This window comes from Telopea speciosissima, chromosome 10 (assembly GCF_018873765.1).
Source record: "Telopea speciosissima isolate NSW1024214 ecotype Mountain lineage chromosome 10, Tspe_v1, whole genome shotgun sequence".
In the NCBI taxonomy this organism is placed as follows: domain Eukaryota; kingdom Viridiplantae; phylum Streptophyta; class Magnoliopsida; order Proteales; family Proteaceae; genus Telopea; species Telopea speciosissima.
Window position 1 is genome coordinate 30,705,428 of NC_057925.1, and position 72,089 is coordinate 30,777,516.

The 72,089-nt window shown below is 40.8% G+C and overlaps 1 protein-coding gene across 3 annotated transcripts; it reads right to left on the minus strand.

Moving 5' to 3' along the window:
• Window positions 1-12,499: 12,499 nt before the first annotated feature.
• Window positions 12,500-58,699, minus strand: LOC122641534 (AP-1 complex subunit sigma-2-like). Of its 3 annotated transcripts, XM_043834799.1 has the most exons (8): window positions 58,695-58,699; window positions 56,279-56,285; window positions 50,389-50,475; window positions 15,898-15,989; window positions 15,639-15,747; window positions 13,568-13,603; window positions 12,934-13,020; window positions 12,501-12,715 (listed from the first exon to the last, which is right to left on the minus strand). In XM_043834799.1, exons 2-8 carry the CDS (start codon window positions 56,279-56,281, stop codon window positions 12,644-12,646), a joined length of 486 nt encoding a protein of 161 aa, XP_043690734.1. In that variant the 5' UTR covers window positions 56,282-56,285; window positions 58,695-58,699; the 3' UTR covers window positions 12,501-12,643. The 3 variants fall into 3 exon arrangements, with proteins under 3 accessions (XP_043690732.1, XP_043690734.1, XP_043690733.1); XM_043834797.1 differs by lacking the exons at window positions 56,279-56,285; window positions 58,695-58,699 and adding an exon at window positions 51,434-51,469 and having other exon boundaries at window positions 12,500-12,715; XM_043834798.1 differs by lacking the exons at window positions 56,279-56,285; window positions 58,695-58,699 and adding an exon at window positions 51,861-51,914 and having other exon boundaries at window positions 12,502-12,715.
• Between the last annotated feature and the right edge of the window lie 13,390 nt (window positions 58,700-72,089).

The window sequence follows — 72,089 nt, forward strand, 5'->3', positions numbered from 1 at the left end:
AGAACCTTCCTCTCTCGAACAGATTAGATCGGCTTTGTGAGTTGATAGCCAATCCATTCCCAAAATCACATCAAAGTCTTTCATATCCAGCAGTACTAAGCTTGCTTCGAGTCCGTGACCACCCACACATACCGGGCAAGGATCATAAACCGAGTTAAGTTCAACCTTGCTACCCGTTGGTGTACTGACTATCGTTTCGGGCCATTAGCTTTGGTTCAATGGACATCTTCTTAGCAAAACTAGGGGACACAAAAGAGTGTGATGCCCCCGAATCAAATAAAGCATAAGCAGGCTGAGAGCAAACAAGAACGACACCTGACAAGCAACAGACAACCAATCATAGAAACAAAAGCTATTAATATGCACATCTTAAGAGTAGAGTGCATTACCTGTAATAACACTGGGATCGGCCTGGGCCTCTTCATTTGTCACAGAATACACCCGACCTTGAGATCTATGGGCCGGAGCAGGAAGAAGAGAACGCACAACTGCCTTGGCTTGGGGTGCCTTTTGTGTAGCTGCACCTGGAGGACCTATCATCCGAGGATGAGGACAGTCTCGAACCATATGCCCGGACTCCTTGCAATTGTAACATATAAGAGTCTGGGAACCATAGTGAGGAGTTGAGGTAGGCCTGGGCGCTTGCACCGCATCTGACCTCCGGGACTGGACCGGAAAAGTAGTAGTGTAGGATCCTCTCTTTTGGAATTTTGTGGATCCCCTAGGTTCATGAGAGGTCATGGGCCTTTTACCAGCCTGAATGGCCCTGTAATTCTCTCTCTGCTGGTCCTCAATCACCTTAGCGGCCTGGACCGTCTCAGCATAAGTAGGGTACTTGTGTAGCACCACAGAAGTACTAATGCTAGGTCTAAGCCCCTTTTCAAACTTCCTAGCCTTCACATTCTCGGCCTTCATGTGTACCGGGGCGAAGTAAAACAGCTCCTCAAAAGCTTGCTGGTACTCAAGGACCGATTTGGATCCTTGAAAGAAGCTCATAAACTCAGACTCCTTCCTATCACGGAAGTTCTGAGGGAAGAAATTTTTGAAGAAGACTTCCTTGAATTGAGCCCAAGTTGCCTCTGGGTGAGTTGCCCAAAAATGGTCTTTAGAGGAGAGCCACCACGCATCAGAATCACCCCGGAGCTGGTAGGTAGCACACCGGATCTTGTCCGTGTCATTGCACTGTATCACTTCAAAGATCCTCTCAAGATCCCTTATAAATGTTGCCGGGAAAAAGGAATCATGGGCCATCTTGTAGAAGGTTGGAGGACGATGTTTCTGAAATCTTTCCGATAACCTAGCAGCATCCACCCAAGCCGGAGCCACCGCTTGGACTGGAGGAGCCACTGAAGTGGGAGGTAGAGTAGGTGCTGGCACCTCTTGTGTCAAAGGAATTCCGGCAGTATCTTGAGCCAGAGGAACACTAGGTACAGCAGAACCCACAGGGGCAGGTGGGGGAGGATTGACTTGCACAGGAGGAGGCACTGGCTGCCTTTCCCTAACAAAGGCTTGGAACATAGCAGTCATGTTTTGCATAAATTGGCGCTGCTCTTGTTGCGCCTCCCTATTCTCTCGTTCCATGGATTGCAACCTATTGCTCAACAACGCGGCGACATCCGCATTATTACTAATTGGCAGTGCTACCGGTAGAACCGTATTCGAAGCCTCACCGGCCTCTTCCCTAGCAGGAGAACGGTTGGCATTTGACCGTGTATTAACCATGGTTCACACCTGGTTACAGTCAACACCCACAGTTATAGGCACAATAGCAATATTAAGCAAACCAATCAATAATCGATTTGCAAAGGTAAACACAGGTTACACGAGGGGTAAGGGTAGCAATAATGAGGGTAATAAGCATTAGAAACAAGTTGGTTAAGCAAAACAGGGTCAAAAAACCCTTTCTGGCCGGGTCGGATTTACGTGCGGTTTCACTAGGCTGCATCCGAGTGTAAAACCGAGATTCACAGGACCAAAGTCTGGTCTCGGGAAACCGCGGATTCACAGTCGGTTTCATAATTTTGCATCCGAGTGTAAAACCGCATGGCCCAAAAACAGAATTTCTAACTCGAAACTCATTTTCAAAACCCAAATTCCTATTTCTAAACACACCCTACGCTCTGGAGAACCCAAAACCGCACTCGTTCTTGCTCCATTTCCCTTCTAGGTGGATTTTTGGCACTCCAACCCACTCTTCAACAGATCCGATCGAGTTCAGGTATGACCTCTTCCCTCTCTATCGATCTATCTCTTTCTCCCTTCGACTTCTCTTATGGAGAAACCCCAAAACCCATTTCGGGTTTACTAGGTTTGGGTTTTTTTTTGTTTTCTCCTAGCTAAATAGATGGATTATTGTCCATTCTCCATTCGTTTCCCATCATATGCAACCTAGTTGAGGTATTTCCCCCAATTTTGCACCTTCACCATGGGTTTGGGTTGGATTTTGGAGAAATCCCAAAACCCTAACCGAAAATTCTATTTCCTTTTTGCCCAAATCAAGTTCGGTTTTGCTAGGTAGGCTTGGTGTATATAATTTGGGGTTGTCTCAAGCCATTACTTATTTACTTCTTGCAATTGGAACTTCAAGAATCACATCTGACATTTCCTTTTAGAGATTCAAGCATGATTTACTACAAATTAGCTCCATATGTTGCTTGAACTAGATATTTGGTATAAACTTCATGTTCTAGGTATAATATGGCCATGTATTTATATTGTTTACTATGCCATTCAACTTCCAAACACAAATCTGAAAATTTCCTCTTTGGATCTCTTAGTATATTTCTTATCAAATCAGTCCAACTTTGTTTGAACTAATTGCTTGCATAATATAATGCTCTCCAAGCATAATGTGGCCATGTACATTTATTCTCTATGATTGCATCTACATAGTGGCCATGTACTCCCCTTTTTCCTAACTCCTTAGACCATTCACAACCAAATTTTCTAGTAAATTTCCTGCTGTAATTTGGTTAATCTGTTGTAGGAATCGAGGTCTAGGTTCTAATTCCTTATCTCCTTTCATTGTATATCTGCTTAGACCTTAATATCCAAGCATGGACTTAATATGTTTCTGTATTCTTGGCCTTCCTTGGTTGCAGGTTAGGGAAGTAAATGGCTCCTAGAACAAGGCGTGCACGGGCCGAACAAGCTGCCCCAGCTGCTTTGGATGCACTATGGTTCCAAGACCTAGAGAAACAGGAGATGTACCAAGACCACTTTCGCTTTAAGAGTATCTTGGAGGGAAGAGATGTAGTACTGGAAGACCTCAAGGCCTACAAAGTAGGGCCGAGATTTGAAGCACTGGGGTGGTCCAACCTCCTCAACCTTCCGAGCCATTCTATCCCAAGCTCATTCGTCACTTCTACGCCAACCTGCACACCGAGAACCTAGGCACGCGAGATTACCGGATCATCTCTTATGTCAAGGGAGTCACCATTTCCTTCACAGGGCACGTTGGCGTGCATCCTCAATGTAGCTATCCTGGGAGAGAAGACCCATCTGGCACCATGGAAGAATCCCTACTCCTTTCTCAGGAGAGAGGCATACAGGGAATTATACAGGGAGCTTACACGTGGGGCATTCGAGAAGAAAGTGCCTGAGACTTCTTTTGCTAATTCTCCCAAGATATTGAGCCGGATTGTGCAGCACAACATCGTGCCTATAGCAGGTCACCGCACCATGCCTTCCATCTTCGTAGGCTATGTGGCCTATCACCTCTACAAAGGCATTCCCATCTGCCTGCCCTACATTATCATGCGGACCATAGATCATACGGGGCGAAATCCCAGGAGGAACTTAGATTTACCCTATGGGAGGTTGCTCACCACTATTTTCCAGCATTTTGGAGTTGACTTGAGTGAGGAGGATCAAGACTTAACCGAAGATCCACCTCTAGATCGTAATGCAGTGGCGAGGATGCGAATTGCGATGGATGCATATAGTGATGGGGAGCCATTGGTCCCAGCCAGAGGGCCACGGGCCCGAGCCTCGTGCACAGGAGCCTCCTCTCGCCTCGGCTGTGCATGCGGCCTCTTCATCCAGCATCGCTCCTAGTGGGTCCGACATCGACAGGATTCTTGCGCTCCGGGGCCGGATGAGCACCAAGATGGCTCGGGGTTTGAAGGAGTGAACACTAGGCTCGATGCATCAGACAGACGCATGGAGAGCTTCGAGCAGCAGATGGAGGACTTGCACTCCTACCTCCATGATGAGGGCACAGAGGATGAGCCCAGTAGTGATGATGAGATGGAGCAATAGACCTCCTGTCCATTCCCACCATGCTCTCTATGGACTCCTACCTATTTGTCTTACCATGTAGTAAATTTTTTTTTTTTTTTCTTTTTCTTGGTTGTAAGAATTTGAAGTTTACAGTTCAGCTGAATTTTTTGTAATCACTCATTTGGCTTATGGAAAATGTATTCACAGCTGAAACGAAGGAATATATCTATAAATATATACACATGTCTTTCCTTCCACTGTTGTGCCTATCATTTGCTATTGTCTTCGGCTTTCACCTTAAACTAGTCTTCTCCCTAGCATTCGCATACATTCCAATTATGCATTGTTAGAAGCTTTTATTTTAGCAACCTATTGTGTAGAGTAAATCACAATTCCGCTAGACTGTGGCTGGTGCAGAGCATCTCGCTCGATACCACGCTGTCACGCCCTATTCCGCATAAGGAATATAATATCATATAAAGGGTGATTAGGACGACGCGTGTCATCCTACTAAACCGCCCGGATCACTGACACAGTGTCCCAACGCACAGTCATAACCAATATTAACACAATATAATATTAGAATGCAGAAAAGAGGAATATTACATTCCAAGGATCAGTAGTCTTGCGGAAGCGTATAAATCGAATAGTTACAAGATGTTCAAAGCTAGATGATAAATACAGTAATTAGTTACATTTCCAATGACCATCTAATAACTATCAAAAATGGTATTACAGTAAGTATTTCACCATAGGCCTTAGCCTCAAAAGTAATCAAAAAGGGATCGAGTCCCGAATATCCTCACGGCCTGTAGGCACAATCATCGCAAGGACACCCGTCGCCATGTTCCTCAAACACGGCCTCTGGTTCCTCCTCACCGATCTCATCGTATCCCGAGGGCTGAACTCCAAGTCCCGCGAGATATCCGACACCTGCATCATAATCTAAAAAGTGTGCGCACGAGGGGGTTAGCTCCACTGAGCCAGTGAGGGGATGGGGATGCACAAACACGCAGTTCACATAGTCCAATGATGCATGCACATGTTAAGTCCATTTTTCCACCTAACACACAACTAAGTCAATGGCATATGCTACTCGTGACAACTCGGGAGACACTGGGTCACTTAACTTATCGCCACAATGAAACCTCAATTGTCACGTGGGACCTACGCCGATCGAAGCCTCCAAGACCACTCGGTGGCGGACCTCGATAACCAATACTACCATGATGGCCTCTCCCACCTCCACAGAATCCGGTTCGATTACCCAACACCTAAACCCCTGTTGGTAAGGGTCGTAGCATAAGGGTGTGAAATCCTAGCCACAAATATACTACATGCAAGTCCTATCGTCCCGAGAGGTAATCCGGCGCATCAACTTTTCATCCGGTTTAGTGCCCGTTACAAGACGACACGGCGCATACGATTCAACATGACATTCAACATAATTTCTTCATAAATGTATATAGTGTTCGGGTTCCGGCACCGCACTCCACCGCACCGAGACCCATCAAGGTACAACATTACCAATCAACATTATAACAAATAGATATAAATTTATGCAATATGCGCAAACATGCTTATTAATTATAATGAGTACATAATATATAATGCAATAATAATAACAAGCCCAAACAACCAAACCCACTCACGACGTATACGCCAAGCACCAAGATTATCAGTTGTCGCCTCGATCAAGCAATAAGCCACAAAAGTGATTATATTAACCTATACAAAGAGTGAAATAAGGTTAAACGAGCGAAGGGAAAGGATCCCCAAAAGGTCTCCCATAAACACTTAAGTATAAGGTTTCAGAAACAAAGTGGTTGCAGGAGTGGTTTCATGCCAAAATCCTGCAACCACATGTAAATCCTAGGAAACCGGGGGTTCGGGACGCTTTTAGTCAAGGTCGGATGCGGATGTGGTTTTAAAATCGAAACCGAGTGTAAATCCGACCTTCACAGGGACTCAGGACAATTTTGGTCAAGGTCGGATGCGGATGTGGTTTTAAAACGAAACCGAGTGTAAATCCGACCTTCACGTAATCCTTCTCGGAAGGTAATTTCGGGTGGTTTCTTGCGTGTCCGAACCCACATGTAAACCCTCACACCTTCGGTCCAAAATCCGAAGGATTCCCTCCAAGGACCCCCTTTCAAGTGGTTTTAAAGCACAAGGACTTCTAGGAAACTCCATCCTAAGCTCATTAGGGTCCAACCTTAAATCTCTCAAATGGCAATGAGAACCCTCACATTAGAGCTCATAATGGAGTGAAAAAACTCCACCATAGCTTGGCTTTAAAGCTCTATCGACTTCCTAGGTTCCAAGAGAGATCTAGGTCAATCTCTCCCATTACTCAACCCCTTTTAAAAATCCGAAATAGAAGAAGGAAGAAGCTTCAATAGCTTACCTACCCCCAAGATGAGAGAGCTCCACGATTTATGGCCCAAGAGATGGGGTCTCCACCTTCCTCCAAGCCTCTCTCTCCTTCCTCTTTCTCTTCCTCTCCTCTTTCTCTCCTCTTTCTCTCCTCCACGATTTAGGGTAGAAGAGAATGATGAAGGAGAAGTAATGTTCTCTCTCTCCCTCATGGACTCATTTATAATAAATGGGTATTTGGGTACCTCTAGTCAAATGGGTCATGAGGCTTAATGGGTCAACCCATTAGTTCTATGTGGGTAAGTGGATGGAATAACCCATCATTGGGTCAATAGGTTAAATGGGCCTGCCCACAACCTCAATTAGGGAAAAGCCCATTCTTAGATGGGTTCATATGAGATGGGTATAAGTCCCCAATGTACTTCCTAAAGGTACGTGGGACCCGAACTTAAATTATTCCCTTCTCTCATGAAATAGCTCGAGCGGTTCAAGCCCGGACCCGCACTTCAAGGTTACCAAGGGAAGAATAATTAATAAGTCTTGAGGCTAGAACTTACTTTTCCCCTGTCATGGTTTATTACCCATGACCCCGAACAACTTCGCCACAGCAATGCTAAGCTCATCACCGAACGAATTATCCAACTGAGGAGACGGTCCAGGATGCTCTCTCCTGAACTCCTCGCTTCCCGGGCTGGTACTTGGAGGGTAATCGACGAAGTCGCCGTCAACGAACTTTCCCCACTGGCGGTTGAGGAATCTTTCCTCCACAGGCAAACCCGTGCTGTGGTCAACGATTTTGTAGCTAGGTTTGACCATCATGGAGAACAGGTCACCAGCATACATGGCAGCGGTATCTACACGTCACGAGAAGAAATGATATTTAATTATATCCCGGGGTACGGGTATAACACTAAACAACGGCAATAAGTACGAAACGGAGGTGTGTGTGAGAGAGAGACAGCTTTGCCACCGACATATGTTTCATTCCATTAATGCCATTGGATCTTTCTTCTTTTTCTCTCTTCGCAATCTCTGGACTAACAAAGAATGGCACAAGACCATCGATCTTCTATTATTCTATATTTTGAGATTTGATCGCTGGAGGCCAACTCTCGTCGATTTTCAAATCCCTATGCATCAAAACCCCAACTGGACAAGAGTTATTCACCATGAAAGAGATCAATGTTCACGACACTGTCCACTGAGCGACCATGGTCGTCGCTGCAATCTTTGTAACAAGAGTTTTAGACTTTGTAGAATTTTTTTTTTTTTTTTTTGGTAATGGCTTTGTAGAATTAATCAGGCTTCAAGAAGATGAAGAGCGGAAGTTGGTTTTGAAGTTTTTGGTCCACTCACGACAAATTTTACCTAAAATTTTGACATAAAATTATCAGGTTTTTACGAAAAATGTGTGATGTTTGGTAAAATTTTACATCAGCAAAATTTTCCAAACGTACAAAATAAACCATGAAATTTATAATTTAACCGTAAAATTTGGTTTACCAGCTACATTATGTTGAAACATACAGAGCCTTAACAAATTCTGTTTGCATTAAAACTCAACACACAGTGGAAACCTTTAGGTCTACCTATGCACGGATAAAAATCCTCACCAATTCTTTAATCTAGGAATTCCCACCAATACCACCTTTCCTGTGCGACACGTGGCATAAAGAGATCTTGTGGTTGAGATTAGTCTGCACCATTTCATGAACCACAACCCGATTTGGCAACTGGGTTATGCTAACCCGAGTTGCATCCAAACCCAAAACAGAGGAAATTAGCAACAACAAAAAAAAAAAAAAAAAAACAGAAAGGAGAGCTTCAGAGGTCTAAAACTAGGTCTGGTTTCCTTTGCAAGTAAAATTCTCATCCTTCCTTTCTCTTCTTTACGTGTTGGATTTCTTTCCTTCCAACCCCAAGACTTTCTCGACGAGAGATTTTTGCACGTCTGCTCTTTGATTTCTTAACCATGTCTGGCTTCCGCGTCTGCTTTCTCCTTGTTCTTGGTTCTTCCAAGAATCGTGCTCCTCCTGTCTTTGAATCTTAGCTACTTTTTCCCTTTCTTTTTCTTTTTTTTCGTTTGATGGAAAGGAAAATATTTACAACTCAAAGAGAGCAGAAAGTCTGAACATCATACAAAAAAGAGGATATAGAGGTTCTATTAGTAATAGAAAAGAGGGCTAAAGAGCGTAGAGTTCAAAACCAAAGATTGTTTTTATGCCTGATATTTACACTTCAAAAGTTGGAAGTTAGTTCGGCAAGTTCAAGATAGGACGGGAGAAGATTCTAAAGAATACACATGTCTCCTTGGAGATTCAAAAGGCCATGTAGATCACGATTATTTATCAAGATTACTTTTTCCCTTTCTTTCGATCTGTATATCCTTTGATTTTTAACCTTTTCTCTTTTAATGTTTATATTTTGTGCACTGTCTAATCTGTAAATCTTTTACCCTGTTCGCACTGTTCCAACGTACATTTGAATTGTTTCTATTATCTTTCTTTCTTCTGCATTTTAAAATTATCCAAGGTAGAAACAACTTTGTTTTGCCTATTATTCTTTTCTGTTGCGTTCTATGGATTTGGTATCTGTCTCTGCTTACGATAGTTGTTCATTTGGTTTTATATATTCCAATTTCTTTTAGAATCCCCCTTTTGCTTTTCTTTCCTTCTGAGGAAAATTGGAACATTTTATTTGATTGATTTTTGTTTTTGGGTTCTGATTCTCATTATTTACCCCCATTATCTTTATGCTAGTTTCTGCAAACGTCCGAACCTTTGCCGGTGGAGGAAAGGAATAGCGGTTTTTTTCAGAATCTAATGCACCTATTCTGAATATTCACTTTAATTTGATTCATATTCATCTCTAACATCTCCCAATGTATTGATCTTTTTCAGTTTCCAGGTTTCTATTCTGAATCTCTATATAGATCCCGTCTCTTTGGCTCTCCAAAAATGTTTGGTTTTATGAAATCACCCTTCACTAAGGTTACTAAGCAAAACTCGGTTGACCCTGGATTTTCTGCATCTTCTGGTACTAGCCCTTTTGATTCAGATTTTGAATCTGATTTGAAAAACCTTAAACCTGCAAGAACTTGTTCTGAACCTCATTACACCCAACTTTAAGTCCGAACTTTTTGATGAAGATGAGGTAAGAGGATTCTCTTCTTCTCTCCAATGGTGGGAAGGAGGGATAAGATGAACCGAGTGCGAGAGAGAGGTCTCTTTGTTTTTTGTTTACATCCTACGGTAAGTAAAATGGGTTGTGGTTCATGAAATGGTGCAAATTAATCTCCACCACATGATTTCTTTATGTCACATGTCGCCCAAGGAAAGTGGCATTGCCGGGAATTACCAGATTAAAGAATAAAGAATTGGATAAGATTTTTATCCACTTATACATTAATTTGTGCCCCATCCATTCACTTAACAAATTATCTTTGCACTAAAACTCTACAAATGGTGAAAATCTTCAGGTCTACCTATCCACATTGTAGAAACTTGAGCCAACCTGACAAACTTATCAGGACAACCAATCCTGTTAACTTAGCCCACTAATAATGTTTAAAAAATATTAATGGCATCAACACACTACACGTGTAATGGCGTCTCCAAGCCAAACCAATGGGCGGACAAGAGGGGTGCTTCGGAGGCTTCACATGGTCGAGGAGGATAGTGTCAGTGTCGGTAAGTTGAGAGTGTACCACCAACAGTGCATACATCATTTTCCCTTATTTTAGCTTCATACGGCTCCTGGAAAGTCACAAATAAATCTAAGAATCACTTCAGCATTATCTCAATATCTTTGTAAGGTAAATAGAGTGGAGTAAAATAGATCGGAGAGTCCTTAATTAGACCAATAGAATTTTGTCTGTTATAATAAAAAAAGTGCTTCCGAATTGATCTCATCTTTCATTTTCAAATTCCAATTTTTTTTTGTTTAGTAATAACATAATCCTTCAATAAAATACTCGTTCTACCAATATCAATAGAAATTTCGACCCATATCTTTCGATTCCGAGAAAGAATTAGACAATTTGAACCCAATTTTGAGGCCCTTTTTTTCTAAGTTTGTAATTGACCAGTAAGATGAGTGAGAATCTTCCATCACCTGGACCTACAAATGACAGTCATGTGGTAAAAAATTATGAAATGGACTGGCTAAATGTTGCCTAAACTTGTTCAACAGCAATTTTCAGCCCATTGGAGGGATGATGTGGTTAATATGAACTGCTTATGGAGAAACTACAGAAAGCTTCGCATGACAACCATCACTGATATCAATATGACCAACTTATCAGAATAGACTTTCCAGATTGGATGAGCCTCTTGTCTAATAATTGCATACAACAATGATTGAATGAATTAAGGGAAATTATCAGTGCCACCCCCTGACGTTTAGCTATATTTTAAGGCACACCCACTAACTACAATAATATCAACCGTTACCCATTTTTTAACGGTGTTAACCTCTGAATTTCCTTTGACCAAAATACCCTTTATACTTAAACATAAAAAACCTAGAGTGATCCAATGACCGAGAGAAAGAAATATATTACCCAATCAGAATGATCCAATGAACGACATACTTCCATCAGCATTATTTTTTTTTTTTTTTATTCATAGAAGTGAGACCCATTTACTGTTCTTCGTCTACCTTCTTTCTTTTCCACATAAGTCAGTTCCTCTACCGCTGCAACCCCCTTTCTTCCCCACTCCCACCTGACCCCCGCCCCTCTCCAAAACCCTTTCTCTGCGCAACCAGTGCCCACCCTTCTCCTCCATACCCACCCTTCTTCTTTAAGTTACCCTCCTCCAGCTCCAGCTCCAGCTCCACCATACCCTCCCACCCCTTTCTTCCCCAGCGGCCAATGCCCACCCCTGTTCTTCGTCTACCTTCTTTCTTTTCCACATAAGTTGGTTCCATTTACTGTTCTTTGTCTACCTTCTTTCTTTTCCATATGAGTTAGACCAGATTTGAAGTTAAGCATCAAAATAAATTGCGGCTGATGATGTGCATGTGTGTGACTGGTCTGTGTTTTGGATGTTGAAGAAATAACAAGACATAACAACTGAAATAAAGTATTCCGGATTTAATATGGGATCCGACGGATTGATGGATAACAGTAATAACAGGTCATAAAAGCAACCAAAAAGAAAAAGAAACAGGACCATAGGTGCTGAAATAGAACAAGTAACTACAGCAGAGCAGGTCTGTAGATTTAGAGAAGATGGAAGCAAATAGAATTGTCACCAAGCATACATAAGCAGAAACAGATTAATAGCTTAAAGAACAGAACTCAGGGTGAGCAAAATTTCAGTTCAAAACCCAGCAATACAGAGAAATAGAGCAAAATGTATGAAGCCCTTTGAAAGAGAAACTAGAACTGAAATACTACTTCATAAAAGAACGCAGGAATAAAGGGGAGTAGTAGATAACAGATCTGAAACTAAGAAGAATGGGGGGGGGGGGGGGGGAAGAAGGGGAATAGCAGAAAACAGATCTGAAAAATGAGTGGGGGGGTGGGGGGGGAGAGAGTAGCTGTGTTGCAGTGGATGTTCTCCAAGGTCGTCGGCTAAGTGTGAAGAAGAAGAAGGGTTTGTGGGTGTTTTAATTGAAAGGGTAGATTAGGTACTTCACCCACTAAAAGGGCAGACTTGTCTGTTAAAAAATATTAAATAGCTGACATCACCACTTAACAGCTCTTAACTAACGGTAGGGGGTCTGTGTGGAATTAGTTTGGTAAAGCAGGGGGTGGCGTTGATATTATGGTAGTTAGTGGGGGTGTCTTAAAATATAGGCAAACGTAAGGGGGTGGCGCTGATAATTTCCCATGAATTAAATGAGTTAGGACATGTAAAATATATGAATCATGACTTGTCCCATCTGTGAAAGAAAACAAACAAAAAGATACTTTGTTCCTCTTTGAATAAATGAAATGAATGAAGAATATATGTTCAAACTGTAAAAGAAAACAAACAATTAGATATTTTGTTCATCGAAGATGATAAGAATGCATCGTGCATTTTAATGCAGCGATCCTCTATTTGGTCACTTGTGCAATCATGTTGCTTATCGAACTGGCCTGCTCTTTGGCAATCTCCACAAGAGAATCCTGTGGAACCAATAACCAATTTGCCTAAAAAAACATGTGAATTTTGTATAACAAAAGGCAACATTTAATGAGTACAGCTGCTAGCACAGCTGGCTTGACACTAGTGCAATAGAACCTAGCTCCTATGAGGTTTCGAGTTCGAAACCTGTTCCTCGTCTATTAATGGATCCCCACACCCCCCATCAAAAACATGGCAAACTTTAACTGATGGACCATACCTGAGCATCTATAAGCCTTGCAATGGTTCTCTTGCTTGATTCTTGAAGTTCACCAGCAATCAAAATCTCATCCAATATAAAGTAGGCCTGTGAAGTTTCAATTTAGAAAGGACAAAAGAATAAAGAATCTCTCTCCTGAATGTCATTACAGAAGTTGTCCCAAGTTATTATGCACATGATCCAGCACCACATCAATTCAAATTGTTCAGTTAGTGGCATGGCCTTTGAATTAACAGAAGTGAGTGTGCAAGCTGTGCAAAAGACTTCCATGGATGAACAGAAACAATGTCATCTACAGACCAACAAAATATGAAAGGGTTTTGGCTGGTTGGTTGTATTTTTTATTTTTTTTCTCCCCCCCCCCGATTCTCGGGCCTTTGTTTCTTTCTCCTTTTGGTAATGAATTTCTTATTCACCAAAAAAAATATGAAAGGGTTTTGCTAACCTCACAGTAATGACTGAGTGGCTCACCGCCCTATACCAACATGGTACACAGGTTCGTTGGCATCAGGAGCCCCATAAAATAGGGGGATGGAAAATAGAATTTAATTTCCGGACATTGAGGTTGGGCTGTGAGGCTCAAAAAATCTGTGAGATTATCCTTCTAGACATAAAAGAGAATAATGGAACATACCTTGTGAAAATTAAAGATCAAGTCCAACTCGCAGACCTAACAAGGTTGCAAAAAAAAAAACAATAAATAAATATCTAATTATAACAGTCGAGTAAAAGAGAACATTATAATTTAGGGTAATTTACACATACCACCCCTGAGGTATGTCGAAAGTATAATTATACCCCCAGTTTTAGAAAATTCTGCGTACCCCCCTGAGGTTCACAAACGTTAACACATGCACCCATTCCGTCAGTTTACGACTAACAGTGTTAAAATCAAGGGGTAAAGTGACAAAAATGCCCCCTTCAAGAAAAAGAAAAAAAAAAAAAAAACCTGCAACTCATCTTCCCCAAATTGTTTAGGGTTTGAAAATGGGGAAGACCAATTGCAGATATCCTTCCAGGAATTCGATCTTGAGAAGAAATCAGTGAGGATGAAAGAACTTGCACATCCATATCGGCCGGTTGGATCGGTTTCAACATAGTCCGAGTCTGCCATAGGTCCACCAACATGTTCTGCAACTCGCCCTTTATAAAAGTTCATTTCTTGGAATCGATCTCTCCGTCCAACAAGACAGGAAAAAAACCGCCTATTTTTTCTATAATCACTACACAAATAAGTTTTAGATTTTGAAGAGGGAGGAGGGAGGGAATTGATGAGAGGAATAAAGGCTGAAAGGGATAAAGCTTGGGTTAGATCAACTCCAGAAACAGCTCCTATTCTCTTCTTCACATTTGTTCTAAGACTATTGTTCATCAAAATTGCGCCAGCTTTTAAATCAGCTCGTCTTGTCCCTCCAGAGGTTGGATCTTTTGCATCTTCAACTTGGCAAATTCTACGCCTGATTGCATCAAATTTCATAACAATAGTCTCAACCGATTCAGTATGAACACTAGCTGCCAAGGATAACCTAACTTCCTGGCTGCTCCTTAATCTTTTGTAGGATGACTTACTCTTCTGTCTCACCCCACTACTAGTGGCTTCAGCATCGGTATTATGAACATTAGGGTGAGAAAGCTGCCGTGCAGGTTGCTTTAGGTTGTCACTGCATCCATCTTCTGTCATTGATCGCACAGAATCACCCTTCTTGCACATCATGGAATTTGGAGCTCTTCCTCGATGGCCCTGCTTCAACATTGGCAGAATCTGAAAAGACAAACGGCATTGCAGGACGCGGTGTTCTATATGAAGGCATCGTTGCAGATGGGGTTTGCACAGGGTTGGGGTAAACAAAGGACCTGCTTGATTGGTAGCTCCACTAGTGGTCTGAGGGTGTTGTTCAGGTGGCCTTTGATGTTCTGGAGGGACACAGAATGGATAAAATGCAGTAAATCCTGATAGATTCTAAGCATGATCCAAGCCATCTCCACTACCGCACATGAGAAAGTCGTATTTGTTAGCAACCATTTGATCTATATAATAAATAGATAATCACTAAACATGAAAAAAAAAAATCGAAAGCTGAGTGGAGAAATGATTTTATTTGAAAAGATAAGAGCAGAGAATGTGTTTGTGTTTATGTCTGTCTTTCGAGAGGGACTGAGACCCAAATGTTTTGATTTTTCTCCTCTTTTTCCCCCTCAAAGAGCTTCGATTAATTGGGAATCTAAAGAGACTAACGAGACATAGAGAGGGACCCTATCGATAAAACTACTGGACTCCTGAACTTGAAGAATCTGTGGCCACACTTTGTTAGAACCATTTGTTGATAACAGAGAATCCCTCACACAAAGAAAAGCGAGTAAGAAAGAGAGAGAATCTGAGAAGAAAGTTGAGAGAGATTTAAGAAAATGGAAAGTAGAAGAGGGAATTTGAGAGAAGGGTAGGAGGAAGGTGAGGTAGAGGTGAGATGAGTTGCAGGTTATTTTTTTTTCTTGAAGGGGCATTTTTGTCACTTTACCCCTTGATTTTAACACTATTAGTCATAAATTGACGGAATGGGTGCATGTGTTAACGTTTGTGAACCTTAGGGGGGTACACAGAATTATCCAAAACTGGGGGGTATAATTATACTTTCGTTAAACCTCAGGGGTGGTATGTGTAAATTACCCTTAAAAACGGCAATACATCATTTAAATGATGGTCTAACATTGCCAAAATAGCGATCCAGTATTTCCACAAAGTGATGAATTATTTGAAGGATCTCCAGCTCATTGTCATCCTGGTCAATGCACATACAGAAATAGAGGCTTGCATATCTGCACATGATTTTATAGGGGAACTATATCAGTTATTCTTCCCTTCGGAGTCTAAAACAAAAAAATCTCTCCAGAAGGAATTGACTAGCATAACAATACCCAAGCAGCCAAAATCAAGATGGAATCTGGAGGTAGAAATTCAGTTATTACCTTTTATACACAACTTTGAATCCTCTCCACTCCACAAAGTTACAAAGCTTGGGGCCCCGTGTGAGAATCACTCCACTAAGCTCTCGGATTACCTTTGCATAATGGTGAACCAGATTCAATAACATCATAAATGCACCAGTTTTATATGCTCAAATTCAATAAGTTGTTACTTCTAACTCTGTTAGTGACTTAGTGTTGGCAGCTCGCAAGTTCCGGATAAAATCTACAATGAAAAAAACAATCAACAATGGATTGCCAAAAAGATTTTACAAAAATTTGTTTTGATCATAGTCATGTGTAATTCCAACATTAACTTCTCTTTTAAGAATTCATTCCATAATATCCAACTCTGAACTAAGACAAAGTCTGATAAACGTTGAAATTTAATTTTAATCTGAAATTTAGAACAGAAGTTTTGAGGGGAAATAATGTAAGAATAGGATACTAGTCCCAAAAAAAACCCACAAAGATTCGAAATTAGAACAAACTCAGAATTAGAAAGTTAGGGTTTCTAGCCAAACCAGCCAAGTGATGATCACTCCACTTGGATCGAGTGTAGACGATGGTAAGAGGATGCTTGACTCCAAATTTGGTTCAGTTTTGATGGCTTGAGGCGGACATAACAGTGAAACACCAAATTAGAAGGTTAAGATAAAACCCTCAAAACAGTGCTGCTCCAGGACTCCAACAGTAACTGAGTGTTGGACTTGATGATTGAAGCTTGGCCTGCAAGTTTGGGTCAATTTTGGATAAAAGTGGAGATGGAAGATGGAGAATGAAATTAGAAGGTTTCACCCTGTGGAATGGCAGGGGGAAATTGTGTTTCAAAAAATCAGCCAAGCCTGATGGGTATTTGCTGAGATATGATCTGGAAACAGAATTAGAAGGTTTGTTGAGATCTTGTAAACCAGTAACAACTTGGACTCCAAATGGGGATCGAGTGTAACTCTCCTTGACAGGGTTCAGTCCTCCAAAGCCCTACTGAGACAGGGCTCAGGTTGCAGAGAAGTGTAGGCTCGAAGTATTTAGGAGAATTTTGGAAGAAAACTGATCTGCAGAGGTGACTCGATCCTTCTGTGGTTGTGATCAGCAGCAGCAGTTTTAAGTTGAATATGGGGATGTGTTCTGATCCTTCACTGATGCAACAGCAGCACTCGGTTGTGTTTTAAGCAACAGAGAATGTGGAGTTCGAGTGAGGGAAGAAGAGAAGATAAAAGAGAAAGAGTAGGGGATGGGCTATCTCCGCCCTGGGTCTCTCACCTACAGCTATCCCAGCTGTTGAACAGGGAATGTTCTCTCATAACCGAAGACAAGCATGGCCTCAAATTCTATTATTCAATTCTGATTCAAGTACAACTGATGATGCCTATTTATAGCTTGGCCTAAGCTTCACAAAATAGAAAGTTGAAAATTAGAAAGTAAAGTAAAAGGAAACTACTATAAGCCTCCTACAAGAGAATAGTGAGGCTTATACGCCAAGTAATCTAAAAATTGACTAAGACTTAACTAAGTAGACTGAAACAAAATTAGAAAGTAAACAAAAATAGAAACTTAAATAAAAGTTAACTAAATCAGCAATAACATAAAATCTCAAATATTTGCTTGGATTTCCTTCTCCATACAAGGCTTATGGACCCACAACACTATTCACGTGAACAGTGCCACATGAACAGTAGGTAGGGTACTGTTCATGTGAACAGTATTTATTTTTTTTCAAGTCTGTTTTGTCTTGTTCTCCATGCTTCTCTCTGGGCTGGGGCTGCCCCTTAGGTGATGCTCCATTGAACCAACAAAAACTTGCCACATTCATCAACCAGTCTGCCTTCACAGCAGTCGAATCCACAACCTTACTGGGCTGGTTTTGGGGCTTGTTCCTGCGGATACATATGGATTTGTGATCTACATTAGGAAAGTAATGTAAGACTAGAAGCAGAATAGGTCTAATCCTAGGCAGGATCAAATAGAAAACCCTCCAATAAACAAGAAATCATATGAGGGAACCAAGAGAACAATGGGAACTCAAATGAGGGAACAATTTCGTTGGTTGAAGTAACAAATAAAAACTCACAAATTTGTAACCTGTTGAAGCAGCAATAATCTGGATGTGGTAATCATCAAGAAATCGATGTGACAATCAGTTGAAAGAAATCCCAGCAACAGCTTGTAGCACTCTTGAGATCGATTTGAACAAAATTAAGGTTTGGATTCAAGAACCGATAAAATGGGATTGGGGAATGGAATGAGCCAATCCCTTTCTATCTCAGGATTTCAACATTGCATAAGCAATTTTTCTATTCATTCAAATTCATGTACAATGCTGCCCCCCCCCCCCCCTTCAAACTTATATAGAAGACTCAAAAATAGACTTAGACACTAAAAAAGAAAGGTCTAACCCAATCCTTAACTAATAAGGTATCCTAAATTGACTAGGAAAGTGACATAATAAAGAAAACATATTCAAAATAAGACTCTAACTAAACTAATGGAGTTAGATAATGGTACCTCCTAATATTGATGTTTCCGATGCCAACTATCTTCCCTTTACCGTTGTCTCCAAATGTTAACATCCATCATACTTTCTCAATTTTGTAAAGAGTTTTGCATTTGCTGTCATATGCTTTGTGCAGCCACTATCAATATACCATTCAATTTGACTTTTGCTCTTCAAGCATACCTATAAAACAAAGTTTTTAACATACAATGATCCCCATAATCTCATAGGTCCGTCGTTAGGATCAAAGCTTCCTTTGGGCATCCAAACCTTCTTATAATTATAGTTCTTTCTTGGAACAGAAACCTAAGGTCTTTGATACCTAGAATCACAAATATCAAATGGAGAGAGTATCCTTTCTTGTCTTTGTGATCTTTGATGATCAAAAGATTTTTGAGGTCTTCTACCTCTTTGGGGTCTTTAAGGTGAATAAGGTCTATAAGAGTCATATTGCCTTGGATGATAATTCATATATGACCTATGAGTCTGTTGAGGTCTAAAATGTCTTTCCATCATATATGGAGCTTGAGGTCGGTTCTATTGCCTATGTGGCCTTTGAGGTACATAATCCCTTTGAGGTCTATTTTTCCTTTGAGAGGTATATTGGAAAGCATAATGATTTTGATTTCTATACTGTTGTAATATGGGTCCAAAGGTAAATCTGTCCGTGGGGGTATTCTTGTATGTGGGTTTTAGTCCCATATTGCTTAGTTATATTTTTGTCAATGATTTCAATATTATAAAAAAAGGCTGGGCTATGATCACATTGATCAAGCCAGTATTCACGGAATTCCACATGGTATCAAAGCCAAAAATATTCCGGGAATATGGGAAGTAAAATTTTTTCGATTTTTTCTCTCTTCTTTTTCTTTTTTGTCATTCTGCCCTAAAACCACCCACCGCCAGCCACTCCACCACTTCCGCCAGCCACCGCCAACCCTCCACCGCCTCCGGCAGCAACCGCCGACCACCACCGGCCCTCTCCCTTCCTCCCGCCACCTCCGCAGGTCCCTCCCTCCTTTTTCCGCCACCTCTACACACCTCGGGGGGGCTTCCACCTTGTTCGAATTTTTTTTCATCCCTTGGTGGTGAGTTGACTCCCACCAAAGGTTTTTTTTTCCCCTATACATGTTTTGATTTTTTTTTTGGGATTTGTCTCTGCCAATTTTTCTCCAGCCACCATGCCTAACGAGTCAGAGATCACGACTGCTTCGACTGGTTCTGATGATTCCAACCAGCAGGACTTTGTTCCCTTTCCAGTGAATCCCATCAAGTTGAATGGTAGCAATTATCTTTTGTGGTCTCGTTCTTGTTTATTTGCTATTGGTTCTTGTAGGCTCTCTGGTTATATCACGGACACTAAGGTTAGGCCCACAGAGGCTGGATCGGCTCAGGATCGATGGATGAATTTCAATTTTTTGGTGATGTCCTATTTGGTTAATTCCATGGACCAGACTATTGCTGGACGTTATTTGCTCCTTGACACCGTTGCAAAAATTTGGAAGACGGCTCATGACACATACTCTCAGGTTGGGAATGCAGCCCAATGCTATGAACTCCGTCAGAAGCTCCATACTACCAAGCAGCTGGAGTTGTCTCTGTCCCAATATTACAATACCATGTGCACACACTGTGGTAGGAATTGGATTTTTTGGGCACGTTTAAGGCTACCACGGAAGTTGATGCTACGGCCTTCAGGAAGTAGGAGGATGGTTTATGGCTATTTGATTTTTTGGCCGGCCTAAACATTGAACTTGATAATATCAGGTCCAACATTTTGAATCGGGATCCTCTTCCCTCTTTGGAGCAGGCCTACGCCATACTTTTGGCTGAGGACACGAGGCGCATTGCCATGGTTCATCCTGTCACTCAGGAACGATCAGCCCTTATTTCTGGTTCTCAATCTTCCCATGGAAATTCCTCTCGTCCTCCTCCTACTGATCAGCCAACTAGTGATCGCCCGCCTATTAAATGCGATCATTGTGGGAAGGACTGGCACACCAAGGACCGATGTTGGAAGGTTCATGGTCATTCTACGGATACTCGTGGGCGTGGAAAGGGGGGTTCCAATCGGCCCAGTTCCTCTCGTGCTAATCAAGCTGCTACTGAAGATCCATCTGAACAGTCTCTTTCCTCTGTGATGACTGAGTTTCAAAATCTGCGGGATATGATGAATCGCTTGGACACATCTTCTTCGGCATCTGTATCTCCTTCCATGGCGGGTTCGGCTTTGTCTCTACCTGCTCCTTCCAATGCACCTTCTTCCACGGGTATTTCTTTTAGTGGGAATTGCACCTCGGTCATGCCTGACTCTTGGGTTATTGACTCAGGGGCAACCGACCATATGACAAGTTCTTACTCTGTTTTTACCACATATAATCCTCTTTCAGGCCAGTCAAAGGTTTGGGTTGCTGATGGGTCTCTTTCTTCTATTTCTAGGAAGGGATCCGTTCAGTGCACCTCCTCTCTCACTCTTTCCTCTGTTTTACATGTTCCTAAGTTTACTACTAACTTGCTGTCCATTAGTAGTCTAACTAAAGATTTAAACTGCAAAGTAATATTTTTTCCAACTCATTATTTATTCCAGGATTTGAAAACAGACAGTACGATTGCATGTGGTAACGTGGTTGATAGTCTGTACGTGCTTAAAAGTTCTCGGACAGCATTGACATCACAGCCGGCATCTTCTACTTTTGATTCTACATTGCTTCAATTGAATAATTGGCATCGTCGTTTGGACCATCCCCCGGTTGGGGTTTTATCTGCTTTATTTCCTAGTCTGGTGAAACAATGTAATAAACACAATTTTCTTGTGATGCTTGCACTTTGGCAAAGCAAACTCGGAGTATTTTTCCTATTTCAGATGACAAAAGTTTGAATCCTTTTGGTTTAATTCATTCTGATGTTTGGGGCCCTGCCCGTTGTGTTTCTACGTCTGGATTTTGATGGTTTGTCACATTTATCGATTGTTTTAGCTGGACGACTTGGGTATATTTGATGTATAGCATGAGTGATGTGTTCAATTGTTTTATGTTATTCCACAAAATGGTCCAGACACAGTTTGATGCCAAGGTAAAGATTCTTCGCTCAGATAATGGCAAGGAATATATGGATGGTGCTTTTCGTTCCTATTTGGATAGCCATGGGATCATACACCAGACTTCTTGTGTTGACACTCCCGCTCAAAATGGAGTGGCTGAACGCAAGAACAGACATCTACTGAAGGTAGCTCGTTCCCTTATGTTCACCATGTCTGTCCATCCTCGTTTCTGGGGTGATGCCGTGCTTACAACTACTTACCTCATCAATCGACTTCCATCTCGTGTCTTGGGTGGCCGCTGCCCCTTGGATATGTTGGTTGGCAAATCCACCTTTGGGGTGCCCCCAAGAGTGTTTGGCTGTGTTGTGTTTGCACGAAATCACCACGTCCATGGTAAGCTTAATCCCAGAGGATTACGATGCATTTTTCTTAGTTACTCACCAACTCAGAAGGGCTATAAATATTACCATCCTCCTACCAGAAAGGTGTTGGTCACCATGGATGTTGTCTTTCGGGAGTCGGAGGCTTACTTTCCATCGCCGGTACCTCTGCAGGGGGAGACTCAAAGTAATGAAGAGGTCCCGCTGATTGCTCCTTTAGATGTTGAGATACCAACCATTGAAGATGTTTCTATTGAACTAGAGGATGGAGTTACAAGTCAAGAACAAGAAGTGGGACAGATTGAGCAACAGATGCAGGGGGAGAGACTTGTGAAGCAGAAATACACTCGGCCAACTGATTTTCCTACAGATGGTCCTCAGTACAAAGAGAAAGAAACCACCACTGATGCACCACCTACGCAATCGGCATCTGTTCCTACTCCAAATCTTGCTCCTAGTCATACTTCGGGTAAGCCCCCTCTTGATCGTAGTCTTGATTTACCCATGGCTGTTCGTAAACAAAAAAGAAGTTGCACTCAGCATCCTATCTCAAACTTTGTGTCCTACAACTCTCTAACTCCTACCTTTCATGCTTTCATATCCTCTTCATCCTCTGTCTCTATACCTAACACTTGGCAGGAAGCAATAGCCGAACCCAAATGGAAGGAGGCAATGAATAAAGAAGATTAATGCAGACCACACATTGTTTGTTAAGAGAGTGGGACAGCAAGTTACCCTTTTGATTGTCTATGTTGATGGCATAGTAATTACAGGCAGTGATGCACATGAGATTCAGAAGCTGAAAGCTTATTTGGGCACGGAGTTTGAAGTCAAAGATTTAGGCAAATTGAGGTACTTACTAGGGATTGTGGTTGCCTATTCAGCTAAGAGCATATCTCTCTCTCAAAGGAAATATACCTTGGATTTATTGAAACAAACAGGGATGCTTGGGTGTAAACCAGCAGATACCCCTCTGGAGCCCAATACACATTTGAAGAGTAAGGAAGGTGACCCAGTGGACAAAGGCAGCTATCAGAGGTTAGTGGTCGATTGATTAACCTCTCACATACCCGGCTAGACATCGCATTTGCTGTACGCCTTATCAGCCAATACATGCATGATCCTCACTCTTCTCACTTGGAAACAGCATACAGAATTCTCTGTTACCTCAAGTCAACTCCGGGGAAAGGAGTATTGTTCTCTACACACAGCCATCTCCAGATAGAAGCGTACACTGATGCAGATTGGACTGGGAGTCCTGATGATAGGAAGTCTACATCTGGATATTGCACATTTGTTGGAGGTAACCTAACTACTTGGAGAAGCAAAAAACAAGCTGTTGTGGCTTGATCTAGTGCTGAAGCTGAATTCCGAGCTATGGCACAGGGTATTTGTGAGCTTTTTTGGCTCAAAGGGCTTCTTCAAGCTTTCGGGATGAGTGCTGATCTTATGTGACCTACTGTGACAGCAAGTCAACAATCAGCATTGCTCACAACCCAGTCCAACATGATCGGACCAAACATGTTGAGATTGACCGGCACTTCATCAAAGAGAAGCTGGAACAAGGAATTATTTGTATTCCATTTATGCAGTCTAGTGAACAGTTGGCTGATATCCTTACCATAGGAATCAGTACAAAATTGTTTTTTTCTATTGTTAGCAAGTTGGGCATGTTTGATATGTATGCACCACCTTGAGGGGGAGTGTTGTAATATGTGTCCAAGGGTAAATCTGTCCATGGGGGTATTCTTGTATGTGGGTTTTAGTCCCACATTGCTTAGTTATATTTTTGTCATATGATTTCAATATTATAAATAAAGGTTGGGCTATGATCACATTGATCAAGCCAGTATTCACGGAATTCCACATATACCTTTGATTGTTTCATCCTTTGTTTATTGAAGAAGGTGCATGAAAGGTTGACGTTTGACCTTGGTTTGCTCTCTCTTCTTCTATATACACCACTTTTTCTTTTACTTTGTCATGGTATGAGATTCTCCCTTTGTAGCCTAGTCCTTTTTTGTCTTGAGGTGTTTTTTGTGGTGTTCCAAGAAGAGCATCCAAGGATTTTTGTCCTTTGGTGAAGGTAAGCAAACCCGATGTCAATTTTTCTTTTTCCACTTCAAGTTTAGCAATATAGGCATGCAATTCATGTACTTCATTATGTAAACCCACGACTTCCTTTTTCTAATATAAATTTTGAAATCTCTAGTTTACGACTTGCCTCATAAAGAACCTCAAAACCTTTTTCGATATCATTCCCATCTATATCATCAGTGTCTATATCATCAATTGAATCATTATTCTTAGAATTTGAACTTAGATAGATTGAGCTTACCTCCAAATTGTCTTCATGTGCCATAAGTGTTAAATTTGTGGTTTCTTCATCGGATTCCTCTTCTTCTTCTTCACTTGAGTCCCATGTTGTTTCAGCAACATATGCTTTCTTTTTGTCTTGAACCTTTGGACACTCAGTTTTGAAGTGACTTGGTTTTCTGCACACAAAGCATATAATGTCTTTCTTATTAGAAGAATAGGATTTATCCTTAGTGAAGGTTTTACCTTTACTTTCTCTTGATGCTTGTCCTTTGTTGAAGAATCTTCGTCCTTTGTTCTTGAGAAATTTTTGGAATTTCTTGGTGATTAGTGACATTTCTTTCTCTGCGAAAGTGAGATCTTCTTCTTCATCGCTCTCATCATCAGACATGCATGTAGTTTTGAGTGCGATTGTTTTCTTCTTTGGCTCTTATGTTTCTATCCATTTTTCATCTTTGTTTAACACAACTTTATGAGTTAGTAAAGATCCAAGCAGCTCGTCCATGCTTACTTTTTCTACGTCCTTCGTCTCCTTTATAGTTGTTGCCTTTGGTCTCCATTTGGGAGGAAATAACCTGAGAATCTTTCGCATATTTTCGGACTTGGTGTATGTCTTCCCTAAATCCTTCAACTTATTTATGATGTTAGTAAATCTCAAGAACGTACTAGCAATATTTTCATTTTCTAACATCCTAAATAATTCATATTCAGGAACAAATTTGTCAATCTTTGATTCTTTCACTTGTGAGGTTCCTTCATAAGAGACCACAAGTGTATCCCATATTTCTTTTGCCGTTTCACACATACCTAAAAAGAGGGTAAACAGGTTATCACTAGTGAAATATGAGTCTTTTTAAAATTCTTTCGATTCGATTTAAATTTAAATTAAACAAAGTAAATAAAGATAAAAGCTTAAAATATGATGACACAAGATTTTATAGTAGTTCGGCCAAGCCAGCCTACATCCACTCCTCTCAACCTTGAGAGAATTTGACTAGTCTCTTCCTTTTAATATAATAGGTAGGAAGAAAACACCTTTACAATCTTTTCACCAGGATAAGAGGATCCTAATCTTTTGAGGATAAGAGAATCCCCTGCACACCTAAGTCCAGTCTAGGCTAATACAAGAACACCTTGCTCATCTAGAGATACCCAACTCAAAAGAAAAAAATAAAATACAATTAAAATAAGATAAGAATTACCTAGGCAATGAGTGTGACATGAACTCCTTACAAGTGTTGAATGATATGAAAATAAATGCACATGAGTTTGACCTTCTTTAGGACATGAATGAAATCAAACTTGAAAGGCCTTGATAAGAACTTCTTAACTTCAACACAATAGAGCTTTGAATGACTTTTTACCTCTCAATAAAGTTGTCTTTTGGACTGTAGTGGATGGTGAAAAGGTCTAACGCATTCACTATTTATAGAGCTCAATTAATGCTCTAAAAACATATGCAGAAAAGGCTCTACCGGACAATATAGCCATTGGGGGAAAACTAACCATTGAGGCATGAGCTGGACCATCCGGTCGATGTCCGATCTGTTGGGAAAATCCTTCCCTCCTTCCATGAATGTTTTAATGATATCAAACACATTGATATAAGCTAATGTGTGATAAAGAAGATCTTAAGATGACAGGATTGCTAAAGCTCCAAAGAAAGATAAATGAAAAGAATACAAAATCAAGGACAATACTTGAAGGAAGAATGAAAAGAATACAAAGTCAAGGCATTGAAGAACAAAAGAATTAAGAGACATACCTTTGAACTGAAGACAAGGATCCATAAAGCAAAAAGGTAACTTGAAAATCTCCAAGAAGATGATCGTGTGCACATAGATAAAACATATTGCATGCTTGTAATTGCATATACTTAATGAAAAATCATATGCATTATTTAGAGACCTTAGGAGGCTTTTATAGAACATCTTTTAACCTTAGTATAAATTGATAAATAATTGGAACAAAACCCCAATGGTCAGACTGTTGGAAAATTGGAAAGACAGTCTACTGGTCAATCCTCCGGTCAATCGGGACTGGCAGAAGCCTGCCGGAAAGTACTAGCACGTCTGCCTGATCGACCGGATTGTGCCAGTCGATCCACTTATCCAACGGACATCGACCGGATGCTCCAGCTTATGCCTTAACGGCTAGTTTTCCCTCAACGGCTATATTGCCCGATCGACCGATAAGGTCTTCAGGTCGACTAGATGGATAAAAATAAATCCGTTTGAGCTATTTCTGCACATGTTTTTAGAGCATTAATTGAGCTCTATAATTAGTGAACGTGTCAGACCTTTTCACCATCCATTACAATCCAAAAGATAATTATATTGAGAGGTGACAAGTTATTCAAAACTCTATTGTGTTGAAGTCAAGAACTTCTTATCAAGGCCATTCAAGATTGACTTCATTCATAGCCTAAAAAAAGCCAAGCTCATGTGCATTCATTTCCATATCATTCAACACTTGCAAGGAGTTCATGTCACACTCCTTACCTAGGTAATTCTTATCTTATTTTAATTGTATTTTCTTTTTGCTCTTGAGTTGGGTAACTCTAGATGAACAAGGTGTTTTTGCATTACCCTAGACTGGACTTAGGTGTGCAAGAGATTCTCTTATCCACAAAAGATTAGGATCCTCTTATCCTAGTAAAAAGATTGTAAAGGTGTTCTTCCCACCTATTGTATTGAAAGGAAGAGACTAGTGAAATTCTCTCATGGTTGAGAGGAGTAGATGTGGGCTAGGTTGGTTGAACCACTATAAAATCTTGTGTCATCCTTTTTTAAGCATTTATCTTTATTTACTTTGTTTAAATTTAAATTGAATCGAAAGAATTTTTAAAAAGACTCATATTTCCCTAGTGATAACCTATTCACCCCCCCTCTAGGTTATCCCACAATTGGTATCAGAGCGAGATCTCAAAACTTGAGACTTAAAGATCCATGAGTTCACATCATCCCAATGCACTTGAGGGACTAAATGTCTCTAGACCACCCTTGTTCAATGGAGATAATTAGATCCATACTGAAAAATTAGATTCAAGCAAGGTTCGAGAACTCGCGAGATCTCGCCGAGTTTCTCGGTTTCTCAAAATCTCGAGTCGAGATCACATACGCATTCTAAAAGTGCATTTTCTCGACGAGATATCGAGATCTCGGCGAGATATCGAGATCTCCGAGTTTCTCGGTTTGACATAGGAAAATGCCCATCTAGGTCCTTTACATGAGTGCCAGATCTCGAGATCTTACTGGAAATTCTTGGTATACATACACCTATCTATGCCGGGAATCTATGCCAGGAACCAAGGCAGATACTTATTTATGCCTAATATCATTTAAGTAAATGAATTTGTATTTCATTTACTTAAGATATTATTTATAAATAAGAAAATACCCCCCCATTTGAATCCAATAAAAATAGTTAAAAAATCAAATTCCAAAAGGAAAAAAAGTCAACCCCCCAGTTCAAGAACAAAAACTGGATTTTCGGTGGTAGGTGCAATTTTCAACTTTCTAATGCTGGGGTTTTTCTCAAATCTAAAAATTCCATAAATCTTATTATGGTAAAACATTGCTAAAAACCAAAAGTGCGGTAAAATATTCATTTGTTTTGATGTCCAAAAAATTATTTCCATTCAGAGCGATTTTGATAGCATTCGCGCACACCGAATTAAATTTGACCGGTACATAACTCTTTCAATATAAATCAGATTTTAGCAATCTTGGACTTGTTGGAAAGCTTTCAAAACAAAGCTTTCCAACAAGTCAAGATTGCTAAAATCTGATTTATATTGAAAGAGTTATGTACCGATCAAACTTAATTCGGTGTGCCGAATCTTGTCAAAATCGATTGCGTAGAAAGTTTGAAAATTGCACCTATGCCGAAAATCCAGTTCTTGTTCTTGAACTGGGGTTTTTTTTCTTTTGGAATTTGATTTTTTAACTATTTTTATTGGATTCAAATGGGGGGGTATTTGCTTATTTATGAATAATGTCTTAAGTAAATGCAATATCATTTACTAAATAAGTGTGTTTGTCCTGTGTCTATCCTGGTTTCTAGTAAGTGTTTGTCCTGCTTTTCTACTAACTGAAACTCCTATTTGGACTTAGTTTTTGCAAAATCTGATAGTGTCATTGTGTTTAAATGGCCTAAAATAGGCTGAATACCAAGTTTCAGACCCAAACTAGGTCTAAAACCCACCGAGATGAGGCTTCGAGTCGAGAAAAAAAAAAGTGCAACAACTCGGCGAGATCTCGACTCGACTCGGTTTTTCAAGGGTCCGAGTTGGCACCGAGACCCGAGTTTTCGAACCTTGGATTCAAGAACTTCACATGTGCTCAAAATCTTAATGTGTGGCATGTAATTGAACATGGACCGTACTACTACTCCAAAATAGTAGATGGTGAGACCGTGCCAAAAGACACATCCGAACCAACTCCTATGGAAAAGGAGAAAGTTCAACATAATTACAAAGCTACTACTTTTCTGCAGTATGCCTTAAGCGATTCCGAATTTAATAAGATAGTTATGTGTGAAACGACAAAAGAAAATGGGATACACTTGTGGTCTCTTATGAAGGAACCTTGCAAGTGAAAAAATCAAAGATTGACAAACTTGTTCATGAATATGAATTAAGATGTTAGAAAATAAAAATATTGCTAGTATGTTCTTGAGATTTACTAACATCATAAATAGGCTGAAGGGCTTAGGGAAGACATAGACCAAGTCCGAAAGTGTGCGAAAGATTCTCAAGTCACTTCCTCCCAAATGGAGAACAAAAGTAACAGCTATAAAGGAGGCGAAGGACCTTGACAAAATAAGCATGGATGAGCCGCTTGGATCCCTACTAACTCATGAAGTTGAGTTGAACAAGAATGAAAAATGGACAGAGACAAAAGAGCCAAAGAAGAGAACAATCGCACTCAAAACTACAAGCATATCTGATGATGAGAGCGATGAAGAAGATCTCACTTTCTTTCAAAATGAGATGTCACTAATCACTAAAAAATTCCAAAATTTTCTCAAAAAGAAATGAAGGAAATTCTTCAACAAAGGACAAACATCAAGAGAGAGTAAAGGTAAAAGCTTCATTAAGGATAAATCTTATTCTTCTAATAAGAAAGACATCGTATGCTTTGAGTGCAGAAAACCTAGCCACATCAAAACTAAGTGCCAAAGGTTCAAGATAAAAAGAAAAGCATAAGCTGCTGAAACTACATGAAGAAGACGAGAAATCTGATGAAGAAACCACAAACTTAGCACTTATAGCACATGAAGACAATATGGAGGTACACTCAATATATCTCAGTTCAAATTCTAAGAATAGTGACTCAATTGATGACATAGACACTGATGATATAGATGAAAATAACATCGAAAAAGGTTTTGAAGCCCTTTATGAAGCAAGTCATAAACTTGAGGCTTCAAAAACTGCACTAGAAAATGAAGTCATTGGCTTACACAATAAGATAGATGAATTGCATGCCTATATTTGCTAAACTTGACGAGGAAAAAGAAAAATTGACGTCGGCCTTGCTAACTTTCCCCGAAGGTCAAAAATCCTTAGATACTCTTTTTGGAATACCATTAAAAAACCTCAAGACAAAGAGGGACTTGGCTACTGTTAGAAGGATAGTTAGAAGGGTAGGAAGGGCAATGCCCTTCTCGGGATTAGCGTCAGGGAATCTGGCGCAAATACCCAGAAGGATTCCCTCTCTTCTCTCTTTTTGGTTTATGGTTTCCCTTTATGCCCCTGTACAGAATCCCATATATGAGATATTTTCTGGACTCTCTCATTATCAAGAGTTCAGCTCCTCCCCTACTCTCTTCTTTTCTCTTCTTTCTCTTCTTCTTTTATTTCTCTGTTGTTAACATGGTATCAGATCGCATATGATCAAGAAGGACACGCTTCCACTCCTTTATCTCGGTCCCTTTTTTATCTCTACAACCGAAAGAAGAATGTGGGATAGACTCCATCAGATTTTGAAGACTCTCTAAGGTTCTTCTCTATCGTAGGGAGTATTTTACCCCATTTCTGATATCTTAAAGGTGTTCGAAGACTGCTACAATGATTTAAAGACATAGATTCATACTTAATCTCAGGTTCGATGTCTTTTGCATTGGTTTATGGTTGATTGGGTTGAATTTCTGGACTGTTTTGGTGCTTTTACATTGATGTGAAACGATTTTTGGGGCTATTATGCTGCTGGATTGATCTCGGCATTGATATCGGTTTGTTCATCGATTTTTTGGGGCTGTTATTGGGCTGTTATTCTGCTGTTATGCTGCTGGATTGCTTTTATTGAACTAATATGCTGCTGGTGTGCTTTTCTGTATGCTTGAGTCAATGATTATGGATTTTTTCTGGGTTGAGCACTGTTTAGTTGATCTCTATACCCTTTCGGGTGGTTCTTTGGTGTAAACTGTGGACTGTTTATGCTTCAGTTGACTTGCTGAATAACTTCTGGTGTTTGTTTGAGGGCTGTTACTGTTGGTTGGTATTTTCTTAGTGTTCCTCTTTGGTGGCATTTATGGGTGAGACATCGAAGGATACAAAGATTGTGACTGAGGTGGTATCCTCGTCACCAAATTTTTTAACTTCCAAGAAGTTGGAAGGTAGTCAGAATTTTCAGCAATGGCACAAGATTGTGTCCCTAGTTCTCACTGGTAGAGGTGAGAAGCATCACTTGACTGGGAAGAAACCTGATGGCATGGATGTTACTACTTGGGAGGTTACTGATGCCCGTATCCCTATGGGATTATCTGGCTGTTTTATATTTTGGATACAACAATCTCTCCAGGATTTATGAACTGCCCCAAGAGTTTTATCAGGTTGATCGGAAGGGTCGCCCTCTGACCCAGCACTATGCAGATTTCAAAAGAATGTATGAAGAACTGAATGCCTTGCTGCCCATTACATCTGATATGACACAAATGCAACAACATGAGCAATTGGCGGTTATGGTTTTCTTGGGCAGCTTGGACCCAGAGTTCGAATCTGTTCAATCTCAGATTCTTGGAGGTGTTACAGTCCAATCTCTTGCGGATACTTTTTCTCGGGTTTTTCGTGTGTCTTGTGACACCACTTGAGCCTCTTCTAGTGATAGTACTGCTCTTGTGAGTAGTGGCCACAGTGGGGGTCGTCAGCCTGCTAAAACTCCCCCAGCTGCAATTCCTGTTAGTACTCATGATTCATCTGATAAGTCTGAGAAATCTGGTCCTCTGAAGACTTGCCATCATTGTGGCAAACCTGGCCATATTCAGTGTTTTTGTTGGTATTTCATGGTAAACATCCATAGTCAAAGATAGCCAACAGTGCTAGTGTTGAACCAGTAGCCCCATTGTGCCTATGGAGGACCGTCGTGTGACCTTGACTATGACAAAGGAGGAATATGCTCGATACAGCCAAGGAAAGGCTTCTCAAGACATTTCTTCCACTGCTACTTTTATTCAGACAGGTAATGCCACTGCCTGTCTCTCTACCTCTAGGCCCTAGATTATCGATTCAAGGGCCTCAGACCATATGTCTGGAACCTCAGGTATCTTTTCCTCTTTACAAACCTCTAATTCAAGTGTTACTTTAGTTGATGGTTCCTTTGCTACAGTCAGAGGCACTGGTACTATTCAGCCCATTTCTTCCTCCTCATTATCTTTTGGATTGTATCTACCTAAATTTCCTTTTAATCTCTTGTCTATTGGTCAACTCACCAATGCCTACAACTGTTCCACAACCTTTTTCCCTGATTCTTGTGTTTTTCAGGATTTGCAGACGAAGAAGACAATTGGTAGAGGCAGGGTCTCTGGAGGGCTATATCTTCTTGAGGACACACCTTCGGTTGCTTGTTCGAGCACAGCTTCCCCTCATTAGATCCATTGTTGGCTTGGTCATCCGTCCTTACAAAGTTTGTAAAAACTTTTTCCTAGCTTTCGTTCCCTTTCAATTTAAATTGTGAGTCGTATCAATTTGGGAAGCTCCACTGTGTGAGTTATCCCCCTCGTGTCAACAAACGGGCCTTACATCCCTTTTCTTTAGTTCACTTAGATGTGTAGGTCCTTGTCGTGTAACCTCCAAACTGGGCTTTAAATATTTTGTTACTTTTGTTGATGACTATTCTCGTGTACTTGTTTATATTTAATGAAATGTCGGTCTGAATTGTTTTCCATCTTTTCCTCGTTTATTGCTGAAATTAAAAATCAATTTGGATCTTATGTTACAATTTTGCGTAGTGATAATGCACAGGAGTATTTCTTTGCCCCTTTTTCTGACTTTATGACCACTCATAGGATCATTCATTAGTCTTCCTGTTCTGACACCCCAACAAAATGGTGTGGCCGAACGGAAGAACCGTCACTTGATGGAAGTGACTCGGTCCCTTCTCTTTGAAATGTAAGTGGACAAGTCTTTCTAGGCTAATGCAGTGTTAACTGCTTGCTATCTTATTAATCATATGCTCTCTTCTCTTTTAGGTGGTGGTATTCCTCATGCTTTGCTTTTTCCTCCGGAATTTTTATTTCCATTGTCACCATGTGTCTTCTTTGGGTGTGTCTGCTTTATTCGAGACCATACTCCAGGGTTATCTAATTTAGATCCCAAAGCTATAAAATGCATTTTTGTGGGTTATTCTCATGTTCAGAAGGAGTATCGATGTTATTCTCCTGTTCTTCACAAGTATTTTATTACTGCTGATGTTTCTTTCTTTGAGTCTCAGCCCTATGTGACTGAGCATGTTGTGGATCCTTCCTTGGATGAGGATATTCCTCTTTGTGTTATTCAACCTTCTTTGCAGCCTCCTGTTGTTCAGCCCCCTTTGCAGCCTCCTGTTATTTGGCTTCCAGTTATTAATGTTTATCGTTGTCATCCACGGGAAGAAGCTGCTACCCCCATTGATGCTATGCCTGCTGCCACATCTTTGTCGTCTGTGGATCATACCCCTGCTCCTATTTTTTCTGACTTGGACCAGCCCATTGCTCATCGAAAAGGTACCCACCCTCTCCTATTTTTTCTGACTTAGACAGCCCATTGCTCATCGGAAAGGTACCCATCGGTTTGTTCAGCACCCTCTATCGTCTCATGCCTCTTACTCTGGTTTATCTTCTACCTTTCAAACTTGTCTTCCCACTGGTGCATCTCATCCTGTTCCTAAGACAATTGCAAAAGCATTATCTATTTCTGGTTGGAGGACAACTATGGAAGAAGAATTACATGCTTTGGAGCATAACCACATTTAGGATCTTTTTCCATTGCCCCATGGGAAGTCTATCATTGGTTGTCATTGGGTCAATGTAGTCAAGGTTAATGCTGATGGCTCACTTGCTCGCCTGAAAGCTCACTTGGTGGCCAAAGGCTATGCACAGGTGTATGGTGTCGATTACTTGGATACCTTTTCCCCGATTGCCAAGCTATCCTCAATTCGTGTCTTGATCTCTCTTGCCGCCTCTCATCGGTGGCCTCTGCTTCACATGGATGTCAAGAATGCTTTCCTCCATGGTGATCTACAGGAGGTGGTGTATATGGAGCAACCTCCTGGGTTTGTTGCTCAGGGGGAGTCTGAGTTGGTTTGCAGATTGAAGAAATCATTGTATGGACCAAAACAGTCTCTGAGGGCCTAGTTTGGCCGCTTTACAGAAGTAGTACTTGAATTTGGATTGTCACGATGCAATAGTGACTACTCTCTTTTCTATTATCAGACCAGTACCGATAGGATTTTTCTGATTGTAAATGTCGATGACATCGTGATTACTGGTGATGATTCTATAGGAATTGATAGTTTGAAAAGTCATCTATAACAGAGATTTCAAACTAAAATTTGGGAAAGTTGAATTATTTCCTAAGAGTTGAAGTGGCTCAATCTAGGAAGGGAATATCTCTCTCACAGCGGAAGTATACCCTTGATTTGCTTACTGAGACTAGGATGCTAGGATGCAAACCTCTTGATAATCTAATGGATCCAAATGTCAAACTTGTTGCAGATGAGGGAGATGCTCTTAATGATCCAGAAAGATACAGAAGGTTGGTTGGAAAACTGAATTACTTGACATTCATTCGACCTGATATCTCGTTTCCGATTAGTGTTGTAAGTCAATTCATGTCGTCTCCTAGGACTCCTCATTAGGATGTTGTCATTCGGATTTTGAGGTATCTCAAGAAGGCTCCAGGACGTGGGTTAGTGTATACTGATCATAGTTGTCACGGCGTCACGGCGATCCAAGTCGGTGGAAGGGTGTCACGTCGATATATCGACATGTCGCCCGCCATGGCGTTGCCATGGCGAGCATGTCGACCATGTTTAATTTTTTATTTTCTGTATTTTTAATGTCATTTAGTATGCTATAATATATGTCCTATAACATCAAAAATCAACATGAAAGTGTACTACACTACTACTAGTATACTATGCCACTATGGTTTAATTCATGAAAGTGTAACTAATATCCATTAGTGTATATGAAAGTATGAAAAATTGAAAATATAGATTAACCTGTCAAAATATCGACCGATATGCCAACATATCGTGGTATGGCGTCCATGGCGACGCCATGGCGTCGCCATGGAAGCCATATCGAACGATATATTTACATCCACCATGGCGTAGCTCGATATGCCACCTCTCCCAGCGCCAGGACGCCATGGCGACGCCATGGCGGCGCCATGGCGACGCCATGACAACTATGATACTGATCATGGACATACACGACTTGAGGGATTTTCTGATGCAGATTAGGCCGGATTACAGATTGATCGAAGATCGACTACAGGTTACTGTATATTTGTTGGAGGTAACCTTGTCACATGGAAGAGTAAGAAACAAAGTGTAGTAGCTAGATCAAGTGCAGAGTCAGAATATCAAACCATGGCATATGCCACTTGTGAACTGGTTTAGTTGAAGATGTTGTTAACTGAACTTGGGCTTGAGAATTCTACACCAATGCAATTATGGTGTGACAACCAGGCAGCAATACATATTGCCTCAAACCCTGTATTCCATGAGAGAACTAAACATATTGAGGTGGATTATCATTTTATCAGAGAAAAACTCCAATAGGGCGTAATCTCTAAAAGTATGTCAAGGCTAGAGAACAACTTGCTGATATTTTTACTAAGTCTCTAGTGAGTGAGAGGGTTGACTACATTTGTAACAAGATAGGTATGATTGATATATATGTTCCAGCACAAGGGGGCAATGCCCTTCTCGGGATTAGCGTCAGGGAATCTGGTGCTAATACCGAGAATGGTTCCCTCTCTTCTTTCTTATGTTTTCCCTTTATGCCACTGTATAGAATCCCATATATGAGATATTTTCTAGACTCTCATTATCAAGAGTTCAGCTCCTCCCCTACTCTCTTCTTTCTCTTCTTCCTCTTCTTCTTCTTTTATTTCTCTGTTACTAATAGCTACAATGAGAAAATCCATATCACGCCGAAGGAAAAGAAAAAATGGTATATCAAGAAGACGAGAGAACCAACCACGGTCAAACGTCAACCTTTCATGAACCTCTTTCAAGAAATAAAGGAAGAAACAATCAAAGGTAAGAGGTAATATAACCTATCTCAAACTCCATATATGATGACATTTTAGACCTCAACAAGCACATAGATCATATATGACATATCATCCTAGGCAATATGACTCTTATAGGCCTAACATACCTCAAAGATCCCAAAGAGGTAGAAGACCTCAAAAATCTTTTGATCGTCAAAGATCACAAAGACAAGAAAGGGCACCCTCTCAATTTAACATCTGTGATCCAAAATATCAACGACTTAAGACTTATGTTCCAAAAAAGAACTATAATTATAAGAAGGTTTGGATGCCTAAAGGAACCTTTGATCCTAACAACGACGGACCCATGAGATTATGGGGACCAATGTATGTTTGAAACTCTGTATTGTAGGTATTCTTGAAGAGCAAAGTCAAATTGAATGGTATATTGATAGTGTCTGCTCAAAGTATATGACAACAAATGCAAAACTCTTTACAAAAATGAGAAAGTATGATGGAGGTTGGGTAACATTTGGAGACAACAGTAAAGGGAAGATAGTTGCCATCAGAAACATCGATATTGGAGGTACCACTACCTCAAATGTTTGCCTTGTTAATAAACTTGCTTACAATCTACTTAGTGTAAGTCAACTCTGTAGTGTTGGTTACAAGGTAAATTTCGATGTATCTCATTGTTTAGTTGTGGATGCAAATGATAAAGTAGTGTTGAAAAGATCTAGAAGCAATAGTATATACACTTGTGTTATTGATGAATTTAGCTCTAGCAACACATGCTTAGTTTCATGTGATGAATCAAATATATGGCATAGAAAGCTTGGTCATATAAATGTTAAATTGATTGAATCTATAGTATCTAAAGATTTAGTTCGAAACTTACCAAGATTGAAATTTGATAAGAACTATTTTTGTGATGCATGTTAAAAATGTAAACAAACAAGAGTCTCATAAATCCAAAAATATTGTATCTACAAATAGACCTCTTGAATTGCTTCATTTAGAACTTTTTGGTCTTATATCTACTCCAAGTCTAAGTGGTAAAACATGTACCTTTGTTATTGTTGATGACTTTTCTAGATATACATGGACTATGTTTCTTAGAGATAAAAATGATGCATTTGATGAATTTATGACTTTGTGCAAGAAAATTCAAAAACAAAAGGGTTATTTAGTAACCACCATAAGAAGCGATCATGATGGAGAGTTTGACAACTCTAACCAATTTGGAAAATTCTGTGACGATGAACGTATCACGCCCAATTTCTCAGCTCCTCAAACTCCTCAATCTAATGGGGTTATAGAGAGGAAAAATAGATCTCTTCAAGAGACTGCCCAAACCATGCTTAGTGAATATTTGTTACCAAAATATTTTTGGACTGAAGCTGTAAATACAACTTGCTATGTTTTGAATTGTGTTTTGATTAGAAAAATTTTATCAAAAACACCTTATGAATTGTATTTTGAAAAGAAACCAACAATTGACTATTTTCAGATTTTTAAGTGTAAATGCTCCATTCTAAACACTAAAGATTCCAAAGGAAAGTTTGATGAAAAATCTGATGAAGGTATTTTTCTTGAATACTCTAGCAATAGTCGTGCTTATAGAGTATTTAATAAAAGGACCTTAGTTGTGGAGGAATCTATGAATATAAAGTTTAATGTATCTCCTCCCAAGGAAAAATACAAACCATTGGTTAATGATGATGAGGATGTTATATCCGAAATCATGAAAAGAGTTGAGACCACCTCCTTAGAAGAGAATGATAATCCTATCAAAGAATCATCTAAGGAAGAGTCAATCGAACTACCTAAGGAAGTCAGACTAGTAAGAGACCACCCTTTAAAACAAGTCATTAGAGACTTTGAGACAGGTGTTCAAACAAGATCCAGAATTCAAAATACTTGTAATTATGTTGCATTCTTATCTTGATTGAACCTAAGACTAAGAGTACCAAAGAGGTATTGTCTGATAATGATTGGATTATGGCCATGCAAGAAAAACTGCATCAATTCGAAAGAAACGATCTATGGGAGCTTGTGCCAAAATCCAAGAATAAATCCATCATTGATACTAAGTGGTTTTCTAAAATAAGCTTGATGAAAATGGACCTGTTGTTAGAAACAAGGCAAGATTAGTTGCCCAAAGCTATAATCAGTAAGAGGGAATTGACTTTGACGAGACGTATGCCCCTGTTGCTTGATTAGAAGCCATAAAAATGCTCCTAGCCTTTGCTTGTCATAAGAATTTTAAGCTATATCAAATGGATGTTAAGAGTGCTTTGTTAAATGGTTTTATTGCGGAAGAAGTTTTTGTAGCTCAACCCCTGGCTTTGAAAATCCATTATTCCCCTCTCGTGTGTTCAGACTCAAAAAAGCACTATACGGACTCAAAAAAGCTTCTAGAGCTTGGTATGAGAGATTGAGCAAATTTTTGATTGAAAACAATTTTATCATCGGTGAAGTAGATACTACTCTATTTGTGAAGCACAAAGGTAAAGAATTGATTATTGTTCAAATTTAAGTAGATGATATTATTTTCGGTGCTACAGATGAATCTCTGTGCCATGAATTTAGCAATTTTATGAAAAATGAGTTTGAGATGAGTTTGATGGGTGAATTAAATTTCTTCCTAGGACTCCAAATAAAGCAAATTGAAACTGGGATTTTTAAAATCAATCTAAGTATATCAAGGAATTGTTGAAGAAATTCGATATAAATTCCCAAAAATCCTTAAGCACCCTATAAGCACCTCACTTAGTCTTTCAAAAGAGGAACTTGGAACTCCTTTGGATCTACTCGCTATCGGGGTATGATTGGAAATCTATTGTATCTACTACAAGCAGACCTGACATTATGTTCATTATCTGTGCTTGTGCAAGATTCAAAGCTAGTCCTATGCAATCTCACTTTAATGTTGCAATGTAGTCCTAGAATAGATGATAATCCTACTAGGAGCCAATTGGAATCAAGCTTTGGTCAAGCCTGCTGTTTAGGGCTGATTTGGGGCTGTTTTAGGGCAAAATTAGGGTTTAGGATGGGAATTTGGGAATGGGGTTTATAGGGTTTTAATCTGCAGGTTTAGAGGGTCATTATGGTATAAAAATATCTGAATTTGAATCAGTTTTAATTTCCTGCAGAAATTAGGGTTAGGGTTTTGGGTTCTAAAACTAAGGAAAATAGCCAAAACTAGGGTTTTTAATGGGGGTTTAGGGCTAGGCTTGGGATCGAGTTTAGGGCACTGTGGGAGGGAGGTTCGATCCTAATATGGGCCTGTTTTGATGGTCCGAAGTGGGAGATTTGTAATTTTAGGGTTTAATGGCTAATGGAACTTTTTACAGAAATTAGGGTTGAAGTGATGGGAAGGGGCAGCAACTTGGGTCGAGTAGGGATGGTGTTGAGAGGAGGCTATGGTCAGAATTTGGATGGCTTCTGATCGGTAAGCAGATCTGGACAGAACTGAGTTTCAGATCTGGGCAGAATGTAGCAGTCTAGGGTTTACGAGAAATAGGACAGAAAAGAAAAGGGATCAATTGGGGAAGGAAAGAAAGGATAAAACAGAAAATTAAAACCCAAACTTACACTGGATTCCTCCGGCAGCAGCCTGGATTGTTGAAGGATGAAACCACCTTCGAAATAGGGATCCTCCCAGCCGTCACGGCGTAAGAAGTCGCAGGATTCCACCCACCCTTCCACCTTGATAAGCCCATAAGGATGCACACACTCTTGGAGAGCAAGGAGCAGCAAGCAGCCACGAAAATCTCTTTTTTTAAATTCAAATCTATTCTGGGGGAGCCTCCCACGATTCCTTTATTTATAATTAAAGGCCTAAGCCAAATCCTAATACAATTTAATCTCCTCCTCACTTAAATCGTGGAAGGGATCTAATCAAATTCAAATTACTAATTTAAAATACTAAAATGTCCTAACTGCCTCTACTAACTTAAAATAAAAGAATCTAACTTAAAAACAACTAATTAAAAGAAGATTCCATATTAGCCAATAGGATAAAAGAACCTATTAACCAATAGGAACATTTCACTTAAATTAGACCCATTGAACCAATTGGATGCAACCAAATCTAAACCGGTTCAATCTAAAAACATAAAAATAACTAAGTATTGGGCTAATCCCGTATGCAACCAAAGTACCTCTAGTTTAGGCTCATTAAAGTGGCCTATTACATAAAAAACCCTTGAGAACAAAGGCCCAACATGGATATAACCCAACCCTAGGCCTATTTCTAAAGAAATAAGCCCTATTTGGTGATCATTTTGCATCAACTCTCCCCAACTTGAAAAAACTCGTCCTCGAATTTTATAGTGATGAGGGGGAATCAACAGGTGACCAGCAGCTTTGACCATCCCCAAATAGAATTCCGGTGAAGCAGGAACATTGGGGATAAAATCTCCAAGGCGTGGAGCTTTCTCTTCGAAGAACCATGGTGGCAGAACAAACTCTATGTGTTCGCTTTCTGAAGCAACAGCAACTGTCAATGTTTCGTCCATAGAGCCTTCAGCGTTAGCAACCTTCGCATCTAATGCATGAGACACAAGCTTCACCTCTTCAAGAACAACATCTTGAAGGTCATTGCCTTCCTGTGGAGTGTTCTCAACCACCTCTTCATCTTCTGCTGTTTCCATTTTGGCTTCTTTGATTTCTTCGTCATTGATCACTTCAGTAGGGTCTTCTACATGTCGACTGTCCATCTTTGAAGCTATAGGTGTTGTCTCTCTCTTTTCATCACAATTCACTGCCACTTCAGCTTTATCTTCAACTTGTTCTCTCTCAATTTCCTTTGGCAATGTAAATTTGTATTCTCTATACATGTCTTCTTTGTAATCCTTGTGCCTATCCCTGTCTTCCTTATGCCTTCTATGAGGTTGGTGAACTTGGGACTGGACCTGATATCTGTCCTCATCTAGGGGAATGTTGATGCCCCAAGGAGGAGTAACCTACCATTGCTCAATCAGGTGCAACCTTGCAGTGATAGTCCTCTGTGTAGCTCTAAAGTCTTCAAACAACGCCTTCTGGTCAGCAGTAAATTTCTGAAACATCTCTACTATTACTGCCATAGGGTCGAGTGGTTGTGGCAGCACTGGATTGCCATGTTCAGCCATGGCTCTGATACCAAGTTAATGTAGTCCTAGAATAGGTGATAATCCTACTAGGAGCCAATTGGAATCAAGCTTTGGTCAAGCCTGCTGTTTAGGGCTGATTTGGGGCTGTTTTAGGGCAAAATTAGGGTTTATGATGGGAATTTGGGAATGGGGTTTATAGGGTTTTAATCTGCAGGTTTAGAGGGTCATTACGGTATAAAAATATCTGAATTTGAATCAGTTTTAATTTCCTGCAGAAATTAGGGTTAGGGTTTTGGGTTCTAAAACTAAGGAAAATAGCCAAAACTAGGGTTTTTAATAGGGGTTTAGGGCTAGGCTTGGGATCGAGTTTAGGGCACTGTGGGAGGGAGCTTCGATCCTAATATGGGCCTGTTTTGATGGTCCGAAGTGGGAGATCTGTAATTTTAGGGTTTAATGGCTACTGGAACTTTTTACAGAAATTAGGGTTGGGAGTGATGGGAAGGGGCAGCAACTTGGGTCGAGTAGGGATGGTGTTGAGGGGAGGTTGTGGTCAGAATTTGGATGGCTTCTAATAGGTAAGCAGATCTGGACAGAACTGAGATTCAGATCTGGGCAGAATGTAGCAGTCTAGGGTTTATGAGAAATAGGACAGAAAAGAAAGGGGATCGATTGGGGAAGGAAAGAAAGGATAAAACAGAAAATTAAAACCCAAACTTACACTGGACTCCAGCAGCAGCTTGGATTGTTGAAGGATGAAACCACCTTCGAAATAGGGATCCTCCCAGCCGTCACGGCATAAGGAATCGCAGGATTCCACCCACCCTTCCACCTTGATAAGCCCACAAGGATGCACACACTCTTGGAGAGCAAGGAGCAGCAAGTAGCCACGAAAATCTCTTTTTTTAAATTCAAATCTGTTCTGGGGGAGCCTCCCACGATTCCTTTATTTATAATTAAAGGCCTAAGCCAAATCCTAATACAATCTAATCTCCTCTTCACTTAAATCGTGGAAGGGATCTAATCAAATTCAAATTACTAATTTAAAATACTAAAATATCCTAACTACCCCTACTAACTTAAAAACAACTAATTAAAAGAAGATTCCATATTAGCCAATAGGATAAAAGAACCTATTAACTAATAGGAACACTTCACTTAAATTAGACCCATTGAACCAATTGGATGCAACCAAATCTAAACCGATTCAATTTAAAAACATAAAAATAACTAAGTATTGGGCTAATCCCGTATGCAACCTAAGTACCCCTAGTTTAGGCTCATTAAAGTGGCCTATTACATAAAAAACCCTTGGGAACAAAGGCCCAACTGGATATAACCCAACCCTAGGCCTATTTCTAAAGAAATAAGCCCTATTTGGTGATCATTCTGCATCATGTTGTTAAAACACATTTTTTAATATTTAGAAGGCACTATTAATGTAGGACTATGGTACCCTATGCACAATAATTTTGATTTGCTTAGTTTTTCTGATGCTGGTTTTGATGGTTGTCACATTGATCGCAAGAGCACTAGTAGAACATGTCACTTTCTTGGGTCATGTCTAGTGTCTTGGTTCAGTAAGAAACAGAACTGTGTCGCACCCTCTACTACCGAAGCTGAGTATATTGCAGTTGGTAGGTGTTGTGCTCAAATTCTCTGGATGCGACAAACTCTTACTGACTATGGGGTGACATTCAACACTTCAAAATTTTTACTAGTGCTATCAATCTTAGTAAAAGTCCAATTCTTCACTCTCTAACCAAGCATATAGACAAAATAGTCACCATTTCTTCATGACACTGCAGAAGGGTGAAATTGTCCTTGAACACATCGACACTACTAAGCAACTCACAGACATCTTCAATAAACCACCGCTTGAAGAAAGATTTTGCGCCCTTCGACGAGAGTTAGGCATTTGTAATCCATTCGAGTGATCAGTCACTCTGAGAATCTTGAAATAGAAAGCAAAATTGACCCCAAATCGGCTAGACTTATCAAAATTTTAAGTCTACCGGTCGACCGGATGGCGGAAAATTACTTTTTAAACCAAATCTGTGGGTTATTTCCCTCATTTGTTTTTCACTCCAAAATCTTTGTATCCTCTCCAAAAACCTCTCTCTTTTCTAGGGTAAACCCTTGCCCAAATATCTTGGATTTTGGTCTTATTAGAGTTCAAATCTCATCTTCCATTCCTATCTCACAAGATTTACTCTCATTTCACACTTTTTACCATTCAAATCTCTTCTTTCAAAACCCTAACCTCTCAAATGGCCCCCAAGCAAGATGCATCAAAGAAAAGGAAGAAAACGCTTGCTTCCAAAAGCACTTCTTATGATGGAGACCTCTTCCTCTTTAAGGAAGCATCAATCTTTTGCGCGGTCTACCGAAAGAAGAAGATTATCAAAGAAAGGCATGTAAGCATTTCCCAACTAAACAACCTTTTTAGCTTTGAAATCAATACTTTCTTTGAGCTTTTGAGTTGGGATGCTATTTTGTATCATAGTGCCCCTGCATTTTCTAGACTTGTCCAATATTTCTATTGCAACCTTAGGGTTGAGGGTATGGATGATGATTAAACCATCACATCCTATGTCAAAGGGAAACCCATTTCTTTCAATGCTTCTAAACTAGGAGAAATTCTTGGAATCAATGACCTTACTGAAAGGAAATATCTCCATACCAAAACTAGTGTTGAAGATTTCATGAATATTGACACCGTGTATAGATCAATCTTCAAAATTTTGTGGGTGAAACTAAGGGCCTCATTGCCATCCATCTACATGATATTCCTAGGACTATCAATATCATCATTAACTACAATGTCTTACCCAAGGCTGGGCATAGGGATGAAATAACTCCTTTTCAAGCTTTACTTATTTAGTGCATCATCAACACTCATCAAGTAAACCTTCCTTAGATATCATGATGACAATAGAGTTTGCTGCCAAACAAAATTCCGAGGTAGAACTTCCTTATAGTCGCATCTTGACTCAAATCTTTCAATATTTTGAGGTTGACCCTTCTGATGGCATTCCTTCTTTCGATACATCTTATCCTTCTCCTCGCCAAGCAAGGCGAAAGCAAGCCACTAAAGCTCTCTTTGATAATGAGGAAGACAGTGATGACTAGGACGATGACGGTGACTTTGTGACTAGGACCGGGTTTTTTGCCTTCCAGCTGCAGCTTGACATTCGCCTCCAGGGTTTTGATGATCATTTTGCTACACTTCATACTGACAACCAGGCGATTATGGCTCAGCTTCATAACCTCACTCAGCACTTGGGACTGACTGATCCTCCTCCACCTCTTGCAGCTCCATAGATGCTTTATTTATGTTTTTAGACTTGTTTATTTTAAAAACTATATATATTTTGTATATTGGGTTTGAGCCTCTAAAAACTGCTACTTATGCTCTATTTAGATATTTTGTTTTAAAATTTAACTGTTTTGCATACCCTTAAGGGGAATGCATGTGGATTTTATGGACTTTATCTAAGAATTATTTGGCATAAGATTCTCTGATGCAGGGGGAGCTTTTCGACAAACACATTGATATAAGCTAATGTGTGCTTAAGAAGAACCTATGATGACAGGATTACTAAAGCTCCAAAGAAGGACAAATGAAAAGAATACAAAATCAAGGACAAGACTTGAAGGAAGACTGAAACAAATACAAAGTCAAGGCATTGAAGAACCAAAGACTTGAGAGATATACTTTTGAACTCAAGACAAGAATCCATGAAGCAAAAAGGCAACTTGAAAATCTCCAAGAAGATAATCGTGTGCACATAGATTTAACACATTGCATACTTGTAATTGCATATGCTTAATGCAAGATCATATGCATTATGTAGAGACCTTAAGAAGTTTTTATAGAACCTCTCTTAACCTTAGTATAGGTTGGTAAATAATTAGAACGAAACCCCAATGGTCAGACTATCGAAAAATAGGTAGGACAGTCTGCCAGCCGATCCTCTGGTCGACCAGATCACAGGGCCATTTTTTACAGGGACTAGTAGAAGCCTGCCAAAACGTACTCGTAGGTTTGCCCGGTCGACCGGATTGTGTCGGTCGATCCATCGGTCGACCGGACATCGACTAGATGGTCCAGCTCATGCCTCAACGGCTATATTGCCCGGTCGACCGATAAGGTCTTCAGGTCGACCGGATGGCCAAAAATACATCCGTTAAAGCTATTTCTGCATATGTTTTTAGAGCATTAATTGAGCTCTATACATATTGAATGTGTCAGACCTTTTCACCATTCACTACAGTCCAAAAGACAACTTTATTGAGAGGTGAAAAGTCATTCAAAGCTCTATCGTGTTGAAGTTAAGAACTTATCAAGGCCATTCAAGATTGACTTCATTCATGTCCTAAAGAAGGTCAAGCTCACGTGCATTCATTTCCATATCATTCAACACTTACAAAGAGTTCATGTCACACTCCTTGCCTAGGTAATTCTTAACTTATTTTAATTGTATTTTGTTCCTACTTTTGAGTTAGGTAACTCTAGATGAGCAAGGTGTTCTTGCATTAGCCTAGACTGGACTTAGGTGTGCAAGGGATTCCTTAAAAGATTAGGATCCTCTTATCCTGGTAAAAAGATTGTAAAGGTATTCCTCCCACCTATTGTATTAAAAGAAAGAGACTAGTGAAATTCTCTCAAAGTTGAGAGGAGTGGATGTAGGCTGCGTTGGTCGAACCACTATAAAATCTTGTGTCATCCTTTTTTAAGCATTTATCTCTATTTCTTTGTTTAAATTTAAATCGAATCGAAAAAAATTTTAAAAAGACTCATATTTCACTAGTGATAACCTTTTTTTTTTGGGTGAATTACTAGTGATAACCTATTCACCCCCCCCCCGCCCCCTCTAGGTTATCCCACAGGGTCGACCGGACAAACTTTTGGGGTACGTTCCAACAAAGATACTGCCAGTCCCGATCGAAAATGCCCTGAGATCCGGCCGACCGAAGGATCAACCGGATGACTGTCTTAACTGATTTTTGACACTCTGACTTTTGGGGACTCGTTCCAATGCCTTTCCAACCTATACTAATGTCAAAATAGGTTCTATAAAAACCTCCTACGATCTCTACATGATGCATATGGTTTTTCCATTATGTATATGTAATTACAATCATGCAATGTGTCACTTAGTGCACATGATCGCCTTCAAGGAGTCTTCAAGTATCCTTTTCTTCGAGTGTTTGTTGCTTGAATTCTCTAATAGGTATGACCTTCAAGTCCTGGGTCTTCAATGGCTTGATTTTGTATTCTTTTCATTCTTCCTTCAAGTCTTGTCCTTCTTTGGAGCTTTAGCAATCCTGTCATTTTAAGATCTTCTTAAGCACACATTAGGTCTGATCATCGTGTTGTGCTCATCTGTCTTCAGTCCATAGTAAAATTCAGGTATTGCTTTGGAGATACGAATGTAATCCAAAAGATTTGGAGTTCATTCTTCAGAGTACTTTGGTTGAATAACAAATTCCACATGTTGAACTTCAATATCTTCAGATGTATCCATGGGGGTCATCCACATATGTGGCAGCAACCATTTTTTTATTCAGACTCGAACTCTTTTTGTAAAGGTGCTACATCTGATTCATTACTAGCTGCCAAGAACTTTGTGTGAGATAATACTAGTAATGGCTTTGCAAAATGCTGCCCTTTACTCGTGGTTGCACTTGCATGTTGTTGAAAGTGTTTAAATTCCTCGTTTGCTGGTTGCTTCTCAAGAATAGGCTTCAACAGTTGTTGGCATTTGGCCCAAGCAGCCTTCAATTTTGGTTTCACGGCTGGTGCGTGGAGTGGATTGAGTACCAATGATTTTCCCTTGAAATCAAAGAAATATTGGTTCTTGGTACCTCCCACCAAGAAATTGTTATCATAAATCCATGGCCTCCCTAGTAACACATCAGTCAAAATCATGGGGATTATGTCACACAACATATCCTCCTCATAGCCTGAAATCTGAAGTGGGACAAAACACCTTTTGTTGACCTCCAAAGTGTTTTTGTTTAGTAGCGAAACTTTGTAAGGTTGTAGGTGTGGTTCAAGCTTGAGCTGCCTGTCAATGACGAATGCTTGATAGACCACATTCACACAACTCCCACTATCTACTACCACTTGTGCCTGAGACATTTCGCTGTTCATCAGAGTATAAAAGATACTATGTTGCCTCCAGTCCTCCTCTTTAGATTCAGCAGCCAGAATTCTTGAAACTACATTTACCTCATATACATTCTTATCAAAATCATCCTCTAAGTTGTCATCCAAGTCCGCACCCTCAGTGGCAGCATTAACAGCCCACTCATCACCCAACTGTGGGTCACAAACAAGCATCTCCTGGTTGGATTCAATGGCAGTAATGATAGAATTGGCTTTGCCTCGGTGTGGGCAGAATCTAGCATAATGACCAATCTTATTACAATGATAACATCGTGTGCTCGCCACGTCCATAGGGGCCTTGCCCTTATCCGGTGTAACTTGTGGAGCTTGGGTAGGGGCACCACTAGGTCGGTTAGGGGTGAAAGTCTTCCTCACATCTCCGGATGAATTATTGAATCGCCGTGGGGGCTGCCTTAATCAAGTCTTCGGCCTCCATAGCCTTTTGAACACAATCATTCAAGGTATTCACTGTTACTACTCCCATCTTATCTCTTATGTCAGTCCCAATTTGAAATGGGATAAGAGATGTTCATCATCTTCGTTAACACCAGTACAGGAAAGTAATTCATTAAATTTATCAATGTACTCTTCAACAGTCATAGTACCTTGGCGTAGGGTGTTGAGCTGATCGTGCAAGCATTGAAATAAGAAGAGAGAGGGAAGATATTTCTCCATAAGAACTCTTTTCATGCCTTCCCACATAGTAGGTTCCAGCCGTTGACGTATAAGTCTTACCTCATGAGTACACCAACATTCTCTAGCTCCTCCAGTGAGCTGTGTGTGTCAGCTGCATCTTACGTATTTCCATCAATTGAAACCAATTGAAGTAATCATCCAAAGCATTCACCCAATCAAGGAAAGCAATAGGCCCATGCTTCCCATTGTATCCTCAAGGAATAAACTAAGGCCGAAATCAGATTTAGGGCACAAACTGGAACTCAAATTACGGCCAAGAAAAGAGGCTGGTATTGAGGTCAAGTGCAGGTATTGGCTAGCACAGGTAAGCCTCCAAATCTTTGCCAATTTAGATGGCCAGAAGTACATGAGCAGGTCACAGAATTAGAAAGTAAGCTTGAAAATAGAAAGAAAGAAGACTATAACTTGCAAACTAGCAGTGGGATTGGATCCCAATTAGGATCGAGTGGAGGGTATGATAAGGGGGTCTAGTGCTCCAAATTTCAGCCTGTTGTGATGGTTGGTTGTTGAGATATGAACTTGATTCAAAATTAGGAGGTCAGGGCAGGTCTCCCAAACCAGTGAGGATTAGGACACTAAACCAGGGATCGAAGGGGCCTCTTGTAGGTCTGATTCAGTCCTCCAAATTTCACTGCCAATGGAGGAGTAGATGATGAGATCCCCAGTCCTTGATTGCAGCAGCAGAAGAATAGAAACAAGTGGAGCCGCAGGTGTGGGAATGAGGGTCTCTGCCCTCTAATCAGCAACAGCACTTCAGCCTCTTGAGTGTCTTCTGGTCCTTCTCAAGCACAGGGATAGTACTCGGTTGCAGTTACAAATAGTAGCACAGAAAGGGATAGAGCAGGGAAGGGAGGAGGAGAAGGGAGAAGAAGATAGGAGAAAAGGGGTACGGATGGGCTTTCTCAGCCCTGGGTCTCTCACCCACAGCTATCCCAGCTGTTGAAACAGGGTTTTACTGCCATAACCGAGTGCAAGAATGCCTCAAAATTTCATTCATTAACTCTGTGTGTATCTCTTACAAAAGGCTGCCTATATAAAGACTGAGGCTAGGTTACAAAAATAGAAATTAAAACTTAGCAACTGTTTGGAAAATAGAAACTGAATGAAATTAGAAACTTCTAAAGGCTTTATAACTCAGCCTTCTAAACATGCAAAGATAACCAAATTAGAAACTAATATAAATTAGAAAATACTAGGCAGCAACTAAGGGGATTAGAAGCTAATAGTCAGCAGGTGAAGTTGACTAGTCAAGGACCAGTATAGCCAAAATTGTGGGGGATCTTCTTGGCCCTTCTAAACGGCTTGCTGGACTGGCTTGATCTTGTCCAGTTCTGGTCCATCTGGAGCTGGTTCGATGGGCCTTGGTTCTTCTTCTTCTTCTGGCCAGTTGTGGGATCTGCATCACTAGTGGCCAACAATGCATTTGATGAGATAGAGAAGAAGAAGATAGAGACATTGGAAGTTATTGGGTTGTAGAAAACCAGGGCTCCTTGATGGAGTTCATAGCTTGCTTTTCCCCGTAGTTATTGAAGCAAAGAGACCATTCTATTCAGAAAGCACGCTAGGTGGTTCCAAGGGCACTAGTAGCATTATTTTTAATCCATTGGATACAGAGCCTCGAACAAAGACACAGAAAATACTTTAAATGTATTGAAAAAGAGCACAGCAAAATGCAATACAGGAAATTAGTTTCAGCAACCACCTAAAGCAAGGCATTTAATGGAAAATGCCAACAAAAGTGACAGGTTATAAGCCTTTTAGATCATAGAGGAAAAGTGGAACTGTCTGATTTATTAAAACTAAATTTTACTTCTCAAATCCAATACAGTCATACATTAAGAATAGTTGCTATTTTGGTATTAGATGGTATGGGCTTTTGTTTTTAATGTTTTTGGTTGTCATGGATACAATTACAAAGCCCAAGAGTTATTGCAAGGGAGTATACACATTTTAAGTCTTCTCCTAGTAGAATAGAGTTTGAGATTTTAATAGACTGTTTGGTCCGGGTTTCATTAGGATTCCTAAATTTGTAGCAAGCATTTAATTTCTAGTCAGTTTTGGAGTTGTTTTATGCTCTTTTCAGTCTATAAGGGGCCAGATAAATAGCGCTTGGAATTGTACTAGGATAAAATAAGTTCTAGTCAAAATAGGAGTCAGATTTTGATAGTTCTATATAAACAAATGTACTCTGCCCTTATGAAAATGAATGGATATGATTTGAATTTTGAAGTAGATTAGCTAGTTACAGGTCAGGCTCGGCTCGGCTCGGCTCGGCTCTCTCTCTGTTGCCTACTGCTATAGATTTGATAAATCCTAATTTTTAGGTGATTCTTCCTTTCTTTTTTCTTTCTTATTTTCAAAATTACAGTTCACAGGTAATGTTTACAGTCAGTCCCATAACAGTGCTTCTTTGTCCTTCTGTTTCTTTTATCTTTTCATTCTAAACACTTATTCAACCCTACTCTATTAGTCTATTACCCAGCACCTTTTTTTATGGTTCAGTCTTAGAAATCAATAAATCTAGTCTGTGCTGCATCACAAACTTTGTAACTAGAAAAATTTCCATATAGTTGAACGAGTGCATTCAAAAAATAAAAATAGTAAGAACAAGACTCCACAAGAGTGAACAATTTGATCACTTTAACCGTCTTGATTAACAAAACAAAGGCATTAGGAAGTCGTAGTCTCTTAGGAAACCCAAGGGGTCTCTTGGGAAATTGGAATCTTTAAAATGCATCCCAGTCATGATCCAAAACAGTACAGATGACTTAATTAAATGCATTTGCAACCACAATGGCAATAAGACCGAATTTACCTTAGATCTTTCCTTCTGGGAATAAGGAGAATACCATTTTGTCAACCTGACTTTTCCTTGTCTACTGATAAGAAGCACAAAGTGAATCTAAAACGAATGCAAATGGAAATGACATTAGAAGAGAGAAATACAGCTACACACAATCAAAAGAAATAGGTAAAGAGCTGTTGGATTCCGAAAGATCACATATTTTGATATTCTTTTTTTTGGATGAATACTTATTTTGATATTCTTCTATAGAGCAACAAATTATTTCATCTAAATGAATCTCTTGATAAAAAAATTCCATCTAGACAGAAGGCTTCTTAGGAAAGTCTATCGAATCAGCAGAAGAAAAGCTATTCAAGTGGAACTCATTTCTTTATCACATGTTCTAGAAACAAAAACCAAGAAACTGTTACAAGCTTGGGGAGTGTTACCAACAACAGAAGTCATACAACACATTCCATTTTTGAACAAGGAAACACAATTACCCTTTCGTCAATCTGAAGGGAAACACATCATTATATATTTTGGACTTGCTTGGACTAAACAAATATAGCATGGGTCTCTAATAGGGATAATCTGTCATAAAACGCACCAAAATGTCATCCAATTTTTAAAATCAATATCCCAAGATAGAACCTTTGCAAAAATAATAAAAACTGACCCATGCTATGGTGGCTTCTGCCTGTCATTCAATCTGGACCCTAAGGAATCAAATCTCTTTTCAGAAATAGAACCTACCCTTCACTGGACAATTTATAAAGCACATCAGTAAGACTTAGGAATAATTTGGACCTGCCACAATCCTTTATAATGCAGATCCCCATCGGCACCTTTTATTATCAATTGTGGTGGTGCATCCAGTCCAAGGGACAACCATGAAGCTGCTGGATGAGTGTAATACATTCATGACTTGCAATTCATTTTAGAAGGTGGAGAACATTTATTCTCCAACGGAGCAGATCACTCAGAAGCAATGGCAGTGAGGGAGGTTGGGAACAGTCCAATCACTTGGGCTTACATAGCTAGAGCTTAGAACCGACTCAACCAACCTACTCACATGGTAAAAGGAGGAGTACATCCGAAGTGGCCTTGGATGCTTCTTCCCTTACTACTAGCAAATGGTGAAAGACAATCATACAACAGGAATCTAACATTTTACCATCAATAACCTATCAACAGAGGAAGGATTTTGAATGATCTGGGAGTTAAAATGTTAAGTGAATCGAGATAAGATGAACAGAAGAAGAATTACATAAATGCCATTAACACTGATTAAACTAACTGATGATACAAATGTCTATCGCGTGACAGAAACCTGCTATCCAGTTGAAGCATATCCAGATTCACACAAAGACAAATTGAAAAAGAATAAAAATGCATCGATACAAAATTCAGAATTCTACATGTACATCACAATGCATAATGAGATAAGGCCAAGAAAGAAAGCCAGGAAACAAGGAATAGATGAAGAGAAGAAATCGAACCATTTAAGCGATTTTTAACCCGAAAATATTCCGCAGAGAAATTTTCTCAAAAATGGAGCTCTTCGGTTGCCGAACCCTAATCTCGTTCTCTCTCTCTCTCTCTCTCTCTCTCTCTCTCTCTCTCTCTTACACACCGGTTTCCCCCCCCCCCTCCCTCTCTGTCAAACGGCCTTTCAATTCTACCAAAAAACGGCCTCTGGTTTTAAATGTGAAATGACACTTATGCCCTTGACTTCCCACTCTATAAGGCACGTATATCCTAACATCTTTGCGCACTTCATGGGAACAAGCCCACGTCGAGTTTCAAGTGCCTTCCTTCAGAATTGGATGCATTCCCATTTCCCAACTGTCAGCAAAAACGTGTTTAAAGCTTATTTCCCAATTTGTGGCGTTTTAATTTTTAAACACCTTTTGTCGAATGCCTCTCTAATGATGAATAGAAAAAGAGAGAAAGAACCCCACCCAGTGTGTCGACAAGCCACCCCTGGTGTGCAAAATGACCGCCGCTCTTCTCGTCATTTTGGGTTCTAAGGGGTGTGACAATCATTTCACGTGCCCATGTGTCCGGGCATAGGGGTGGCGTGTGCTACGTAATTGGGTGATGTTCTCTTTCCCATAGAAAAAATGCATAAAAATGCACACTTTTGCTTCACGTTTACATTTGTTTGAAACTAAAAAAACATCATATGTGTTGTTAGTATAGGAGCATTCCATTAATCACAGAGGTTTAGATATTACCTGAACCGAATGGAATCGCAGCGGAAGGGATGATCGAATGCGGCTTGCAGTTACAAGCAGATCACGATCACGAACAATCTCAAAAGATTTTTCCATGAAGAAGAACTCCACACCACAAAACCCTAGGCTAGGATGGAGTCTCAAGAAGAACACAGAACTTGAAGGAGAAGGAGAGATCGGCTTCTCTAAAAATTAAATTACTTATCTCTAGGGTTAAGCCTTCTATTTATAGGCAAACCCTATGGGCACCCCACCCTTGCCGACTTCGACTAGAAGTCTAATAGAGACAAGGAAAGAGGGGAAGGGTTGATCACTTAAGTGACCGCCCTCTCCACGTACAGGGTTACACATGGGCTGCCCCTTGTGGGCGGTCCCAATGGGCCCAGGCCGAATGCTCGATTTACATCTCCCACTCGCCCACACAGGATGCATAAATTTATGCGTTCAAGTTTCTCTCATTCCATGTTATCCTTCATACAGGTAATGGGGCGTGCGACCTGACGAGATGATACAAGGTAGGAGTACTATATCAAACTTTCATCTAGCCAACATAGTACATCACTCTCAAAAGTCTCAAAATACCCCAAACAATCCACTTACACCGGATCTAACACTCTGGACCCCTCATGATGAGCAGTGTTAATCCTTGGTATGTAATGTACCCATGACTGCGTCGATCACAAATACGACACGTCGCCCAGGAAATGAGTCACATAACAAAATTGTAATGTCCAATGGTTTTTCCTAAGCCCCTCATGTCAATCCAAATATCCCCAACAACTTTCCCAATCGCTTTCCACTGGACCGCGTCATCCATGGTCATAAGGAGAACATCAAAGTAGCGTCATTGGATGTCTTTTTCATGACATCGTCCTAAGTAATAAGGGTACTGTGGGATTAATATAATCCACGTGGCTCACACAGTAACAAAGCAGGGATCCATTCGGTCACTCTCACAATCGATCGATATAAGCACATGCAGTATGATGTGCATGCTATGGCGTAACTCCCACTAGGGTGGGCATGTCACTCGCAATAAATAAACGTCATATAGATCTTAGTCTAGTCGCTACTCTAAGCGTCTAACCTGAGTCTCTAGCGCAGTCTCCCTTGTGGTTTCTACTTAGAACCTCACATCTGGCTTCTAACAGGCTACTTGGAAGTGTGGTGTCTTCCAAGTTGGACCAAGTAAAGGTCTCATCTTAGATCTTACTAAGGCGCCATAGATAGAGCATGCATGCTCATGGGCTCATCTCACTCGCTACACCTCAGCGCCGAGGCGAATCACTCGTGTGAGTGGGTCGATTCTAAGCCTGGTGACATCTTTACAAACAATGAATGTATACACACAAGATTACTCAAACAAATATATGCTCATCAATAAATGTAAGAGAAATACAGATAAATGTCCATCACAAACAAAGTGTTCCCAAAGTAAATACATATCAGATCCGTCTGAGTCCCAAGTTCCTAACGTGAACTAGGAAAACATCTCTGGCAATAGGGTTAGTCAACGGATCAGCCAACACATTGCCAGTGGAGATATGCTACAGAACAACTTCACCTTGCGTTACCATGTCTCGAATGTAGTGATACCGTATGTCAATGTGCTTGGCTCAACCATGGAACTTGTGGTCCTTCGCAAATGCAAGTGCTGCCGTGCTGTCATAGTGTATAAGCACAGTGTCGTCTGAGTGAAAAGAAGCACTAAGTCTCTACAAGAACCTCCTAAGCCAAACGACCTCCTGTATTACTATCGAACATGCGATGAACTCTAACTCCATCGTGGACAGGGTGATGCAGGTCTATTTCTTGCTACTCCAAGTGACAGCCCCGCCTCCCAGGACAAACGCATACCCCGAAGTGGACTTGCGCTCATCTCTATCACTAGCCCAATCAGCAACACTGTAGCCTCTCAATCTCAAGTCTGAACCAGTGAAGGTGAGCGAGAGGTTTACAGTGCCATGTAGGTATCGAAGTATCATCTTTATTGCCTGCCAATAAGCTGGCCCTGGGTTACTCTGGTAAAGGCTCACCATGTCATCGGCAAAGCAAATATCTGGATACATGCACATCATCGCATACATCAGACTGCCTATTGTCGCTCCATAGGGTATTTTGGACATTTGATTTCTCTCTTCATCACTCTTAGGGCATTGGTCTAGGCTCAAAGTGCATGCCTTATCCATTAGAGTGTCAATGGGTTTCGAGTTGCTCATATGGAACCGCTCTAGGGCTTTCTTTATGTAAGTCTCTTGAGACAAACTAAGAAGTCTCCTAGTGCGATCCCTCGCAATCTTCACGCCCAACACAAAGTTAGCCTCACCCATGTCCTTCGTCTCAAAAGTAGAGGACAACCACTCTTTAGTGGCGACAATCATTTCAATGTCATTCCCAGCCAACAAGATGTCGTCAATATACAATGATAGGATAAGAGACCCTTGCTTGGAGCGTTTAACATACACATAGTGGTCCTCTTCAATCATGTTAAAACCCGCAGTGGTAATGGCATGGTGAAATCTAATGTACCACTGCTTGGACGATTACTTAAGGCCATAGATGGAACGTCTGAGATGGCATACTTTGCGCTCATGTCCCTTCTTTTCAAAGCCCATAGGCTGAGCCATAAAGATCTTCTCATCTAGTTCTCCATTGAGAAAAGCAATTTTAACGTCCATTTGGTAGAGTTCCAAATCCAACTTTGCAACGATGGCTAGAATGAGGCGTATTGAGGCCATTCTCACCACAAGGGAGAACATCTCACCATAGTCTGTACCCTCCTTTTGGGTATATCCCTTCGCCACAAGACGTGCCTTATACTTGTCAATTGATCCATCTGCCTTTTGCTTGACCTTCAGGGCACACTTATTCCCGATGGCCTTGTGCCCAGGTGGAAGATCAACTAACTCCCAGACTTGGTTCTTACTTAAGAACTCAACTCATCTTTCATAGCAACTTGCCACATTTCTTTAGCTGGAGAAAAGAGTGCTTCACTCACTGAGGCTGGCTCATTCTTATGCCTTGGGACACAAACAAGGGCAACGTCCCCTTCAATCTCAAAACGACGTCGAGGAATGTGTCCATGTGCGCTTTTACATGTAGAGGGTTCTTGACCCGCAGGTTGTGCGCTTTCATCAGGTAACACACTCCCACTGGGCTGATGATCACTCTCACCCTCTCTAGCGATCTCTTGATGAGTGTTTAATTCCTCACCCTCGTAAAGAGTAGGTGAGATGCTTTCATCAGTCTCTATCTCAAAAGATCAAGGTCTCTGTTAGCATCACTAATGCTAGGGAAATCGATCTCTAAAAAATCCACATTGCGGGACTCACTCTCTGTCATTCCTCCATCTTGATGTTCACCGTACATTACATAGCCTTTCAAGGTATCGGAATATCTTATAAAGATACTCTTTTTAGCTCTAGGGTCAAGTTTTTCAAACTTATGGGGGGTACTATGAACATATCCTGCACATCCCCATGGTCGCATATGCCCCAAAGTGGGCTTTGCGCCTTTCCACAATTCATAAGGAGTGGAGGAAACTGACTGTGACAGCACGTGATTAAGGACGTAGGCAGTGGTTAACATAGCATCCCCCTAGAAGGATATTGGGAGGTTGGCTTGCGCCATCATCGATCTAATCATATCTAAAGGCGTCCTATTCCTCCGCTCGGCTACACCATTTTACTGTGGAGTGTGGGGAATAGTTAGCTACCTAGTGATTCTTTTTTCCTCATAGATCTCTTTAAATTGATCGGACAAATACTCGCGTCCTCAGTCAGTGCACAGAGTTTTTAACCTCTTGTCTTGATGATTCTCAACCTCTGCTACACAACGTTTGAAGCAATCTAGCGCTTCGTAACGGTGAGCGATCAGATACACATAACCATATCATGAATAATCATCAATAAAGGTGAGAAAATAGGAAGCACCATGACGTGTCTTCATGTTCATTGGTCAGCAGATGTCCGAATGGACAAGCTCTAGGGTCTGGGTTACCCGTTTAGCCTTTCCAAAAGGCTTCTGGTGGGCCTTACCTGCTAAACAGGCCTCACATGTCGATAAGTTGACGTTAGCAAGTGAGCCAAGAAGGCCTTCTCAAACTAGCCATCCCATCCTATCTCGATCTATGTGTCCTAGTCTAGCATGCCAAGTAATTGAATCAGGATTACTGTTAGAATCAACTACAAAAGATGAAGAGGAAATAATAAGAATCATCAAATCTAATTTAATAAAACCATTCTCAAGCCTACAATGTCCAAAAACTACTACCATCCAATAGTATCTCAAAAGAGTCACCATAAAAAATAAAAGAATATCCTAAAGTCAATAATGCAGTAATGGAAAGTAGATTATGCTGGATTTCTGGTGCGTATAGCACATCATGAAGTAGCAAGATGCGCCCAGTACGTAAGATGAGCTGATAGGTACCAACTCCTCGAACTGCTTCACTAGTGCCATTCCCCATGTAGATACTTTGGGAACCATCCAAAATCTTTCTATAATCTACGAACCCTCCTCAATCTCGCGCTATGTGTCTTGTTGCACCTATATTCACAATCTAATCAGATTGGGTTTGGGCAACCAAAATGTGTAAACATACAAAAATACAAGGAGAGAGAGGCAGAAATGGTACCTGCTTCGCTTCAATGCAGTCACAAGCAAAGTGCCCCATCTTCTGGTAGTTATAGCACTTGACCTTGGTGATATCTTTCTTTCCACCTCGCTTACCACATCGGCGTTTGGTGGTCTTACGCCTAGTTGGCGCAGCTTTCTAAGCTTGATCCTGATTCCCAGTGTTTCTCTATCTCTTATGCTGCCCCGCTTGGGCGACAAGGGCATGTGATTGGGTCACCTCTAGGCGCTCCGCCTCTAGTTCCACATAAGCGACAATGTCATTAAATGTCTTGACAGTGTCGTTATGTGTTAGAACTATCTTCATCTGCCCCCAGGAATCAGGCAACGTCTTGATGACGGCCTGTACTTGCTGCTCATCGGTAAGGTGTACCCCAACATCATCCAATTTTTGGATCATATCTTTCACGACCCTAAGGTGTTCAACCATAGTGTGCTTGGGGTCCTTACAGTACATCTCAAACTTCAAGGTCATGGACCTAAGTCTGGTCGTGGATGTACCGCCACAGTTGAGCCTTACCTGGTCCCACATGGACTTGGCAGTCTCGCAATTCTCATACTAGCCGATAAGATCATCGTGCATCATGCTTAACATAAGAAAGCATGTACTATGATCTCTCTTAAATCAATTGTCATAAGCCTCTTTTTCTTGACGGTGACAGGCGGTAGTACCCACTTCGGGTGGGGCCATCTCAGTGGTTAGGAGGTCTAAGTAATCTTGCTCATTAAGCAAGAACTTGGCCTTTTGGTGCCACATGTCATAGTTGGTGCAATCCAACTTGTTGCCTTGGTTAAGGTCAGCAACAACACTTTTCGATGCCACCACTACAATGTGCAAGGGAGGACATTTAGTATACATCCATAAATCCATAAATTTGTTCAAGAAACCCTAATTAAAATTAATAGTACCCTTCCCCACACGGTGAGACCAAAAACTTCGCTAAGCTGGTAATCAAATCTCATATTGTGTGGGTCTGGGGATGTATAACTTTAATTGATTTCGAATAAATGTAGGAGAAAACAAGAATCTCCTAAGCACAGTTTAATGCGTCATACATTGGGTGCGCAAGGGACTCACACAAGAGACTCAATTTGGTACTTGAAGTGACATGCTGAGTTGATACTTGGTTGTGATACGCAGTGCAGTAGTTCCCATTACATGGCTTCTCAAAATAAAATATTAAAAATACAATCGGCTCTTTACATTCAAGATCCCTACTACAAACTACCGGCGAGCACTGCACTTTATATCACTTCCAGGTACCAACTTTAACGCATATCTATCCAAATAAAACACATCACTCAAAGTACCAAATCCATCCCAAGAAGATATAAAAATAATAAAACACAAGGTGTGCATGGGATGGGATGTTTGACAGCGATACCCTAATGGCAGCGTCAAACAGGTCTGTACCGCAATGGGGGGAATCATATGTTTTTTCATTAACAAAGTAGCCCTACGCGATCTCCAATACACATGAGAAAAATATGAGACGATTTGGGGCAAGACCCTATCTCCCATTTTTCTCCCATGGATCTCACAAAAAATGATTTCTCACTAATGGGGGGTGCACTGACATAAATAAAATACCCCCAAAATGAAAAACCCTACAGGGGAGATCCTCAAAATTTGTTAGGGGCCACAAGAACAAATCACAAATATTAGACATGCTTCAATAAAGAAACCACATAAATAACATATCATGGACAAACTCCAATGCATGCATAACAAAATTAAAGCATGAGCATATAGTTGTAACTAGCCAAAAACATATCACATGCATTTTTGTTATAACCAAAAACCCCCCAAATCATGCATATATTTTCAAAATACCAATCATATATGTAGTCTAATTTATAACAAAAATAAAAAACAAACCAAATAAAACATTAGGTTTTTTTTTAATTTCTTTTCCTCTTTCTTCTTCCTTTTTTTTTATTTTTCATGGGCAGGCCACCATGCCAGCTGCTTGTGGCACATAGCCACAGGCCATGGCTTGCTCCTGCTACTGCTGTGCGCACAGGCACAATATGGGCAGAAGCAAAAAAGAATGATTTTTCAAAAAAAAAAAACTCTACAATCACATCATAATGTAATCATTGAAAACATGATGATGTAATCATTGAAAACACATGATTTCCTTTCTTTCTTCCTCCTCCTCTTCAGCTTTCTAACGATTGCAGTAGCCATGCTTGGCCACTGCTGAGTATGGCTGCTGCCCCTTTTCATCTTTTTTTTTTTAAACCACCTACTGCCAAGAAAAAAAACACAGCCACAGCCGATTGCAGCGGCCGTGCTTAGCCACTGCCGAGCATGGCCATTGCCCGCTCAACGTGTTTTTTTAAATAAAAAAAACTTGCAATCGACTGCGGCGCGCCTTGCACATGGCAACAACAGCAGCCACGCGCTGCTGCCGCACCGTGCGCCAAGGCCGCTGCCAAAGAGGGTCGATTGATAGGCGAAGGGAAAGAGGAAAAAAAATTGCGAACAACAAGCCCTAACAGGGCTCTGATACCACTGTTAGCATAGGAGCATTCCATTAATCACAGAGGTTTAGGGATTACCTGAACCGAATGGAATCGTAGCGGAAGGGATGATCGAATGTTGCTTGCAGTTACGAGTAGATCACGATCATGAACAATCTCGAAAGGTTTCTCCACGAAGAAGAACTCCACACCACAAAACCCCAGGCTAGGATGGAATCCCAAGAATAACATAAAACTTGAAGGAGAAGGAGAGATCGGCTCCTCTAAAAATTAAATTACTTATCGCTAGAGTTAAGCCTTCTATTTATAGGCAAACCCTATGGGCACCCCACCCTTGCCGACTTCCACTAGAAGTCTAATAGAGATAAGGAAAGAGGGGAGGGGTTGGTCACTTAATTGACGTCCCCCTCCACATATAGGGTTACACATGGGCTGCCCCTTGTGGGTGGTCCCAATGGGCCCATGCCCAATGCTCGATTTACATGTATCATACCTAAGGACTCAGCAAAAATGGCTTCATTACACGTGTATCATATCCGTATAAATTGGCTCATGGATAGTACCCATGTAGGTCGGCCTATGAGTCACACCCATCAGTCGATTTATGTGTGGGTCCAAACCATATCAATTTAACACATTAAAAATAAGATGTGGATGTAGACACCTCATTTGTCATCCCGAAGGCTGCTCTGATGAGGATGAATATCCTTGGGGATGTGTTAGTTGTGTCCATGGATTTGGGAAATTTCTCGCATTTTCTGATATGGTTATAAACTATCCATGAAAAATGATTGAAATACCCCTAGAAAATAAACTTTGTGACATACAATATTGATATGAAAAGTTGCTGGCATGTCCGAATGATGGATTATTTCATCACATTCCAATTTTGTTATGGGATTATATTCATTTACCCCTCATTTGGGAGAAGATTCCATTTTCTATGAGTGGGATTTACACTAGAGGCAGTCCATGTTTGAATCATTTGATTTAGACATACATAGCCTAAGTTATAGGCGTTCCAAGGTTCTAAACACATATTGGATAGGCCTAACCTAGCTTAGTTCTGTTGGGGAATTCCTAATCATAATCTCACATTCCCAAGTTGTTAACAACTTAGTTTTGATGATAACAAACACTTAAATGTACTTAATATTTAAGTGAACCTTTGTAGTCACTTATACTACATCATTGATGGCAACAAGACTGTGAAGACAAGACAAGTCAAGTTTAGCAAGTCAAGCCTCTCAAAACAAGACAAGCTTCTCAAGTAAAGACAAGTACAAAACAAGATAAAGGTTCAAGACAAATTTTCAAGACAAGTCAAGGCAAACTCTCAAATACAAGGCAAAGTCTTGAGGTAAGGCATGCTCAAAGATTCAAGACATGTTCGTGTGCACTATTAAAGCACTAGAAAACACTTGCACTGCATGTGCATATTCATTTAAGCATTGTCTAGACATAGCCAAGATACCCGTGAAAAGACCATTGATGTAAAAGCCCCAAAAAATCCAAGGCCAAAAAGACAAAATCGGACTGAAAGAGCACCAACCGGTCTAACCAGTTAGAGGCAGAATACTCTACTTTCTACCATGCTAACAGGGTTGGGAATCGGTCTAAATGGTTGCCCCAACCAGCTAAAGAATGTCCAACCGATATCAATCCGGTTTATCCAGCTGAATCCCCAACGACTATATTTTCATAACGGCTAGAACAACCAATCTGACTGGTTCATGAATAGGTTGGCCAGTACAACTAAAAAGTGATTGTTATTTGATCATCAGAGATTCAAATCTCTCATCACTTATGGCTATCAATAGGCCACTAAAAGCCAAACTCTGTACAAAATTCAAGGCATTGAATATCACTCTTAGGAGAGACTTTAAAATAGCCTTTTGATCATTATTCTATTCTTTTTGAGTTGAGAGCCTCCATTATAACACTTTCATTGGATTTAACTCAATCCATTGAAGCAATTGATCTTTCACATTGAAGAAGCTTTTGAAGAAGGTTTAAGAAAGCCCTTGTTTCTATGCATACATCTTCATATCATCTTGCACAAAGAACCTTCTCCTTATAGGTAATATCCATCATTTATTCTTTTGGTTATATTGTTTCTTGGTGTTGATGATCTAAGAGTTGGGTGAACTCTTGGTCAAACAAAGAGTGCATCATCCTAGACTGTACTTAGGTGGTTACACGGATCCTCTTTGTCACGCCCTAGTCCTAGGATAAGGGAAAGTGAGGCCCTCATGGGCAGAGATCATAAGATCTTAATAATATTTCGGTCATGACATAAAGAACACATGATTTGGGAGGATCCCACTAACTTCTCATTAGGACTATAATTTCAAATTACATTGTATCAATATCAGTGGAAGCATATAAACCATTACAATCCTGAAAGAAAGTACATATTACCCCTCTTGATGGTATTTCCACAATATACACAAATATACCCTCCCCAATGAAAATGAAAGCCTTTACATGCATATGCAAAAAGCTTGTACAAAAAGAACAAAACAACAAAAGATGAGGGCGTGCCATCCACTCCTTAGTCAGTGAACTCGCCATCTCCCAGTGCTGAGGGCTTTGTAAAATGTAATTTCGACAAGGGGTGAGCTGCGACTGCTCAAGGAGTAAGAAACACTTTAAACAATTTACCACTTGTAGATCAACGCAGCTAAAAGATATAAGTAGTGTTGGTTCATAATCCCATCTCTATTCATTAGTTTTAGCACTGTACATAATTCTTTTCCTTAATTTGTTCCACCTTTACAATTAGTCTTTAGCTTTTCCCTAAAACAATATTTGTCCCCATAAATCATCTCATACCCATACTCATGGTGGGTAAGTCCCACAATAATATCAATCACATCACATAATCAAGCCACATCCATACTCATGGTGGTGTAGTCACAATCTCAAACTGCCACAACTGCCTCATCTGCCACTATACCCATACCTGTACCTTCCAGTCCATCCTTGCCCCTACTAAGTAAGGTACGCGCCTATGGTTTTCTTATCTCTCGTGCAATCCCCCCTCCCAGTGCACTTGAGGTATCTCATTTTCACTTTCTCTCACTCCATTCCCCCTTGGTTGAGCGAGGTATCCATCAAATACAATCCACAACACATAAACATGCATTCACAATATAATAATAATATTCCTTGGAATATACCCTTCCCGGTGTCATTACTAAATTACCCTATGTCACATTGTTTCATATAATTAAACTAGTTAAGCATCTTATTACAGAATTTCTCACATTCCTTTTGTAGTTCACATGTATTTTTATTTGACATTTAGCATTCCAACTCATCAGCATAATCTTCATGCAAACTCATTCACTACATCATAAATTCATAACCTAAAAAAGTCTATTCAACAAGTAGTGTATTTATGATGCATTGAAATACGAAACAATACATTCATACATATGCCATCAAGAGGTCAGACATGCACATAAAGCATAACATTGCACAACATTTTCTTACTTGTCATTATTCATGTTCTATCATATATACGATTAATGAATTGAAGCCTATTATGACATTATACATGTCATATTTATCATACAAAATAACATTGCCCAAAGGGAAACCCACTCACAGTCACTCAATGAGTAATCGATTAGGTCCTACTTTGACCTTGGTTTCCACAACCACACGTTACATGCATTCGTATAGTCATAAACAACAGATTATAAGCTTTCATATTTCCTTGGTTCCATTCCAAATGGACCCTACATGATGCAGCAATCAAAATCAGCAAGACGTGGCTGATCCGGGCTCCTCTACCAAGCTCATCGGGTAGCTCTACCGGGCTCACTGGCACAAACGCCAGAAGCTACTTGATAAACCATAAATACTTGGGGCCAATCCCAATCCACCACACGGCATAGCATGAAGGGAGGACAACCCAGACCCAGCTACATCAAGAGCCATCTGCTAGACCTAAGAGGAAGAGACCCAGTAGGTCATGCAAGGACCAAGGTCATCACCCAAAGTTGGCAAAGGGACCTTATCCCAAAGGAGATGAACTTCATCTACGCATGACCCTCACAGATCTTATCCAACATGCGTTGAGAGAGATCTAACTTAGGCATTGGAGAGTCCTAGGCCAGAACCACACCGGTTCTCCCTTGTTCCTGACGTCCTTTTGCAGGTTACGGCACCCGAAGGACCACCCGGCGATTTCTTAATGCAATAGATTGGTGTCGTCTGTGGGAATGACACTAGCCAAGGTATCTACTAGCTCGCTTCCTCAAGTATTCAATAGCACCATGAGGTAAGAAGGTCGCTCCCTTTACCAATGCTACAAGGGAGAGGAACGGGTCACCTCCACCAGAGAGCTCTCGGTGGAGAGCCAATAATCATGAACTCCTAGATATGGAGAACCCAGAGAATGGGCATGTCGACATAGTCAGCCTCAATGACGAAGTAGCCGTGTAGGTAGTACCTGACCCAAATGCGCCAGCAACTGTAGGTCAGATCAATGGCTTACAGTGACAGATCCTCTAGGACCAAAGACTCTTTCGAGACTATCTGAGGCAACGGGTGATGTCCTGTAGCAGGAGGGCATTGCCACCACCAAGGACAGAGCCAATCCCTCGACAAGAGCAAAACCCTAGAAGGTCACCCCCTGGGGGTGAAAGATTAGAGAGACTCACGAGGCGCATAAGTTTAACTCACCAGCAAGGAGATTCTTCGCATCATCCCATGAGAACGATGGATTTATCGATCCGATCAGAACATGGGGTATCACCGACACATAGGTTGGTAAAACCTAATCAGGATGGTTCGATTAGAGGGTCAGTGTTCCAAGGGTGACTAGGAGGAAGTCATATACCAAGGCGGAGTTGAACCTATCATGAAGAAAGTCCCTCACATTCACATCAAGGCTCATCACGTCATGACCACTCGCCATCACGTCAAAACTCACGACGGGAGGAAACCTCAAGGAGGGGTCAAGAGTGGCTTCACAGTGAAAGCGCAACCAAGCGTGATAGACAGTCACGTGATGAGGAGTTAGATAAAAGACTCTAACAATTGGACGAGAAGTTGGAAGGATTAAAGAAGCAGACGAAAGGTGAAACACACTCCATACCAGGCCAACATCCATTCTCGATAGAAATCATGAGCGCATCTCTCCCCTCCAGATTCAGGTTACCTACCTTCAAGCTCTACAGCGGTACCATGAATTCCAATGACCACATCAATTACTTCAATGGGATGATGACTGTTACATCTATGCCCGGATTTGCTATTCATTATATTTTTTCTCTCTTATGACGCATAGATTTTGCTGCCCTGTACGCTGGTGAGCTATTTTCACTTATGGTCAAACCTAGCCACAAGGTAGTTGACCAATTCATGGGCCTGCCTATGGAGGAGAGGTTCTTTAGCTGGCAGTGGGGAAGATTCATCCATGGTGATTTCGTCGATCATCCTCCTAGTATGAGTCCCCAGAGTGAAGAGTACCAGAAGGTGTTTCTCGTGTCCCCTCATTTAGATGTCTCTTTCTACAATGAGCTTAGCATCGCGATCGGGAAACTATTAGGAATCATGAAGGACACGTCATAACTATCGAGGGGTAAGATATTGCCCTCATGAATGTTAGTATACCTTTCCCTTGTTGGCCTTGAAGTACGGGCCGAAGCCCAATCAATTTCCTTAGGGTTTTGTCCTTTATAGCAGCAACGGACGCACGAATGAACTCATAAAAGACTGCCACCGTCCATTAGTCCGCCCGTGCTATTTTAAGCTTTTGGGTGTTTTCCTCATGTGGGACCCACACCCTGTGCCCCGGGCATCCTATCTAGGCACCTAGACAAGGTTGGCCCCACCCTTGGTCTCCTTGGCTTGTGGGGTGTGCCATACAGGAGGACCCATTTGCCTATTTGGCTTTTAAAGGAGTTTTAACTCTTAAAGCCCAAGCCAAACAAGCCCTATGTGGGGATTAGTTTTAAGGGCAAAACTTGGCCATTAAGGCTCATTACTTCTCCTACCAACCCAAAATGTTGGGAGCTGAGGAGCATTAAAGGCCTTGGAGAAAAAGAGCTTGGGAGGGAAGATTGGAGGAGTTGTGGAGGTGGAAGCCATCCATTAATCCATCCTTGAGGTGAATGTCCTCACCTTTCTCTCTCTCTTTTCCATTTTTGAGTTTGGAGATTCCCTTGGGTTCGATTCCAAACTTAGGGTTTCTCTTGGGAACCCAATAATCCCTAATGAATGCTACCTTTGAGACCCACATCCCTCTTCCTTGCTGCCTTTATGGATTTGATAACCTAATTTGCTGTTCAAGCATTGAAGACCTAGTTTAAGTTTGGGCAAAACCTTGGAGATGGATCCAATTCCTTGAATCCTTCAAGTTCCTTAAAGGACTATGTGTTTTGGACCTCCAACGAAGGTTTGGACTCACCACCCCAACCCTAGGACCTCTATGGTTCCATGGATGAAGTGCTGGAGGTGGGGATCTTCACAGATTTCAAAAGAAAATCGACGGATCCGTCTGGTATAACCTAGCTATTTAACCTGGGCGGAGCCACGAGCGGACTCACTTGGTAAATTCGCCCGTAGCTCAGTTCGCTCTCGGGAATGTCTCAGGGTTTGGACGGATGCACAAGCAAATTTATGTTCCACATTCGCCCATGAGTCCGTTCCATATATTTTTAGCGTTTGGCCTGGACGGATCAAGGGGCAAACTCACCTGGCTGCCTCCGTTCCTGCATCTGCCCTTACTGTCTTGAACCAAACTTCAAGTAAACTATTGGGACCCCTTATGGGACCTACTTATACACTTCTAACATTGTTCTCATGCATCCTCGAACTTCAAAATCTATACGGGAGTACGTGCACCAAGGTAAACCTTACCAAACACACCAAACGACAAACAAGCAAACTGTGAGTGGGCTTTGGGTGATGTTTGGGCTTGATATATAAAATATAACTATATAGATCACATGATGGTTGCTATGCTTGCATTCATTCTTGTCATGTTGCATCTTTGTATATAAAACCCTGTTGGATACGAACAGATGAAATGTGGATATATTTACTTTACTTCACTATATTGGGTTACGGAGCCTGGTATGCCGGTGTCGGAACCTCCAAAATTTTTATTATATTCATTGCTTGCCATCCTGGTCTGTAAGCGCCATGCCATGCTGGTACCTAGGTACTGGATGGAATGGGACGTTAATGCATCCGAAATACCTCTCGGGACGATAGGACTTGTATGTAGTATATCGGTGGCTAGGATTTATGCTCCCTTATGCTACGACCCTTGCCAATAGGGGTTTATATGTTAGATAGTCTGAGCACCTGTTTCCTATGGAGGTGGGAGAGGCCAAGTCAGGGGTAGTGATGGCTATCAGGGTTTGCCACTGGGTGGTCTGATGGCTTCTACCAGCGTAGGCTCCCTCGTGATAATTGAGGTTTCAATAGGGCGATAAGTTAAGTGACCCTCAGTGTCTCCTGAGTTATCATAATAGCATATACCATGACTTAGACTATTTGTTAGGTGGAAAATGTATTTAACATTACATACATCATAGACTATATATGATTATGTGTTTGTACACTCCCCTTTCCCCTCACTGGCTCAGTGGAGCTAACCCCCTGTGTACACAATTTTTTAGATTTTGATGCAGATGGTGGCTACTTGGCTGGCTTAGAAGCTTAGCCGGTAGAGTATGACAGTATTGGCACAGAGTAGCTTGAGTTTGTGTTAGATGAACATGGCGACGGTTGCCCCTGTGGATTGTGCTTACGAGCATTGATGTTGTTGGGGATTGTCCCCACCTATTGATTCTTTTGGGGCTTTGTGCCCATCATGAACACTTTTTGTGACAACTTACTATTATTCTGAGTAGTTATGTCCTGGTCAGTTGGTGGTCAGCACTACACTATTACTGTATCACTTAGCTAGTTGAACATATTGTAACTGCTATATTTAAATATTGCTTTCGCTCATATTAACTCTGACAATGAATGGAATATTAATTCTTTTTTCTTAAATGGAATTATTTGGGTGGGTCCTTGGTTGTTGACTGTGGCTTGGGACACTGTGTCGTTGATCCTGGTAGGAATTGGGTGACGCGTGTCATCCTAATTACCCTTTTGACTATGCTTATGGTCTAAGCTTGGGATAGGGACGTGACAACGTGGTATCAGAGCGTGATTCTTTGCACCAAACATGGTTCACCAAGGACTCTTGATTTACTCTACACAATAGGGTCTAAATTAAAAGCCTTCCACGAATATAATTGAAATGTGTGTAGAACATAGAGAGAAGACTAGCTAGGGAGAAATCCAGGAACCATAGCAAATAATAGGGACAACACATGAATTAATGAGTTAATATATATCTATATAAGTTCTCTATACATCCAGCTATCTGTTTGCTCAACCTCCTGTAGAGGCGAGCAAACCATACACAAACCTAAAAAGAAAGTTCCCAAAATTACAACTGGAAGAACCTTAATTACATGTCCAAAAAAAACGAAGGAAAAGACAAAGAAAAAGCTAAAATAAAATATTGTTCAGCAAATATCCATCCAAATTAAAAGACATCAACCAGAGAATGTCAAAATATAACTCCAATAGCCCGGGGTCTAGTCCCCCATCTCTTCATTGTTGCCTCCATCTTCTTCATCATTGCCTTCATAATACAGGTAGGCATTGATGTCATGAATGTGCTTCTCCACCCTTTCGAAGTGATGGTTGTATGAGGCAAACTGTCCATGGATACCTGCAAATCCCTATAACATGTCTGAATTGAGCTTGGCCATGTTGGTGCTCAGCTGGCCAAGGACATTAAGAACAACACCCATATCTGAGGTTCCAGAACTGGAAGCTCTAGCAGCAAACTGCATTGGAACTCCTCCCTCATCATCACCATCACTTTCTTCTGCACCCACCTCTTCACCACTGGCTCCCCATCACCGAATGTGTTGCATTTGATCTGCATTCGAGCTAGGGAATTACGCCCAAAAGGTTCCTTGTAGCTCTCGTAGGGTGGCTCATCCTCCAGATTAACCTGGAAATGCTCGAAAATGTGGGTGAGAAGCCTTCCATAGGGTAGAGTCTTCTGTAATCTAGACTTCAACTGAACCTGCACCATGTGTTTGACCATAAAGGGCAGACTCACTTGAACACCTTGATGTAAACAGTAGCCTAGAGTTGCAGCCATGAGAGATGGTTCTGTGTTGTGCCCCTTGATAGGAACCAGGTTGGTCTTGGCTATCATAGTCAAAATCCATTGTGACTTGCCAAAGGAAGTCATATTCACCCAGTAGTCATACTGGTCATTAGTCATGGTAGTGTACAGCTGTTTGCACTCTGCCTTGGACATACAAGTCAAAGGATCCCTTCCCAACGGGTAATAAACATGGTTCCCAATAGAGTTGATCCCAAGGATAACTCCCAATTCTACCTCGTTGAATGATATCCTGACTCCCTTCACAAAAGAATTAATTCGAAGCCTCCCTGCATCCTCCTGAATAACTAACATGTTGGAGTAGAAATACCTAATCAGTTTGGGGTAGTAGTACCTGGGCAAGGCTAACATGTTAACCACCCCAAGTACTAAAATCTCAGCCCTACTTTGAAGGCAACCAACTCCTCTACTATGACATCCCTTCCCACCTCAATCTTCCTGCAGCGAAGCTTCTGAGTGTATAGGCTTTCCGCCTCTGCTGACACAAAGAAGTTGGCATCAAAGCAGACTGGGGCTGGAGCTGTTGCTGCTGCTGCTACAGGAGCCCTGTTTCCCCTAGTCTTGGGAGCCATTTACTTTAAATTGTCTACACACACAAACAAAAGAAATAGGGAGACAATGTGAGTGCTTGGTCACTCCAACTCTAACAAAACTATGGAGATTTAAATGTAAAATACAGCAAATGAGTGGTCCATCTTCATATACAATATCACAAAAGAATTAGTGGAAAGATAACTCCTTTGGACTTGGTTGAAGAAAATAGACCGCAATAGACTTTCCATAAAAATTAAATATCACATTAAAGTCCAAACACAAAATATACAAATAGTATACTTGTAAGAGAAATTAATAGAGGAGATAATACATCTAAAATATAAAACAAACTTCCTCTCAAAATCGCAAGATTTTGGGGATTTTTTTTCTCCAATTTCCCTTTAGGGCATTGATAATGATGCCAGATAAGTAACAATGCACTTAAACAATCAACAAACTCATGAAATCTATGGAGAATAAAAACGCATTAGCCACCACAAAACTAATTACCTAAAAAAAAAAAAAAGTGGGAAATTCGGTTTTGGCAAGGGTTTGACTAACCCTAGCCCTAATCGATGGGTGTATACATGGAGAGGCATGTTCACAAATAGATTGGAACTTAGGGAAACAAGAAACACAAGATTTCAACATTCTTTAAGCAATCAAACCCAATATCATAAAAAAAAAAAAAAAAAGGGGGAAGAAAAACCTAACTAAAAACCCTAGAGAAAGGCTAAGAACAAATTCAAGAAACCAAAGATGGGATGGAATCTCATACCTTGAAGTAAGGAGCTTGAGATTGAGAGTGAAGGAGTCCAAATCCACAATCTTAGGGCTAGAAATCTCGAGCGGACGAAGTTAGGGCTCCCCTACTTTGTGCCTCCGCCTTCTCTAAACAAGCCAAAATGAAAGAGAAAGGCACGTCTTGTATTCTTATTAAAATTTTTCGAGCGGACGCATGACCGGACTCACTAGCGTGATTTTGCCCGTGAATCCGTTGAGTATAAAAACCTAACCTTTCGTTTGTTGAACTGCACGAACGTACGAACGGAACCACGATCCAAGGATTCGTCCGTAGTTCCGTTCGGCTCGGTCTTTTGGGCCAAAATGAACACCCTGAGAACGGACAAACGAACGGACTCACGTTCCACATCCGTCCGTTAGTCCATTCATCCTAATTTTGCGATGGAGTCACGAACAGACTCAGAAGATTATAGCCGTCCGTGAATCCGCCCACGTTCTAAAGGGCTATTGGCCTATACTTTTGGCTCAGCCTCACTCTTAGAGCCCTAGTTTCTCTTGTGTGTTGTTACACACACTTTGTATAAAATTTTGTGCTCATTTCCCTTGAGGCCCCTTACCTTGCATTTATTTCCCTTATCCTTGTGCTAACATGTGAAGTATCTTAACTATATCAGGTGCTAAATCATGGTTAATACCCGCAACCAGAATCGTTCCCCTCCTAGGGATGACGCCAGTGATGTCTCTGAGGAAGGTTTGCCTACACTACCTCCAGTGAACACTAATGCAAATGTTGCCGCACTCTTAGGGAACATTCTACTCGACATGCAAAGGGAACATCGAGAATCCCAAGAGGAGCAGCGCACTTTCATGCAGAATGTGACTGCCCAGCTTTAGAATGTTGGTCGGGAAGGACCAAGAGTGCCACCTCCAGTACACAAAGTCCCTAATCCCATAGCTAATACCACTTCTATCATTCCTCTTCCTGGGCCAGCTACAAATGAAGTTCCTGCAGTGCAAGTATTGAAAAATCCACCTCCTCCTGCTTCGACTGCCTTACCAGTCTGGAATGTGGTGCTGGAATGGGCCGATACCTCCAAACTTTTTGAGAAGTTCTAAATGCACCGTCCACCTACTTTTTATAAGTTGATCCATGACTCTATGTTCCTGGCTACCTGGATACAGGATCTCGAAAGGATCTTTGAGGTACTACCGTGTAGTGACCTTGAGAAGATTCGATGTGTCACTTTCCAACTTCGAGGTGACACTGATGCATGATGGCATTCCTCGAAGGAACATTTCTGGGCCAAGTACCCAAATGCAACTTGGGCTCAGTTTACAGAAGCCTTTCTCAAGAATTACTTCCCAAGAAATTTTTTAGAGAAGAAAGAAATTGAATTCATGAGCCTCAGTCAGGGATCCAAGTCGGTCCTTGAATATCAACAAATCTTTGACGAGTATTTCTACTTTGCTCTGACTCACTTGAAGACTGAGGAAGTGAAAGCAAGAAGGTTTGAAAGGGGGCTTAGAGCCAACTTGAGTACTTCTGTGGTACTACACAAGTACCCCACCTTTGCTAAAGTGGTTGAAGCCGCCAAGTTGATAGAAGATCAGCAGAGGGAGAATTATAGGGCCATACAAGTGGGCAAGAGGCCAATGCCATCTCATTGTTCTAGGGGACCTAATAAGTTCCAGAGGAGAGGGGCCTACACAAATGTAGCTCCAGTTTAGTCTCGTAGACCTGATGCGGCCCAGGTGCCTAAAGCTACATCTACTCCTTATTGTGGGACCTAGACTCTTGTTTGTTACAATTGCAAAGAGTCCGGCCACATGGTCAAGGATTGCCCATAACCTCAACAACCGGGTTCATG

Bases quoted from the DNA above. Each gene is read 5' to 3' on its own strand.
- LOC122641534 (XM_043834797.1), bottom strand. From the start codon at position 51,454: ATGTACTCCTCCTTTTACCAT. The intron at 50,476-51,433 runs GTGAGTAGGTTG...CATTCGTTTTAG, and splicing joins TGTACTCCTCCTTTTACCAT to ATTCACTTTGTGCTTCTTAT. The intron at 13,604-15,638 runs GTTAGACCATCA...CAACCTTGTTAG, and splicing joins TGGATCGCTATTTTGGCAAT to GTCTGCGAGTTGGACTTGAT.